This window comes from Wolffia australiana, chromosome 17 (assembly GCF_029677425.1).
Source record: "Wolffia australiana isolate 7733 chromosome 17, ASM2967742v1".
NCBI classification, from domain to species: Eukaryota; Viridiplantae; Streptophyta; class Magnoliopsida; order Alismatales; family Araceae; genus Wolffia; species Wolffia australiana.
Window position 1 is genome coordinate 7,154,793 of NC_135851.1, and position 72,089 is coordinate 7,226,881.

General features: G+C 38.6%; 2 protein-coding genes, 1 non-coding gene and 1 pseudogene across 4 annotated transcripts; 2 read left to right on the forward strand and 2 right to left on the reverse strand.

Annotated features, from left to right (window-relative positions):
- The first annotated feature begins 14,640 nt into the window (after positions 1-14,640).
- Positions 14,641-16,541, forward strand: LOC144714637 (ATP synthase subunit beta, chloroplastic pseudogene; annotated as a pseudogene).
- A 4,383-nt stretch (positions 16,542-20,924) lies between these two features.
- Positions 20,925-20,997, reverse strand: TRNAF-GAA (transfer RNA phenylalanine (anticodon GAA)). Its single transcript has one exon. It is a non-coding gene; the product is annotated as a tRNA-Phe (tRNA).
- Positions 20,998-24,434: 3,437 nt separating this feature from the next.
- On the reverse strand, positions 24,435-29,894 carry LOC144714317 (phospholipase A1 PLIP2, chloroplastic-like). 2 transcript variants are annotated; one of them, XM_078589038.1, is made up of 5 exons: positions 29,308-29,894; positions 28,227-28,769; positions 26,381-26,440; positions 25,845-26,261; positions 24,435-24,988 (listed from the first exon to the last, which is right to left on the reverse strand). In XM_078589038.1, exons 1-5 carry the CDS (start codon positions 29,770-29,772, stop codon positions 24,449-24,451), a joined length of 2,025 nt encoding a protein of 674 aa, XP_078445164.1. In that variant the 5' UTR covers positions 29,773-29,894; the 3' UTR covers positions 24,435-24,448. The 2 variants fall into 2 exon arrangements, with proteins under 2 accessions (XP_078445164.1, XP_078445163.1); XM_078589037.1 differs by having other exon boundaries at positions 24,435-24,991; positions 29,308-29,890.
- Positions 29,895-64,734: 34,840 nt separating this feature from the next.
- Positions 64,735-65,983, forward strand: LOC144714208 (putative transcriptional regulator tpeD). Its single transcript, XM_078588910.1, has 2 exons — positions 64,735-64,906; positions 64,953-65,983. The coding sequence occupies exons 1-2, from the start codon at positions 64,735-64,737 to the stop codon at positions 65,981-65,983; spliced, it is 1,203 nt and encodes a 400-aa protein (XP_078445036.1).
- The last annotated feature ends 6,106 nt before the right edge of the window (positions 65,984-72,089 follow it).

The following is a 72,089-nucleotide window of genomic DNA, read 5'->3' on the forward strand; positions in this document are numbered from 1 at the left end:
GCTTGGGTTCCTAAATGGGGACTCTTGCCCCTATCTATATTTACTTAAAAGTTGCTCCAATCAAATATATCCACCAATGCTTTTCTTCTAATGCAGATGACCACATAGGCCTGTGTATCATTCTAGGAAATAAATTTAATAGCTTAATCATAATAATAATTAGTCAATTTTTTATTAATTATATTAAAATATAAATTAATTAACTGAGGATCAATTTATTCTAATCGATAGGTTAAGTTTCCAACCAATGGTGTAGGAGGAGACATGAAGTGGATGATAATAGATATTAGATAGGGGTGATAATGGATGATGATGAAGGTGGATGAGTGATGGTAATAGATGTAGGTGATGTGTGATGATGCAGAATGCACTACCTAAGTGTGATAGAGAAGACTCAAGGTAAGGCAAGAGGCTAACCTTAGATCCCTATATTCCATCACAATCAAGGCGTCTTCTTGATGCAGATCAACCTCCCCACTTCTCTGTTGAATCTCTCCAAGCACTAGAGACACCAAAAAACTCTCGATGGACCTTTAAAATTTCACTTTCTTTCAATCTGCCTATCTAGGGGGAAGTGAGCTTATAGATATTTTTACAAAGATGTCACCATATGGATGGATAGAGGACATAAAGATGAAGATACCATTTAAATTTCAGCTCAATCCAAGTTTTGGATTGTTGGACATCAAACCTGGAAGTTGGATGATTCCTAGCTCAATCAAAATATTTCTCTCTCATCATTCTCATCAACGTCATCGCATAATTTGGTTAGGGTTTTGCCCCGTCCAAGCCTTTGATGTAATGATTGGTTGACAGCTCTCTTTGCTCCATGTGTCATATTATTATTTAAATATATTAATAAATATCTAGCTCACAGCTAACATGGTGCACATCAACTTCTTCTTCCCCTAAAAACCCAATAGGTGGCTGTCACATGCACACCGCGTGTTGCATGACAGCTCAATAAGCGCCACAATATTTGACCAATCCAAGGAGAGAGCGAGGAAAATCAATGAATTTCTTAATCATCTTTGCCTTGATCCATACATCACATTTATTGCGAAAAATGCCCTTTTTTATTGGGCCACATCACTCTACGCCATAAGAAGCAAAAGTAATATTTTTTTAGTCGTAAATGTAATTATGGCATCGCTAAACGTGATGCCATTACGACTTAGTTAAATGATTGGTAATTGCCAAACCTTAACCATATTAATGATTGCCTGTTGCCAATCATTATTCCTAACTCTGGTTGGTCGCCATTTGATGAATCAAACGATGACACGTGGTGCCATGAAAATAAGGGCGCTAAAATATGTTCTAAAATTAATATTAAAAAAAATAAAGGTAAAAAATACAAATGAATATATATTTGAAATTTTAAAAAATAAGATCTTTATGAATTTGTTGTCAAAAAATTCAAAAAAAATTACACTCTGACTCAAAATATTATTTTGGAATCTGATGGCAGAAAAATCCCCAAAAATACGTAAAATGCATGAAATTCAGAATATCAATCCAAAAGTAAATTAATCATTTGAATTTTGATAACATGTATTTATAATTAATTTAATGCAAATAAGCATGTCAATATAGTGATATTACACATCTAAAAGTGCAAGTTATCAATACTTCTTGTGTGGTCCCCAAAGAGACCATCTCGACCAATTGAGCCTGGGGTTCATTTGGCCTCATCATCCTCATTGAGCTTGAGAGAATCCATTGGCAGTGGGTGTTAATGGAAAATCTATACTCGGGTGGTGCTGCAGGATAAAGCCACTAGGATGCCCTATGTATGGAGTGCGTCACATGTAGGTAGTGAGCATCAAGCAATAAGTGGTACGAGGCAATGAGTTATCCATAATTATTTCTTGATGCGTTGCATGACATCTAGTGCACTCATGGTAGACCTTGCAAAATGGGAAGAATTTTTCCCTTTCCATATCTTATTATAAATATTGTATGGTGATGTGTAGATAAGGGTTAAGCTTAGGGCGTGTGAACGAGATAATACCTTGTCAAAACACTCTATCAGTCTTAGTGAAGTATCAAAACAGAAAATCAGATGACAATGGTGAGTAAATTGGCACCAACATTGTGTAGTGATCTCCTTGTGGAAGAAGATAAAATCCATTGTTTCAACTTGAAGAGAGGCGCGACAACAATGGCAGCGCGGACTAATGGAGTGGCCGATAAGGGTCACGTGATCATTAGTAGGTAGGCCACGCTACATGAATCTGCAAAATAAGAATGAGGCATTGGTGATAATCGCTTGGTGTTGAATGTGTTGGCCCAAAGCCTATGAAGGGAATCTCTCTTAGAAGTTTTTACAAGAGGAATGCAGGAGAAACTGCCATCAGGTGTGAGTATCTATATAGGATGGTCATGGTGGTCCCGATGTTAGTGGCCATAGCCATTGGAAAGAAGTCTAACAGAATTCCATGTTACTCCCATAAGCGTCTCGTGTTCCTTGTTAGCAATTGGGCCATGGTCAACTAAAGTTGGTTGTGTAGAAAGGCAGGGTGATGAGCTAAGGCAGTATTCACAAGCCAAGTATTGTACCAAGCATTAATCATGCCTCAGTCGATGAGCTAGCGGGTCAATGTGGATACCTCTAGCAATTGGATTTGCCAAATATACCACCGTTTGGGGCCTTTGATATCATAGTCATGGCAAGCCCACTTGTCGTACTCTACAGATATAAAGTCCCCAAACACAGAGCTCATGGTATGCATTAGGGTTTGTCCAACTGATATACATTTGATATCCGATATTGGACTACCGATATCTGATATCTGAAAAAAGTGGGATGGTGTCTGGTATTGGATATCAGATATCGGACAATATTCGTCCTTTAGGTGTAGACGGATATCAAAGACATATATCGGTTGGGTAAGGACGATACAGATATCGGATACCAGATATCGGTTATCGATATTCGGATATTCAAACTAATCTCCAGATATTGAAATCTGATATCCGGATTTTTTTTCAAACCGCTGTAATGCCATATATAAAATAATATTAAATAAATATTTTTTTATAAAGAAGGTTCCATAGGAGCGATGCCATATATAAAATAATATTAAATAAATATTTTTTTATAAAGAAGATTCCATAGGAGGCGTCAAGGCGCGCAGCCAAGGCCGCACCCGCAGCCACAGCGAAGGCCGTAGGCCAAGGTCGCAGCTGCAAGGCGGCACACACGAGTGCATCCAAAGCTGGCCCCTCAAAGCAGCTCCAATGTAACACAACCAACACCCAAGGTAAGTCCATGATGTTTTTTTAATTCATATGGTTATCAATTTCCAAATTTATGTATTGGTTGCGATTTTTGAAAAAGTTCGTATGGGATTTGTTAACCACTATTTTTCCATAGAGGATCGGACCGGGCCAGATCACGCTTGATAAGCCTTCACACGGCTTGTGGGCCGACACGCATACAAGTCATGTGAAAAAACATCTAGTGGGCTTCGCAAAGCCCAAGCCCAAGCCCACAACATCACGGGCCTTAAAACCAACGATATAATCTTGACCGTAGATAATCTTTTGGAAGATGAACGATCAAGATCATCTTCCAATTTTCTTTTCTTTTGTTCTACTTTTCAGATGAATCTACAGCTCAACGCGTAGTACCGACATGAACAAATCAGACGCAAGCATGTAGACAGTCGAGGCTGACGTGGCGGAGCTGACTATGCAGGGTCCATTGGAGCTAAAGAGGTTCCACAGCTATAATTTACTCGTAGTCGTTGATTCCTCCTACAGACGACCCAATGGTTGAGAATATTCTCGGCCATCTTCTTCTTCCCGCCACCGTTTCCATCGCCGCAGTTTTCATCATGGCAATGAGAAGGCACATTTCTGTCGATTCGTTGTCAAAGAGGGCGCCAGGATTTTCCATACCTGTCAGGAAGGTCATTGGACCATGACCTATAAAACCACCGTAAATCATGGGAAAAAAGAATATTTTGCCACTGAAATTATGAATTGACCTTATGAAAAAAAATAGACGGGGGAGAAGATCCTCCTTCTTTGTCTCTTTTCTCTCGGGTCTCTCAGTCAACGACGGTGACAGAGCCATGATCTAAAGGGGGATTAGCGAGCAAGAAGATGAGAATACTTATGTGAAGGACATTGTGGGCGGAACAGGATCTAGAGCTGTAGGGGATCTCAAGCTGCTGCAGAATCCGGTGAGTGATTCAATTTTGTAGTTAGTAGAAAAGTAGTATTAGTAGAGTATTAATCAACGATTGAGGAATCATCCTCAATCCATCTCCTCCAAACAAAAATAAGCTGATTTCGAGCAAAAGCCAAAAATAAAAAATCCGTTCAGGTATTTCGACAAATATCTTGGTGCAAATCCTAAAATTTATCTTTTCAAAATCATTTTAAATATATTTAAACCAATTAAAAGTCTATAAAAATTTATAATAAAATCTAGGAAGATAAAACACCTATTCTATATACATATTAAGATAAAATACCATAAAAATCACTCTTGTTCCTTATGAAACTACATATAAATCCATCCTCTTCTTTTAAGCATTCTATCAAACACCTTTCCTCAATGCATTGATTATCAAAATTCTCCTACTAAACGACTTCTGAAAATTCTCCAAAAAATTCTAAAATCACTAATATACGTCAAATACATATATAAAAAATTTGAGGCCAAAATAAAATCTCTAGTCAGAACATCCTTTATAGAATCCCTTATAAAATCTTTCTTTTTTCTCTTATTTCTTAAACATTACAACAAACACCTAGTTGTGTTTTTTTATTGCTGTTGTGGGGTGTTCGAGTGGAATTCATTAAAGCTCTCTCAATATTTTTCTAAAAATTCATAAACATTTCCCTACATACTACTTGAATATTAATGATCATATGCAATTTCTTGTTAGTATTATCATTATACAATCCCTTATTAGTATATGATCATATAAAATTCCTTATTAGTATTAATGATCACATGCTATGTCACCGGAAAACGGATGGTGGATGAAGGTGAATGCGCTTGCATTCTTCAATTAAGTGTACTTGAGTTTCACCCATAATACACATAGGAAAAAACACATGGATCACTCCCCTATCAATTTGCTTGGAAATTACATTAACTTGGATATTACTAAATTTTAATCTTACTATTGAGTAATACAATGTGCATAAGTTGGAAAAATATAGACTCAGATAAATTATGAGCAGGTAAGTGGGAAACATATATACACAACAGTGTTACAATGTAAGTTGTAGCGATAATCCGTTATGAACCTATGCAATAAAGAGGGATACATGAAATAATTTGACCTTCTATTTGTGATGTTTTTTATAAATCCTGATTATGTCATTGGTAAAATTCTCTCTTCCCTTATAATCATTGAAAATAACATCGGAAGACACACCTTTTATGTACAGACCACATAAAATCACTAGCTGATGTGGATAAATTCATATTCAAGAAAATTTAAATTCATATGACGTGGGGAAATACCAATTAAATTCGTTTTTAAAGTTATGAATGGTAAGAAGTTATGAATGTTATACAAATTCATGGATTGTTAGTTATTATTTTGAATTTCACTTAAACAAAAATGGTTAAATAACATTTTACCTTACGTAGTTTCAAATAAATGCAAATTAATGATAAATCTTGAGTGGATGTTGAGTATCAGTACACGTAATGGTAAGAAGTTTAGCACAAAATTTTTGCAAAAAAATTGGAATCTTCTGTGATTTTTTACCATCAAAGTATGCCCTTCGTTGTAGAATTTCTTTTCCCCACGGCTCCATCAACGGTTTGTACTTACTTGGTCATCACTTACATAGCAAAAGACAATAAATAAATACGATGCTTATGTAAAATAGAAGAAAAGAGAAGAATAAAAGAGAAGAAGAAAAGAGAAGAAGAAAAGAGAAAAAGAAAGAGGAAAACGAGAAGAAACTAGGAAAAAAGATTGAGGATTGTAGAGAAGAGGAGGGAAGAAGATGAGAAGAGGAGATGAGAAAGTAAGAAGACAAGAAAAGCAAAAAAAGTGAGAAGAACAGAGAAGAAGAAAGGGGAAGACAAGAAGAGAATAGGAAAAAAGATTTAGGAGTGGAGAGGAGAGGAGGGAAGAAGATGAGAAGAGGAGAGGAGAAAGTAAGAAGAAAAGAGAAGAAGAAAAACTGAGAAGAAAAGAGGAGAAGAAAAAAGAAGAAGAACAGAGAAGAAGAAAGAGGAAGACGACAACTATAAATTTGATTAACATCTGTATGATCAAATGACGGACAATATTTCAGAGTACTTATGCCGGTACACTCCATAACTAAAGATCTTAAGTTTTAAAAAAAGAACAGGAAGTTTATCAACAAGAAACGATCTAGGAAGAGGCAATTCAGAATACCCGGAGAGTAAGAACTGTCCAATGCAGAATAGCTGGTGCAACTATCTCTCGAAGTTCATCGCTGGTCTGTACATTTTTAATTGATGCCTACCATGGGAAAGAAACAGCCACAGGTCAAAATAAGATAAATTCCTAAAACTTTGATACTCGGCAACCCCAGATAATTCTAATTCTATCAGTCGCCTACTTCTTCAAACTGCAGATAAATATTACGCTTGGATACAAGAGAAAAAATTGCAGAAACTTCAATCATGATGGAAATATCAACATTTCACTTACAAATAATTGAAACCACGTGAATTACAACAAAGAATAATAAGAAGATGAGAACTAGCGGAAGAAGAAGAAGATGAGAATTAGCGCGAGAAGCAGAAGATGAGAAATTGGCGAAGAAGAAGAAGAAGAACATGTGAATTAAAGGAAGAAGAAGAAGATGAGAATTATCGGAAGAACAAGAAGATATGAATTAGCGGAAGAAGAAAAAGATGAGAATTAGCAGGAGAAGAAGAAGATGATAAATTGGGGAAGAAGAAGACCATGTGAAATTGCTGAAAAAGAAGATGAGAATTAGCAGCAGAAGAAGAAGATGTGAATTAGCAGAGGAAGAAAAAGATGAGAATTAGCGGAAGAAGAAGATGTGAAATAGCAAAAGAAGAAGAAGAAGAAGAAGAAGAGAGAATATGGGGAAGAACAGGAGAACATGAGCACGAAGAGAATTCACCACTGTCTGCCGATGCCGCCATGCCGCCGCCTGCCGTCCGCCAATGCAGCACGGTCTGCCGTGAAGATGAAGATCCAGACTCTCTCCAGTGATCGCCGGCAGGAACGTCTCCCGCGAGAAGTCTGTTGGACTCACGTTCTTAGTTCATTATTTCTGTTTCAGGTCTGATCGCGACCGTCCATCGTCCTGAGTTATAATGGCGATCTCGCCTCCACGTGGGATGCCAACTCATATCCTGGGAGGCCGTTGCAACAAACTTAAGCCTCCATGTGGGACGCCAGCTCATATCCCGGGAGGCTGTTACAACAAACTTTTCCTCTCTACTTCCTTCATTGGTTGCTCTATAAATAAGAGCCAAGTGTTTGATGTAATGATTGAACTCTCGTTTTCCCTTTTGCGGCAAGTTTAATCTTCTTTGTCCGATTGTTCTTGTTGAGTTCTGATCGAAGAAGAGCGAGGGCATTTCTTGAAGAGTCCACAAGTGGTATCAGAGCCACTCGACATCAAGGGACTTACCTATGGCGAAGAAGAACAGAGAATCGAGTTCCAGCGGCGAACTACCTTTGTCATTGCTCACTCTCAAGCTATCCCGAACAAATTACCGGATCTGGTCGTTGTCGATGGAGGTATATCTAGATTCTCATGATCTTTGGCAGGCTATAATTGGGTAAAATGTCTCCAAGGAGAAGGATCGTATGGCGTTGTGGGCGATCATTAGCGCTATTTTTGAGGAGCAGCTGCTAATGTTGGACGCCAAGAAGACGGCGAAGGAAAATTGGGAGATTCTCAGGCAGAGAAATCTCGGAGTAGAGAGAGTCATTCAATCTCGCATACAGGTCTTGAAGCGAGAATATGAGCTCCTCAACATGTCTAAGTCCGACTCAATTGTCGACTTCGCGATGAAGTTTACTCGGATTGTCTCAGACCTGAGAAATCTTGGGGAGGCAATGCCGGAAAAAGAAATGGTAAGGCGATTCCTGAGAGCAATGCCTTCCAAGTTTGATGCACTCACCTTGTCTCTAGAACAATATGGAGAGTTAGACAAGGTAAGTCTGGATGAAGTGATAGGGTCACTTACCGTACATGAAATGCGTGTCAGGGATAGGGAATCCCGAGAGGAAGAGCAGGCCTTACTGGCCAAAGCAATGAGCAAAGCTAGAATTGGAAATGAGGAGTTCTCACCGGGGGGGAAGAGGAAGAGGCCGAGGTCGAGGAAGAAATACTTTCTCAGATGGAAAAGATAAGAAGCTGATGCAGGACGGACGTCGTTGGCGTCCCACGGCAGGAGCGCGAGCCAGTTCGTCCGGCTTGGGGACGATCTTGAACGGCACGTCCCGCTTGTCGGTGTAGATGTCCCGGTATGGTTCTGCGTGAGGATCCTCATTTGGTCGAGCCGGAGGGTGTCTCTATCTTCGTGCGGGTGAAGGTCCTCGGATAGTCGGCAAGGCGTTGGTGGAGGCGTCGAGGAACGGCGTCAGCGAGCGGCGACGGCCACAGCGTCGGCAAGCGGCGTCGACGAACGGCATCGGCGAGCGGCGTTGGCGAGCGGCGGCGGCGGCGGCGAGCGGCGGCGGCGGCAGCGAGCAGTGTCAGCGAGCAGCGGCGGTGGCGAGCGGCGATGGCGGCGGCATCGAGCGGTGATGGCGGTGGCGGCGGCGGCGACAGCGGCGGCGGTGGACCGCGCTGGGCCGTCGGTCTGGGCCGCTGGCAGGACCGCAGTCTAGGCTGACGGCCCGGCCGGAAGCAGCCCAATAAGCCAAGCCCACAAGGGCTAGGGCTGACTTGGCAGCCCTGGGTTGCGTTCCAGCCGTCAAAGGAACGGTGCCTTGGGATGCGAGCCGGGGCGGCTAAGAAGCTGGCGAGCGGCGCCTCGGGGCGCGGGTTCGGCGGCTGGGCCTGGTGGGCCTGGCCGGTTGGAACTGGCCCATTAGGCCGAAGGGCCGATTGGGCCGGTCGACTGGACCCGGGCGGGCGGTGGTGCGGCCTGGGTCCAGCAGCCGGGCGCGCTTGGGCGGCGCGGGCGCGCGGCGGCGCGGCGGCGGCACGGGCGGCACGGCGCGCGAAGCGGCGCAGGCGACCCGGGTGGCGCAGGTGGCGCGAGCGACGCAGGGCGGCGCGGCGACGCTGGCGACGCTGGCGACGCTGGCGACGCGGCGGTACGCGGCGGCGCGCGGGTGGTGCAGCGCCACGGGCGCCGTGCAGCAGCGCAGGGCGGCGCGTGGCGCCGCGAAGACGCGGGCGCGAGGGCGGCGCGGGATGGCGCGGTGCCGCAGCCGCGGCGTGCCGCGAGGCGAGCGCGCGCGCGCGGGCGCGCGGGCGCGGCGCGGGCGCGCGAGGCGGCGCGAGGCACGGCGAGGCAGGCAGGGCAGGCAGACGAGGTGGCGCTGGCGAGGCGAGGGCGGCGCGGGCGCGGCGATGCAGGCAGGGCAGGCAGATGAGGTGGCGGGGAGCGCGGCCAGGCAGCACGGGCAGGCGAACGGGGCCGGAGGCGGCGGAGCCGCTCTAGGTCACTCGGATCTTCTTCTAAAATTTCTTTCTCAAAAGGAAAAGTCTACGTTCTATTACATGTCGGGTTCCTTTTATAGGAACCTTGAGGAAAATAAGGGAAAAACAATTTAACCTAAAAAAAAGGATGAAAATTCACCTATACCTAAGAGAAAAAGTACGGATAAGTTGAGGGCCTGCCCATCAGAAGCCTTTTTACAAGACCAAAATCCAGTGTTATAATTGTCAAAGGTATGGACATTTTTCTTATGAATGCCGCAATGAAAAGACAGAAAGAGGTGATAGTTCTTACCTAGCTGAGTCCTCACCCACTCCGTCGATAGTAGAAGAAGAAGAAACATCAGCACTCTTGATGGCGTTTGAAGAAGGAAAAAGTGATCTCCTACTTCAAGGTTCTGAATTGGAGCACTCAAACTCCAATCTATGGTATCTAAACAGTGGCGCCACAAATCACATGACTGGGAATCGGGATTTTTTTTCAAAGTTGGATGATTCGATTGAAGGATTTGTGAAGTTTGGGGACAACTCTCGAGTGAAAATAGAAGGAAAGGGAAGTATTCCTATCCTTCGAAAAGATGGGGAAACTATGTTACTTAGGAATGTTCTTTTTGTTCCAAAACTTCGTGCTAACATTCTCAGCTCGGGAAGGTTGGATGAAGAAGGCTACAAAGTACTTATGCAAGAAGGATGTCTTACAATTCATGATCGAGAAGACAATTTGCTCATCAAAGTCAATCACACGTGTGGAAGACTATATCTCTTGAAGCTTCAAGTAATCGGTGGCTACTTACTCTCAAAAGAAGAAGACCAAACTAGTCAACTATGGCACTTGAGCTATGTGATGAACGATACTTGTATGGTCGTTGAATACTAAAAATAATGCATACAATTGTGCGTCAAAAGTGTAAAAACCGAACTCAGTTAAAATAATCGATTAGTTAGTATATCAATGAGTACGGGTCGAATCCACGGAGAGCTAGTGTCGAAAACGAAGATCTCGGAAATCTGATTTTGGATTTTTAATGAAATCAGAGGATGAAATGAGGTCAGATATAAGATCAGAAGATGTACTTATAAATTAGAGGAAACGATCTTTCCGTCAAATACAATTTCGCGCAAATCGGACGAGAAACGACGAAGTTATCGCGAGAAGAAGAGGGAATGTGCGATGACGAATTTCGAGTGGATTACTATCCTAATTCTAATTAAAACGGTAAAACAATCCTATCTAACGTGCTCCGGATGATTTTCTCACCGATAACCCTCCACCGTGTGAAATCTCAAGCTTCGTCACTGCTCTTAACGAGAAATCACTACAATGAAAGGCAAAGGTAATTTGACCATCACCAACACACATACTCGGGGTTTATGTGCCCATCGGAGGGGTTTTTCGCCTCCAATCGGTGCAGCGGGACGCCGGGGATCACCATCTTGAAGATTCTCACAAGCTCTCAAGAAATCTCAAAAGGAAACTCTCAAGAAATCTCAAGCAAACTCGTCGGTAGTTACTCCAGAGGGGGACAAATTACATGGCCTAAATGTACCCAGTTTATAGTTTTTAGGGCGTGAGTGGATAAAGCATGAAAAGACGAGGCTGCCCCTTCAATTTTCAGCTCCAACAAACCTTCAGGATAGTGAGACATAGCTTCTGGTCGACCAATCAAAACTCTTCAAGTTTTCTCTCTCCTCGTTCTACTCGATTTTGGGCTCAGAAAAACCTGAAAAGATAGAAAAAATCCAGAAAAATCATAAAATCATTCTGAGCACTAATTTAATCATTTTGGAACATGATAACATGCGTATAATGGCATTTTGATTAAAATAAGTAGGTAAAAAGAGCAGAATTAAGTGTTTAAATTGCGTGTTATCAGTATGGCCATTTGAACTTTCATTCTTTGAAAGATATGGGTGATAAAGGTTCAGTAGAGGGGCTTCCACTAATTAGACTACCTAGCTATGTCTGTCAAAGTTTCTTGGCAGGGAAACAAACCCGTACTTCGTTTCCAAAAAAATCCAATTTCAAGGCCCAAAATCCACTAGAACTCGTAAACATGGACCTCTGTGGACCTATCAGTCCATCCACATTGGGGGGAATTAGGTATTTCCTTCTAATTGTGGATGACTATTCAAGGCTAATGTGGGTAGCTTTGCTGAAGCAGAAATTGGATGTGGTGTCTCAGTTCAAGAAGTTTAATAATCTGGCCGAAGTTGAAAAAGGGGCAAGGATCAAGTGTATAAGAAGTGACAGAGGAGGGGAGTTCAATTCAGTAGAATTTACCTCGTTTTGTGACTCCCAGGGCATCAAACATCAGTTTATGATTCTCCTCAACAGAATGGCATTGTTGAAAGAAAAAATCGTACTATATTGGCATTGGCGAGAAGCATGCTCAAAGAGAAGAATTTACCTCAAGAGCTGTGGGGAGAGGCTGTGAATATTGCTGTTTACCTTCTCAATCGGTCATCCACTTCATCTTTACAAGGTGTGACTCTTATGAAAGATGGACAGGGAGAAAACCCTCAGTAGCTCATCTTCGCATTTTTGGCTCTATATAGTACATGTAAAAAGTACTAAACTACCTCAGAGGAAGCTTGAGGATCGAAGTACTCCTATGATTTTTGTGGGATATGAGCTAGGTTCCAAAGCCTATCGTTGCTTTGACCCAGTCAAAGGATCTATTCATATCAGTCGAGATACAATTTTTGAAGAGAATGCCCAGTGGGATTGGAGACACAAAGGTGAACAAGTACCTACTCTCACTTTTTATCCTGTCTTATCCACTAATGAGACAAAAGAAGATGCCCATCACTTGGAGAATGAAGAGCAAGGAGAAAACCTGCAACCTCTAGAAGTTACCTCGGACCAAATCTCAACATCTGAGGTATCTTCAAATCGAAAATACAAGTCCCTCACTCAATTATATGAAGAAACAAGTCCTCAAAGTATGGAAGAAGATGAATGTCTTGTGTCCACTGAAGAACCTATGACATACCAAGAAGCATCACAAGAAGAAGTCTGGAGACTAGCCATGGAGGAAGAAATGAAGGCCATTATCAAGAACTCTACTTGGTGTTTGGTAGAATCACCGGAAGGTTGCAGACCAATTGGTCTAAAATAGATTTTTAAAATCAAAAGAGACGCACTTGGGAAAATTCTGAGACACAAAGCAAGACTAGTAGTAAAAGGCTATTCTCAAAAACAAGGAATAGACTATGGAGAGGTGTTCGCTCTGGTGGTAAGATTTGAATCCATAAGAGTTATGATTTCTATAGCAGCTAAAAAGGGGTGGACTTTACATCACCTCGATGTGAAATCAGCCTTTCTGAATGGGGATGTGGAAGAAGATCTCTATGTGAAGCAACCGAAAGGATTTGTGGTCCAAGGTAAAGAGGGTCATGTTCTTAAACTAAGAAAGGCCTTGTATGGGCTCAAACAGGCCCCTCGGGCATGGTACTTCAAGCTACACAAATGTTTGGTGTCTTTGGGTTTCATAAGAAGTAAGTATGAACAGGCCATTTATTACCGAACTCCATTTGATAATTGGAGTCCATGTTGATGACCTTCTACTCACGGGAAAGGAAGAAAGTGACATAAATGTTTTCAAGGGACAGATGAAGGATCACTTCGATATGAGTGACCTTGGCAACTTAAGCTGCTACTTGGGGATCAGAATAAGTCAAGAAAGAGATTGTATAACCCTATCTCAAAAGATATATTCCGAAAATATTCTCAAACATGCCAAGATGATAGAATGCAATTCCATACATACTCCAATTGAAACAAGCCTCAAGTTCAATAATCTGAGTGCATCTAGTGTTGATCCAACATTTTTCCGAAGTCTCATAGGAAGTCTAAGGTACATTACCAACACACGACCAGACTTGTCCTATTCTATAGGTTACATAAGCAGATTTATGGACAAACCTACTTCGGAGCACTTTTCAGCTCTTAAGCGAATCCTGAGGTACTTAAGAGGGATGCTTGAGTATGGATTGGTGCATGAAAAAGGGAACAAGGAAGAAAGCTTGGTGGGGTACAGTGACAGTGATTTTGCAGGTGACAAGAACAATCGGAAAAGTACTTCAGGAAAAGTATTTTTTTACAATACTGCCTTAATTAGTTGGTCATCACATAAGCAGAAGACAGTCTCACTATCTTCATGTGAGGCAGAATATATGGCTGCTACTTCGGCTGCTTGTCAAGGTGTTTGGTTGAGGAGGATTATTGGGGAGTTATGTGGAGAAGAAATAGAAGCGACAAAACTCCTCATGGATAATAAATCTGCCATTGTCTTAAGTAAAAATCCGGTGCAACACAGCCGAACCAAGCATATTGACACAAGATATCACTTCATTAGAGAATGTGTGGAGGAGAATATGATTTCCGTGGATTATGTAAAGACTGAAGACCAACTTGCGGATATTCTTACTAAAGGGCTTGGAAGAGAAAAGTTTTTGGAAATGAGAAGACGTCTTGGAATTGTGAACGTTTACGATAGGAGTCTGAATCATGAGGGAAATTGAAGATGAAGATCCAGACTCTCTCCAGTGATCGCCGGCGGGAACGTCTCCCGCGAGAAGTCTGTTGGACTCACGTTCTTAGTTCATTATTTCTGTTTCAGGTCTGATCGCGACCGTCCATCGTCCTGAGTTATAATGGCGATCTCGCCTCCACGTGGGATGCCAGCTCATATCCTTGGAGGCCGTTGCAACAAACTTAAGCCTCCATGTGGGACGCTAGCTCATATCCCGGGAGGCTGTTACAACAAACTTTTCCTCTCTACTTCCTTCATTGGTTGCTCTATAAATAAGAGCCAAGTGTTTGATGTAATGATTGAACTCTCGTTTTCCCTTTTGCGGCAAGTTTAATCTTCTTTGTCCAATTGTTCTTGTTGAGTTCCGATCGAAGAAGAGCGAGGTCATTTCTTGAACAGTCCACACGCCGTCTGCCAACATGCCAAAATTTTCAAACCGAAAAATAAGGTAATTAGGTTACACATGTTGGATATCAAAAATCGATATCCGGTGTAGCCCCTTATCGCCGTGGAGGAAAAATTGGACTATTTGGGGGAGCTGGAGTGGGTAAAACAGTCCTGATTATGGAATTGATCAACAACATTGCTAAAGCTCATGGAGGTGTATCCGTATTTGGTGGAGTAGGCGAACGTACTCGTGAAGGAAATGACCTTTACATGGAAATGAAAGAATCCGGAGTCATTAATGAAAAAAATATTGCAGAATCAAAAGTAGCTCTCGTCTATGGTCAGATGAATGAACCGCCTGGAGTTCGTATGAGAGTTGGTTTGCTCGTATGATGTTAATGAACAAGACGTACTGCTATTCATTGACAATATTTTTAGATTCGTCCTAGCAGGATCCGAAGTATCGGCTTTATTAGGTAGAATGCCGTCTGCGGTGGGTCATCAACCTACCCTTAGTACAGAAATGGGTTCTTTGCAAGAAAGAATTACGTCTACAAAGGAGGGATCTATAACTTCTATTCAAGCAATTTATGTACCTGCAGACGATTTGACTGACCCTGCGCCTGCAACGACATTTGCGCATTTTGATGCGACTACCGTACTATCAAGAGGATTAGCTGCTAAAGGTATTTATCCAGCAGTGGATCCTTTAGATTTAACGTCAACCATGCTACAACCTGCAATCGTTGGTGAGGAACATTATGAAACTGCGCAAAGAGTCAAGGAAACTTTACAACGTTACAAAGAACTGCAGGACATTATCGCTATCCTTGGATTAGATGAATTATCCGAAGAGGATCATTTAACCTTAGTACGAGCACGAAAAATTGAGCATTTCTTATCACAACCCTTCTTTGTAGCGGAAGTATTTACTGGTTCTCTAGGGAAATATGTTGGCCTTGAAGAAACCATTAGGGGCTTTAAACTTATTCTCTCAAGCGAATTAGACAGTCTTCCTGAACATGCCTTTTATTTGGTGGGTAACATCGATGAAGCTACTGCGAAAGCTATAAACTTAGAAGTGGAGAGCAATTTGAAGAAATGACCTTAAATCTTAGTGTGCTGACGCCTACTCGAATTGTTTGGGATTCAGAAGTTGAAGAAATCATTTTATCGACTAATAGTGTCCAAATTGGTATATTACCAAACCACGCTCCTATTGCCACAGCTGTAGATATAAGTCTATTGAGAATACGCCTAACAGACCAATGGATAACGGTGGCTTTGATGGGCGGATTTGCTAGAGTAGGTAATAATGAGATCACCATTCTAGGAAATGATGCAGAGATAAGTACTGATATTGATCCGCAAGAAGCTCAAGAAGCTCTTGAAAAAGCGGAAGAAAATTTGCGTAAAGCAGAAGGTAAAAGACAAGCAATGGAGGCTAATCTAGCTCTAAGACGAGCTAAGACACGAGTAGAGACTATCAATGTTATTTCCGCTAGTTGATGTTGATGCATCAGAACAATAAAAAGAAGTTCTTTATTAGACAAGACTGTCTATTTTGAGCCCAAAAATGGAAAACAATGAGATTAAGTCTAATCTAAGAAATACAACAAAAAAATGAAATGAGTATAAAAACTTATTAGATACCGGAATAACTGGTATCTAATAAGTTGTACCTACTATTGGATTTGAACCAATGACTCCGGCCGTATGAAAGCAATACTCTAACCACTGAGTTAAGTAGGTCTTTTATCACTACAAAGAAAAATTCAACTTATCACTTTTGGGATTATATATAGAATAGGATTTCTAAGCAATACCAATCCTTAAATTAATTAAAAAGCAATGGGCAAAGAATTATTATGGAGATCATCAAATACCCATCTTGACAAGAAATTATCTATATGTTAAGATGTTTATCACAAGGGCTATAGCTCAGTTGGTAGAGCAACTCGTTTACACGTGCGCCAATGTTTTTTCAAAGGAGTCAATCAAGTAATCAAATAATTGATCTTATTGATAAATTAATGTCTTACTCCATGGATTCAAGAGAACAAGAGAACAATAGCCTGACATAACAACTATTTGGTCAGTCCGATTCGAGTGTGAATTCTGATGTCAAATAAAGCCCATCATTGATTTGAGAATTGATAAGGTGAATACCCAGTCTATTCAATGTTAGGTATAACGAGTATAAGGGACTTAAAAACCTCTTTTCGTCCTATGAACTTTAAGGTGTAAGAAGTCTCATATTTGACTCTTAGAGCGGAACGATAGAGACTCCATTAAACTTTCACTTAGTTGGATCTAGGCCATAACCATAAACAGACCTACGTCAAAGTAATCCTTCTTTGAAACACTTTGTTATTGCTCTTAGATCATGATTCGACTAATGATAATGAATCAGAGCAAGTGGAGCCATCTGATTATCTTCCTGTTTTTGTTGAAGAAAAAACATGGTGGACTAACTGATCCTTTTATCAGTTAATGAAAGAGCCCAATGCAATAAAAAAATGCATGTTGGGTCTTTGAAACAGTTCGAATCATTTTGATAATAAAAAATTTGAGCTGTTTTACAGAGAAGGTCTACGGTTCAAGTCCGTATAGCCCTATACCTTATATTGAATATTTACATATTCTTTTTTCCTAATCTTATTACTACTAGTTTTTTACTAGTTAGTTGGTGAGTCCCTAGACCTAGAAGTATTACCTTCTCATAACATCGAGTCATATGTACAAGAAAATGCAAACCCAAATTTTATTTATTTGACTTCAATTGATACAATTAATAGTTCTATTTATTTTATAAAATCTCTGATCCGCTAAAAAAATCATTCTTTTTTTTTGTTAATCGTCGAATGAAATGAGATAAAACCATTTTATATTATAGTACCTTCATCAAAGAGTTTGGTTTGTGATAGTCTTTTTTTGACTTTGGTATGTATCCCTAATCCCTTTGTTTTTAAGTTAACTCAAAATCGTCACATGATCTCGGTTAAAAACGACAAACCTACTCAAACAAATCTAAGCCTCTTCGATTTCTATGAATTCAGTTGGTTTCGATATTTCATTTCTCAGATCTTTCAATTTTGCTAATATGGTATTATTTTCTATTACTATTAGAAAGTATCTTATGTCAAATTTCTGAGTCCACTTATTAGTCTACTCTACTAGACTTATATGGGTTTGCCTCAAAACAAACTTACTTTATTTATCTTGTAGTAAAAATTAAGATTCGCCTTACTAATATGAATAGGGGTTAATCTGACTAAGTGATATTCCTGTAAAAGAAAGAAGTCGGTTCATTACAAATGACCCTTTTTTTTTACTTTAGTATTACTATTCAAAATATTTTTGCATTATAACTCTACAAAACACCTTTCTTTTTATTTTTTGTTATAAAGTCGGTGGGGACAGTCGAGATCCAACTAATGTTTTTTATATGGAAAAAAATTCTAGTTTGGTTCCTAGCCCTTAAAGAGATTTAATTAACAAAATTAATAATTATCTCCATTTTACAAAAATTATCTCCATTTTACAGATAAGAATTCTAGTATTTTATAAAAGAATAGAAATTTAGGATAGGTCACAAAGAGATAATATAATTATTGCATGTATTCCTTTTTGTATATAGTTGTATTGACTCAATAGCCACATTCTATACCTGACTTTTTTATTCAAAAAAAGAATTAAATAGATTAGAAATTCCTCTTTTGTTAATGCCTATATGTTATATCACTAAGGCTAAGAATAATAGAATCCTTATTTGACTTAAGTTAAACTGTTCTGGACGAATTGACAATTAATTCTAATTCAAATCGACTAATTCAGTATATTCCACATTAATTAATAGGAGTGCATCTATGTTTCTGCTTTACGAATATGATATTTTCTGGGCATTTCTCATAATATCAAGTGTTATTCCTATCTTGGCATTTCTTGTTTCTGGAGTTTTAGCTCCCCTTAGTGAAGGACCGGAGAAGCTATCTAGTTATGAATCGGGTATAGAACCTATAGGGGATGCTTGGGTTCAATTCCGAATTCGCTATTATATGTTTGCTTTAGTTTTTGTTGTTTTTGATGTTGAAACCGTCTTTCTTTATCCGTGGGCAATGAGTTTTGATGTATTAGGTGTATCCGTATTTATAGAAGCTTTAATTTTTGTGCTTATCCTAATTGTTGGTTTAGTTTATACATGGCGAAAAGGAGCATTGGAATGGTCTTAGCTCATGAATATTCAAATAATAAAAAAGAGTCTATTGAGACAGTTATGAATTTGATTGAGTTGCCGTCACTTGACCAAACAATACCCAATTCAGTTATTTCAACTACCTTGAATGATCTTTCAAATTGGTCAAGACTCTCGAGTTTATGGCCACTTTTATATGGTACCAGTTGTTGTTTTATTGAATTTTCTGCATTAATAGGCTCGCGATTTGACTTTGATCATTATGGATTAGTACCAAGATCAAGTCCTAGGCAAGCGGACCTAATTTTAACAGCCGGCACAGTAACAATGAAAATGGCTCCTTCTTTAGTCAGATTATATGAACAAATGCCTGAACCTAAATATGTCATTGCCATGGGGGCCTGTACTATTACGGGAGGGATGTTTAGTACCGATTCTTATAGTACCGTTCGGGGAGTCGATAAGTTAATTCCAGTTGATGTCTATTTGCCGGGTTGCCCGCCTAAACCAGAGGCAGTTATAGATGCAATAACGAAACTTCGTAAGAAGATATCTCGAGAAATCTATGAAGATAGAATTGGTTATCAACAAGAAAATTGATGTTTTACTACCAATCATAAATTTAATGTTCAACGCAGTATTCATACTGGACATTACAATCAAGAATTGCTTTATCAATCATCATCTACTTCATAAATAACTTCTGAAGAATTATTTAGATCCAAAAGTTCAATATCTTCACAAAAAATAGTCAATTGAGCAGGTTATTTTTGTTAAGGAGAATCATAAAAAGCTTCAATCTGTATAAATTTCATTGTCAATATGAAAGACTTCTATAAATCCAAATGTGGGAGAGATCAAGAAGGTGCAGAGTCATTTATCTGCTTGGCTAGTCAAGTATGAGCTTGTTCATAGATCCTTGGGCTTTGATTATCAAGGAATAGAGACTTTACAAATAAAACCCGAAGATTGGGATTCCATTGCTGTCATTTTATATGTGTATGGTTACAATTACTTACGTTCTCAGTGTGCTTATGATGTCGCACCAGGTGGATTTTTAGCTAGTGTATATCATCTTACGAGAATACAGTATGGGGTTGATCAACCGGAGGAAGTATGTATAAAAGTTTTTGTCCCAAGGGAAAATCCTATAGTCCCATCTGTTTTCTGGGTTTGGAGGAGTGCAGATTTTCAAGAACGTGAATCCTATGATATGTTAGGAATTTCTTATGATAATCATCCACGCCTTAAACGTATTTTGATGCCTGAAAGTTGGATAGGTTGGCCTTTACGTAAGGACTATATTACTCCCAATTTCTATGAAATACAAGATGCTCATTAAATGATAAGAAACTTATGTCACTTAGATGATACAACTTCATATTTCAAGTCAAAGAATACTTTTACTTTAAGGTCTGTTCCCTATAAAACAGAGTTACTTGATTCTAATTCGTATTCTGCATCAGTTAAAAAGAGTAAATTTATATTATTCCTAACCCCATATAAAATGCTCTTCGTGTTTTGATAAGGAGACACAATAGAATGAATGAAAAGGGTTCTGTACTATGAACTTTGTACTGCGCATATCACATAGATAAATCCCATAAAATAAAGTAAAGTAAAACAAGTAAGAATAAATTAAAAATACATCAAAAAAAGAAAAAATTCAATAATCAAAAAAGAATCAGATTTAATTTGTACTGTATATAAAAAGGATAATTAATTTGATCTCTTTTTATCTTTCAACCCCTATAAGTTAGGGGTGCTATTTTGACTTTTTTGATTTATATATTACCTAAAATATAGATAAAGTTAGTGAACTTTTTTCTTGGAATTATTATGCATTTTTGTTATTTTTATTCATTAATAAATTTCTTTTATTAGTAATATAATTAGATCTAATAATATTAATCTAAGTACATAATAGTAATAGAATTATAAAATATAAGAAATATAATGGTAAAAAATGAAAAACGAAACTTTTTGAATCAATGAGATCAGTCATAATTTAAAGACAAAAAAGTGAGTATAATGGAATTTTTAACCCCACACCCACAGCACTTATCTTAAAGTCATCAAATCCTCCTCTTTATCTAACTATAAGCTATAAGGATGAATAAGTACGTATCAAGTTCTATTAATGTACTCAGACCTTTCTTTCTTGCTGAATTTGTATTCTATTCTTCCGAGAATTAATTATTTGTCAGGAACCAGGTTTGAACTGGTGACACGAGGATTTTCAGTCCTCTGCTCTACCAACTGAGCTATCCCGACTATACTATTTGACATGCATCACCTTATCTTACTCCATCTAGTACTTCTGTTTGTGTTCATTAAAATAACAGGACAAAAAAAAATAATAGGCGTTTAAAACTTTTTTGACTTTTTTGGTCTTAACGTAAACAGGAATTTCAAGATTGATATTATAAGTGAAAGGATAACCTAACACTAGAAATTGTTACTAGTGAATAAGTCACTTCACTATTCTCGACTATTTGTCCATATATCTTCATTTGTACGTATACAAAAACCCTTGGTCTAAACATAAAGTGCTCGGATCTTTTAGTGAAGGAGTAGAGTAAATGTAAAATACAGTCAATTTTGAGTCACCGATGAAAAAGAGGAAAAAAACTTAGGAAGTCAAATCATTTTTTTGGGGATAGAGGGACTTGAACCCTCACGATTTCTAAAGTCGACGGATTTTCCTCTTACTATAAATTTCATTGTTGTCAGTAGTGACATGTAGAATGGGACTCTCTCTTTATTCTCATCCAATTTATTTTATTGTCAAAATAAGAATAAATCAGATTCTGGAGTGAATGATTTGATTACTGAATATTCCACTATTACTTTAAATTGGAATGAATTCAGAATAACTTTTAAATCTGAAATTAGAAAATTTTTTGTTTTAATTTATCTATTTATAGATATATTAAATATTTAAATTAATATTCTGGATTCGGGTCCTGATTAATCAGTTGAAATAGCAGTATATATACGTGTGTGTTTGGTATAGAGGGTTAGCCTTTCTTAGATAGAAAGAATAATTCCAGATACCAACGTAATGCAATCAACTCCATTTGTTAGAACATCTTCCATTGAGTCTCTGCACCTATCCTTTTTCTCAAAACAAGGATTTGGCTCAGGATTGCCCATTTTTAATTCCAGGGTTTCTCTGAGTTTGGAAGTTACCACTTAGTAGGTTTCCATACCAAGGCTCAATGCAATTAAGTCCGTAGCGTCTACCTATTTCGCCATATCCCCTTTCTTTTTATTTCAGACCGGAATTCCATTGTCATCCCTTCCACTTCTTTTATTTCTATTTTAGAAATCCAAATGTGGAGTTAATTAAATTAGCTACTGATTTCTATAGTATAGCGAAAAAGTATTTACTGCTCTTTTTTGATCTATTCTCTCGTTTTAACCTTATCAAATGATCCATATCCCAATCGAAATTGATTCTATCATTGATATATCTGCAATTCAATAGTGATAAGATATATCCCTAGATCTATGCCTCTACCCACTTTATTTTTACATTGGTACATGGAATACTGCAACGGTCGATATTTAATCTTCTCTGTTTTGTCCTATTTACTTACTTTACAAATGAAACCAGAAAACTATGATCTGGATTGTATCTTTATCCTTATCTTAGACTAGATCTGCTATACGCCGAATAAAAGAGATGGGACTAATACCAAGAAAAGACTATATATAATAAGACCTTAGTATAACTATAATTGTTCTAATTTAATTTCATTTTTTTCTTTTTTTTAGATTAAAAAAAGTTTTTATTGAATTTATCAATTCATATTGAATATATTTTTATAATTTTTTATAGTTCTATTGAATTATCAATTTAAGTATTTCATTCTTATGAATTTTGATTATATATTAAAAAAAAAAAACTAGAGTAGTTAACTTAACTATTATAACTATACTATTTATTAGCTAATCTACTTAATTCTATAAGAACTCTATTAGACCTTATATATTATAAGAATATAAGTTTTATATAAAAATACCAAAACTAACTAAAATCCAATTTGACTATATTAAAAAGTACTAATAAAATTTTTGACAACATCTAGACAGATATCGATATCGTATATCTAGACAGATATTGTATATCTAGACGGTGGCGGATGACAACATCTAGACAGATATCGATATCCTATATCGTTACCATAAACAAAGCTAAAATCTTATCTCTTTCAAAAAGAAACTTTTAAATTTTTTTAAATCATAATTATTTTTTATAACTTACTGGAAACAATATAAATATTGATTTTGTTTATTTAAAATACTTTTGACAATTTTTCCTTCATTTTATTGATTTCAATATTTGGTTAATAGTTAAAAATCCAGAAAAAAATAAAATCATCTAAAAGATGTACATTAAAATATATTGAATTGAAATTTAGTTTCGCATTACCAGCTTTGTGTGGATTCGACCTTTATTTACCCTATACTATGGAAAATGTTTTATAAATATTGTCGCATAAATTAGAGCCTTAAAATGACTTTTAAGACAAATTCTGGTTTCTAAAATTCTCCACAAATGAGTTGGATAACTACATTACTGCTTCATTCTATCCTATAATGGATGCATTATCCTAGTTGAAAGAATCTGGGGAATGACAACTCCCTAAATTGGTGAAGATAACAGAGGAATCTATGTCAGTTTTGCCATCTTCTGGCCCAACAGAGAGAATCTTCTCCACTGGTTGGTATATCATTGCATACAAAAAACACTATCTGAATGCCAAAAGTATTGAATTATCGACAAAAATGAAGAACTGGTTGCGACCATACATACCCAAGTGATGTGCATGAAACACTACCACTAACTAAGATTTATGGGACAGTAAACTACCATTATGATGCTAAAGACCCACAACCAGTTCTTGGTAAAATGTATTTCAATTTTTTATGAGCACTAGTTAATTTTAGATTGCAGATTTGTAGACCCCAAATAGTTCAACGGAAGAGGACAGAACACTAAAATTCCTCCTTGGAATTGATTGATCAATGTTTGTCTTTTCTTCTAGGTTATCATTGCAGACAATCTAGGTTTCCAATCTCACGCATGCTACCTCCAACTCCACCACTCCTCGGCGTGTATCTGGTCCCCCCCCCCCCCCGCTCGGCTACACGTATCCGCCACCATCTCCCTAGCTATCAGTGGTGGTGTTCTCTTCCATCAGCTCCACTATACTCACATACACTGTCATCAAGTGTCACCAAGCGCTGCAGATTTAAGCAGGACTCTTTTCCAAGCAAACAAAACCCATATAGTGTACGGATGCAGATGGGACGGTAATTTTATCTGTGGACGAAAAAATCGTCCCATCCAGGAGTTTGGAAGATTGATGGGATGAAGAATCATCCGCCCGTCACCCTCCCATCTGGGGCCTTAGACGGTGGACGGGACAGTTTATGCATCCTGCGGGAGTCATGTATTGCTGCGCTACGTGTCAAATTGCAGTGGCCTAATGTACTGCCTCGTTCCGAACGAGGGACAGGAAGATAATGTCTTGGATGTGACGGTTTTTCAGACAGGATGGGACGAGGACAAAAATATTTGGGACGAGACTTACTCTGGACGGGGCGATCCTGTCGAACTTTTAAAAATTGGGATGTACGGGGGGACGATCTTAGTCCTGTCCCATCCTTCGCCCACGTCCTGGACGGTCGTGAACTAAAAATACCCACCAACGAATCAATGAAAAATACGAATCCACGTCAACTGTTGAGACATTTCCAGGGGAACAAGGAAGAAGACGAGGTTTACGCTCTTGGCATTGACCATCTGCTGCAGCCTCTCCAGCGACTTTCTCCCCCCTTCAACAACTACAAAAGCGGTGACGAGAAGCGATACAGGAAGCCCAGAGCTACCAATCTTCTTCACACGGAGACGCCGCCACCACGTTCCACTCCTCCGCCGCCGAGCGCTGCCGTTATTTCTGGTTTCATCGCCCGTCTCCCTGCGAAGAACAGCTGAGATTGAACTCACGTAGGCGTGCACGTCATGGTCTCTGAAGATCGTTCCCTTTGAGCCGTAAGCGTTGCCGTCGCTTAGTATTTCCAAGGGATGAGGAGAATTGAGAAACTCGTCCATGGCGGATTTGAGAAGCGGAAGGGGAGCTCCGTCTCTGCTTAGAAAATAGAGGCCGCTCTCTGGAGGAAGAAGATGGTGGCGTGGAGAGTATGTCTCCTCTGGCTGTAGTATCAGAAGCTCCCCCATTGGCGAATATAAGAGCTTCTGCAACAGAATAGAATCAGTCAGTAGTTGAGCTCCACAGAGTTCTTTTTTTCTTTTCTTTTCTTTCTCTTGAAGAAAGAAAATAATGTTGATTCAATTTGTTGCAAGAGCATCAAGCTTATGTCCCAGAAAAGGGTCAGTAAGTAGATGAGCTTCACAGATTGCCTTTTTTGGTCTTTCTCTTGACGAAAGAAACAATCTTGATCAAATGATTGAAACCCAATAATAGGAAGAACCGAGGTAGAAGTTTCTCAATCAGAATAGATTAGTTTCTAAAGGATCTTTACATACTATATAAAGGAAATGATCTGGATGATATGATTGAAAACCCACGAATCGGAAGAAGCCCATATCTGAATACAAGAAAACTTTCAGCATCAGAATTGGATAACTCTAATGAAGATCTTTACGGACGCGATGATTCTTTTTCCTGCGGAAGAAAGAAAACGATCAAGGTGAAATGGTTGAAACTCAAGAGCCGGATGAACCGATCAACACTTGCACCACCCGCGTATCTCTTTCAGGAAAAAAATGTTCTTGAGAAAAGGATGGTCTAGAAACACCCAGTTGATGGTCTTGAGAATCTCAGCAAGATAATCATGATAGCTACAGGAAAAGTCTCTAGGCATAACCCAAAATCTAATAACCGATCACCTTTAAGAAAAATTTCTGCGTGGAATATGATCAGTTAGTAGATGACATTCATTGATTTGAACCCTAAACCCTAGATTCGATATTTATTCCTTCTTATAGAAGAAAAGACTCAAGAAGAAGAAGAAGAAAAAAATCAACATCAACATGACCCACTATTTTTTATGGAAAATAAGGTTGTTCTTGAGCGATTTAGTGTTACCTTGTTCTGGAGACAAGGGTGTTCTCTGAATTTCGAGTTGATGGTCTTAAGAATCTCTGCAAGATAATCAGGATATCGACAAGAAAAGGCTCTTGGCACGATGTCTCTGTGCATGGTAACAGTCTGGACATGGCTGAGAGGCAAACCCAGTTTCTGAAGCAACAAGTCTCCCCCACACATAACATAAGGAGAGCCGAACATCACCACTGGGAGCAAGCTGGAAGGCTGCACTTGTCTTCTTGTAACCAACATGAGGCTCAAAAGAAGAGAGAGACTGCCCCCGAGAGAGTGGCCGGTGAAGCAGTACGTGGCGGAAGCTCCGCGGGCCACGTCGTGGTTGCGCACTTGAGGTAGGAGCTGTTGGTATAAGCCTTTGGCCGCCTCGTAGATGCCTCTGTGGACGAGTACACTCGTCCCCTGAGAGGGGAAATTGTATGGGTTTGTTAAATTTGCGATTATTTCAAATGGGTTGTGGTTAAAGTTTGGAAAGACGATTGATTTCTTGGAGATTTGAGCGTGGTCTCGTTGGTTTTTACCTCGAAGGGGATGGGCTCGAAGAGGAGATTTGCTTGCCATGAAGCCAAGGACTCCGAACCCTGAAAGCCCGGAGACCAGATCAGAGAAGAGAGAGAAACTCGGAAATTCTGGAGTTCCATTTTGTAGAAGGAGGGGGAGAGAGAGAGGAGCCTAATAATCCCGGAGCTCCAATAAGTAGATATCGAAAGATATATTGGTAGATTAGTAGATAGATAGATGGATAGATAGATAGATATATAGATAGATAGACAGACGAACAGAGAGATAGAAACAAAGATAGAGAGATAGACAGATAGGCAGATATATAGGTAGATAGATAGATTGATAGATGGATGGATAGATTGATAGATAGATGGATGGATGGATAGATAGATAGATGGATATATAGGTAGATAAAAAGATAGGTAGAGAGATAGAGAGATAGAAAGATAGATAGATAGAGAGAGAGAACCTAGAAATCCCTACTTTTAGGTAGGGTTGGTCGTGCGGTTAGGTCTCAATCTTTTGTGTGAATTTGTGCAAAAAAATCGCATCGCATAAATTCACACAAAAGATTGAGATCAGAGGCGGAGGGGAGAGAGAGAGCCAGCGAGAGAGAGAAAAATGATAAAGAAAGAGAGAGTGAGAGAGGAACGAGAGCGAGAAAGAGAATGAGCGGGAGGGAGCGCTAGAGAGAGAAAGAGAGTACCCTAGAGAGGGAAGAACGAGCCGGAGAGAGAGTAGCGAGAAAGAGAGAGAAGAGTGAGAGTGAGCGAGAAGAGAATGAGAGAGATGAGCGACAGAGAGTGAGAAAGGGAGAAGAGCGCGAGAGAGAGATAGAAGAGCGATCGAGAGAGAAAGGAACGACAGAGAGAGACGAGTGCGAGAGAGAGAGAGACCGAAGAGAGAGTAACGAGAGAGAGAAACAGGGAGAGAGAGGAACGACAGACAGACGAGCGCAAGAGAGAGAAAGAGGGAGAGAGAGGAAAGAGAGAGCGAGGAACGAGAGAGAAGACCTCGAGAGAGAATGAGGGAGAGAGACGAACGAAAGAGAGAGACAGAAAAGAGAGGAACGCGAGAGAAGTGCGAGAAGGGTTGGTCTTTTCGCACCGGTAGAGAGGAGGGAGAGAAATCTAAGAGCTTTAATATCTGGAATATATATGTGCACAGAGATAGAGAGATAAAGAAAGAGAGAGCCCAGAAATCCTAGAGCCCAAATTTATAGAAGAGAGGGGGAGAGAGAAGAGCCAGAAATCATAGATCCCCAATATCTATAGAAGATGGAGGGGGAGAGAGAGAAAGAGAGAACGAGAGAGAGAGAGAAAGAGAGAGAGAGAAAGAAAGAGAGAGAGAGAGAGAGAGAGAAAACGAGAGAGAGAGAGAGAAAGAAAGAGAGAGAGAGAGAGAGAGAGAGAGAAAACGAGAGAGAGAGAGAGGAAGAGATAACGAGAGAGAGAGAAAGAGAGAACGAGAGAGAGAGAGAAAGAAAGAGAGAGAGAGAGAGAACGAGAGAGAACGAGAGAGAGAGAGAGGAAGAGATAACGAGAGAGAGAGAAAGAGAGAACGAGAGAGAGAGAGGAAGAGATAACGAGAGAGAGAGAAAGAGAGAACGAGAGAGAGAGAGAGAGGAAGAGATAACGAGAGAGAGAGAAAGAGAGAACGAGAGAGAGAGAGAGAGAGAGAGAGAGAGAGAGAGAGAGCGAGAGAGAGAGAGAGAGAGAGAGAGAGAGAGAGAGAGAGAGAGAGAGAGAGAGAGAGAGAGAGAGAGAGAGAGAGAGAGAGAGAGAGAGAGAGAGAACCAGAGAACGAGAGAACGAGAGAGAGAGAAAGAGAGATAGACAGTGTGGATCGGGTAGAGAGAGAAACCTGAATGATGAAGAATCTGGTCCCGGAGGTATCGTCATCACAAATGAACCATTCACAAGGCGAAGAAGCGGAGGAACTCAAATCTTGGGCAATCGCTCGCTTTGTTTCTTCCTCAGCGGCGACGACGGCGGTGACCGAACTCGTCGTGGCGACAAAGGAAGCCATGGAAGAGCTCGTGGGCACCGCCTCTTCATCTTCTTCTTCATTTCTCCTCCATATCGAGTTCGGGTCTACCCTTAATTTCGGAGATGTAATTGGCAGGATGATCTTCGTCTGAGATTGGAGATATGACGCCGCGGTGGCAGCGATCCTATAAACAGACGATGGCGTAAAGAGGATTATACTTCTCTCCCCTCTCTTATCGCCATGATCATCGTCATGACTATGTTTTTCTTCTTGTTGTTGTTCTTCTCCTTTATCCTGCCGCTTCATGTCTTGACCTTCGGTGCTTGAATTTGTACCCTCGCCGTTTCCATTTTCTGGTTTGCTTTCGAACGAGGATGTGACGAACCGCAATCTGTGGGATTTCAGAAGATCCTCAGACTGGAAAAGACGAATTATGTTAAAAATTCGTTAATCCCAGGAAAATTCGCCCAAATTAATAAAAAAATCTTGTTCTCTGGCAAGTATTTCTAAACCACTTAAAGATCAGAGATATTTATCTATTAATATTTAAAGCCCACTTGATTACCCTCGAGCGGAAGAAAATCAGAGATATTCTGAAATTTCTCAGACAGAAGAAAATCAGGTAACAGTATGTTTACGAAAGGCCTTGGTTCAATAAGTCCCGTCATGTATCACGAAACTGAGCCTAAATTTCTTCCAACAAGTCGCTAATCAAGATTATTATCAATAATTTGGATTTTTTTTTGTACTTGGACTAGATTCCAAGAGTGTCGAAAAACACAGGAAGGACGAAGAAAACGGACGCTTAAGCCTTCTTCCCGTCGCCTTTATCTCCTGGGAGCATGAACTATGAAATTAAGAACTGTGCAAAAGATCTTCGTCGATCTTTAATTGGCGATAGCTAATTTTCTAACCAGATTATGAAGAGAACGAAGGTTTCTGGTTCGGCAGTCACCTTGATTCTGGGTATATTATAAGCGAGCTTCCCCAAATAGGCAAGCCGACGATATAAGTTCGTCTCTTTCAGAGACACTCGACGTAGCATCCTCATAAACAAATCACGATCAACTTTCACTCGCTCCTCTTCATTGAAAAACTCTGAAGAGCAACAACACGTGCAACTCTCTCCTTGAGCAAACGCTTCATCCGCCTTCTCTTCTTGAGAAACGATTCCCTGCAAAGCGGAAATCGATCCTGCGCGCAATATCTTGAAAACCCAGTTTCCTCTTCGTTGGCGTGAAGAGAGAGGAATCGACTCTGCTCCTCTCTCTTCTCTTTCTTCTGTTTCGGTGGCTTTGCTTGCGGTAGGTTGAGAGTTGTTCTTGCGCTGTGCGGTAAGTTTGAGACGTGGGGGGGTGTTGCTTGTGTGGAGAGGAGTGCCCAGGAGATATGGAGAAGCTAGGAAGCTGAGAACTCCCATGATCTAGTCTGCTCTATTCCTTTGCGCCTTCTACCGTCTTCCAAGCTCCTGGGGTCGTTGAAGGAATAAAGAGCAGGAAGAGATACATTTCCAGCCGTGCACGTCACTGAAAGAGAGACGGAGAGAGAAAGAAAAAGAAAGAGAGATAGAGAAATAGAAATAGAGAAAGAGAGAAAGGGGAGAGAAACAGAAAGAGAAAGAGAGTGTGACAGAGAAAGAGAGAGAGAAATAGAAAGAAAGAGAGTAAAAGAGCGAAAGAGCGAGAGAAATAGAAAGAGAAAGAGAGTAACAGAATTTAAGAAAGAGAGAGAGATAGAAAGAGACTAACAGAGTGAAAGAGAGGAGAAAGAGAGTAACAGAGTGAAAGAGAGAGAGAGGAATAGAAAGAAAAAGAGAGTGAGAGAGAGAGAAAGAGAGAGATATAGAAAGAGAAAGAGAATAACAGAGTGAAAGAGAGAGAGAGAGAAATAGAAAGAGAGAGAAAGAGAAAGAGAGTAACAGAGTGAAAGAGAGGGAAATAGAAAGAGAAAGAGAATAACAGAGTGAGAGAGAGAGAGAGAGAGAGAAATAGAAAGAGAAAGAGAGAGAGAAAGAGAAAGAAAGAGAAAGAGAGTAACAGAGTGAGAGAGAGAGAGAGAACTAGAAAGAGAGCAACAAAGTGAAAGAGACAGAGAGAGAAATGGAAAGAGAAAGAAAGAGAGAGAGAGAGCAAGAGAGAGAAAGAAAGAGAGAGAGAAAGAGAAAGATATAAAGAAAGAGAAAGAAAGAAAGAAAGAGAGAGATAAAGAGAAAGATATAAAGAAAGAGAAAGAAAGAAAGAAAGAGAGAGATAAAGAGAAAGATATAAAGAAAGAAAGAGAGAGATAGAGAGAAAGAAAGAAAGAGAGAGATAGAGAGAAAGAAAGAGAGAGAGCGAGAGGAAGAGAGAGAAAGAGAGAGAGCGAGGAAAGAGAGAGAGCGAGAGAAAGAGAGAGAAAGAAAGAAAGAGAAAGGGAGAGAAAGAAAGAAAGAGAAAGGGAGAGAAAAAAGAAAGAGAGAGAGCGAGAGAAAGAGAGCGAGCGAGAGAAAGAGAGAGAAAGAGAGCGAGCGAGAGAAAGAGGGAGAAAGAAAGAGAGAGAAAGAGAAAGAGAGAGAATGAGAGCGAGCGAGAGAAAGAGAGAGAAAGAGAGCGAGCGAGAGAGAGAGGGAGAAAGAAAGAGAGAGAGAGAGCGAGAGAAAGAGAGAGAAAGAAAGAAAGAAAGAGAAAGAGAGAGAGCGAGAGAAAGAGAGAGAATGAGAGCGAGCGAGAGAAAGAGAGAGAAAGAGAGAGCGAGAAAAAGAGAGAGAGAAAGAGAGAGAGCGAGAAAAAGAGAGAGAAAGAAAGAAAGAGAGAGCGAGAGAGAAAGAGAGACAGAGAGAGAAAGAAAGAAAGAAAGAGAGAGAAAGAAAGAAAGATAGAGCGAGAGAGAAAGAGAGAGAGAGACAGAAAGAAAGATAGAGCGAGAGAGAAAGAGAGAGAGAGAATAAGAGAGAAAGAGAGAGAATGAAGAGAGCGAGAGAGAGAGAAAGAAAGAGAAAGAGAGAGAGCGAGAGAAAGAGAGAGAATGAGAGCGAGCGAGAGAAAGAGAGAGAAAGAAAGAAAGAAAGAGAAAGAGAGAGAGCGAGAGAAAGAGAGAGAATGAGAGCGAGCGAGAGAAAGAGAGAGAAAGAGAGAGAGCGAGAAAAAGAGAGAGAAAGAAAGAAAGAGAGAGCGAGAGAGAAAGAGAGAGAGAGAAAGAAAGAAAGATAGAGCGAGAGAGAAAGAGAGAGAGAGAAAGAAAGAAAGATAGAGCGAGAGAGAAAGAGAGAGAATGAAGAGAGCGAGAGAGAGAGAAAGAAAGAAAAAGAAAGAAAGAGAGAGAATAAGAGAGAAAGAGAGAGAATGAAGAGAGAGAGAGAAAGAAAGAAAAAGAAAGAAAGAGAGAGAATAAGAGAGAAAGAGAGAGAATGAAGAGAGAGAGAGAAAGAAAGAAAGAGAAAATAAGAGAGAAAGAGTGAGAGCGAGAGAAAGAGAAAGAAGGAAGAGAGAGAGAAAAAGAGAGAGAAAGATAGAAAGAGAAAATAAGAGAGAAAGAGGGAGAGCGAGAGAAAGAGAAAGAAGGAAGAGAGAGAGAAAAAGAGAGAGAAAGATAGAAAGAGAAAATAAGAGAGAAAGAGTGAGAGCGAGAGAAAGAGAAAGAATGAAGAGAGAGAGAAAAAGAGAGAGAAAGATAGAAAGAGAGAGAAAGAGAGAAAGATAGAAAGAGAGAGAAAGAGTGAGAACGAGAGAACGGGGGAGAGAGAAATAGAGAGAACGAGAGAACAAGAGAGAGAGAGAGAGATACGTGACACCAATATCAACGTTGGAATAGAGAGAGAGAGAGAGAGACGTGACACCAAGATCAAGGTTGGAATAGAGAGAGAGAGAGAGAGACGTGACACCAACACCAACGTTGGAATAGAGAAAGAGAGAAGGGAGAGAGAGAGAGAGAGAGAAAGGCGTGACACCAACGTCAGTACTGGAATAGGGTACTGTGGCTTGACCGTATTGAGAGAGACAGACTGCATCCTCTTCCTTCGATTTTTAGCTTATTGAGTTGGGCCTTGGCCACCGAACCGGCCCCGACCAAAATTGTTTCAGTAAAGAAATTTATGATATCACGTGCAATTATTAAAACGTGAATAGACATATTTTACATTACATATTTGACCACAAATCTTTGTGGAATACTCATTCGAATTTTCACTTGATGCATAAAAAGACCGAGTTGGGGTTGAAGGACCCAATATTTTTATTCCATTGGAAAAGCTGGACGACCTTTTCTTACCCTTTGGAGCATATTACTCATTTTTTATTTCAACACCCCTTCTTACTCTTTCATCTATTGCATTATTTATGAATCAACATTATTAATGTGACGGAGAACCCAAATATCTGGCGTATTTGTACTGAAAACTTGCCGCCAATGCCCTCAGAATCATAAAAACGAGTTCAAGGTCGCATCATCGACATTGGAAAGATCAATAAATAAAGAAACGTCATCAGGATTGCAATCTTAAGCTGTGCATCCTTTTGGTGACCAAATTATGTTCTAATTCCAGGAGTTCATCACTTCTGCTCAACTGGGTCAGGCAATAACTTATGCCAGTGTATACCACTCAACTTAAACTGTATTCCCAAATTTCATGCACACATTAACATTATTTATTCATTTTATGGCCAACTTTGCTTGACTTCTTGAAAGTCCAGAATATTAAAGATGAAAGCTTGTTAGTATATTATTATGTGCGAGATTTTGGTGAATTTAGTTGAGAGGCTTGGATGTTGTTATGTTTTAAGGATGACATTTAGATCATTGGGGGTTGACGAAGAGAAAATGCACACATGAGGTTCACGAAAGGGGTAGTTTGAGTCGGCATGGCTGTGAATTTTCTAGTTTGCAAGGAATAACCCCTCAAATTTCCTCTACAAGGTGAATCACGAATTCAAACTCCAAGATCTTTTAACCATTCAGAACAGATGGAGAAATGCCATAGGAAGGAACTAGGAAAAGGGTGTTGGACATTTTAAAAAGAAGTCTGATGTAGATTTATCAATTTTTTCTCTTTGTCCTCACTTTTGGAGGTTTCCCAGAATTGGCTTGCTATGGGAAACATATTGTTTTATGTTTAGGTTGATATAAAAGTCAAAGATTGAATGTGTAAAGATATTTTTATTGATTTATTGGAGTGTCGCTGATTTAGAAAAAAATCTTTGGTCTGGGGAGAATATTCAGAACAAAGATTGGTTCGTTTGATATAAAAATTTTCATATTTTACCATGATTGGATAATAGGGAGATGTGAATGTCAGGAATATAGTTTAACCTTTGGTTTTTAATGGGCAGTTTTTAATTTGAGATTAAAAATACATTCACTACAAACCTAAAATTTTTATATTTCTCAAAATAGAAATAAAATTTCACTTCGGTGAAAATATTTTTAGGTTAATTAGATTCAATAGCTAAGAGTGTAAAAATTACTTTGGGAGAGATAATAGCTTTTGTCTTGAACTTTTTACCAATTCACATATGAAAGAAGTGTGTATCATTCCAATGAACTATAAATTAATATAAAGCATAAATTTGATTGCAAATATCTGAGTTAAAATTAATTTGTAAAATTTGAGATTGATCTAGTGTTTGTCTAAACTCAGAGTTGATCATATTATATTTTTTACTGATAGATTGAGAGCATGGATAAAGTTTGGATAAAACATATCAATTGGGAGTTAAAGCTCAATTGATTTTTGGAAGCTTTGGCAGCCAAGATCATGAAATTAATTCTCTAAGGAAACATTTTACACTTTTATTTGTGACTGTATCTTCCTGATTTATTGTGATAAATATGACAATTATTGATTTATAATGATGTTATAATTTTATTCAATTTCTAGGATAAGAAAATTTTCAGGAAAATATATGGAAGTCTCCCAAAAAATTATTAATATTGTATCATGCCCCTTTAATTGTATTACATTCTCTGAATGGGGTAAAATTTATATCCTAGATATTTACTTAGTACCTATTTTTTAATGTTTAGACGAGATACTTGTTTTAAATATATCTAAATCACTCATATTATCCCATTTTCCCTAGCTAATGGAAATAATTTTCTCCAATATTTCTATCCATAATATATACATTGTACACTATTAATGTTTCTAAAATTTAGCCTATAATATCCGTTTATAATGAATTTTATTTCCCAAAATTTTGGATACATCAAAATAAAAATAATATGTATTACTATAGTATTTATTGACAATAAACATCATTCTTGTCTTAATATTCTTTTTATTTTTTCGTCCATTTATAAGAATTCAAAGTATAATTTGATTCAATTCAATAAATAAATCTTTATTTTAATAGTTTGAATGGCCATTTCATTAAGTATATAAGTTCATTAAACATAAACAAAAAATTTTCCGTAGTGTTTAATGATTTGTTCTCAATCAGAAACATTATATGAATTTATGATTTAGTATATGTTAAATCCAGATATATCTAATTTAATGGGAATTTTTGAAAAAAAATGTTGATGGAGGAAAATTTCTGGATGAAACTATTTACAGTGGCTAACGTATTTGTGGAAGAGACCTCGTCAAGTTTGGGATTCAATTAACATAATGACGTGATGTATAAGAGAGAAGTGAAATTCAGAGAGTCTTTAGGTTCTATAGACGGAGCTGGGAGCTTGTCTAGGACAGTCGAATTTCCAGTATTGACCATCAGTTCTCATTTTATTCAGGTGATATATATTCACCCTTTTACTTGCACTTTCCATGGAACACCAAAGAGCCTTGACCCACATCATTTATCTGGTTGATTAAATTATGAATTTACTTATAAAAACTAAATATTAAAAAAACACTTGACATTCTTATATTTTAATAAAACTAATAATTAAAATTTATAGAAAAATTAATAGCAAATTATTAAAAATAAAAGTGACGGATTTGAATTAATATTCAATATTTGGATAAATAAAACTAAAACCTCTATCAAACATCCTTATGATCAATTAATAAAATCAAGAGAGATTTTTTAATTTTAGTGGAAGCTAACTGGATTAGAAAAAATGATATGTGTCTGTTAGTATTTTCTTTAAAAAATATGAATACGATTATGTGGAACTCCATTCAAAGAACTGTTTTTTTAGAAGAGATAGTATCCATATCATATTCTACGTAGTGTTATCTTTAGTTTGGTTTTTATCCTTTATGGTTGGTTAGAATCTAAAAAAAAATTAATTTCAATCATAGTGTGGTGGTGTTAGCTCAGACAGAGATACATTTTAAATCCATAAATCAATTTAAATAAGTCCCTAAAACTATATTATGACTTTACAAATAGTTTATTTAAGAATATGAAGTAAAAGTTACCCTTAAAAAAGAAAATAAATCATAATATCATTTTAATCATTTTAACATTTTAATCATTTTATTGAACATTAAACTTTAAGGGCTTTTCATTTAATGATATAATATATGTTTTGATGAATGTTCAGTGTAATATATGCCTTAATAGGGGTTATGACAGAGAACAATAGTGTTGGGTTCTAGAGGCCGTGACATGGATGAAGAAATAAAAACATTCCACAGCGGAAGCCTTGAACAGAATCAAAACGACATCATTAAAATATGAACGATGTACCTTTGCATGGATTGCATCCATGATTTCTTGGATCCTGGACCGAGCCGGGTCGAGCTACTCAAATGTGCAATCTCTAGATGTATCCACGCGATCCTCGGCATGTCGGATTTCCTCCTTCTCGTGGACGAGCCTGGTTCTACCTCAACCGTTGTCGTTACACCATTCTGATCACATCGGGCATGCAAAGGGGTGTTGGGAAAGGGGAGAAGAAGGGGAAGGCCCCTGAACAACTCTGGCCTGGGTGAATTTTGTTCAGGCCCTTCCCCTATTTATACTAAGTGGGCATTTCTAATAAAACCCCCAAACTTAAGTATATCTTCCGACGTCCAAAAGACCATTTGCGTGTAACCCTCTAGGCCCATGTATCAGTCTAGTTAATGACTCCAGCGACCCAATAACCTTTATTGGCCTTCCAAATTAATTAACTATATCATCATATGGATTAATTAATGTCGGATTGATTTAACCCAATCGATAGGTCGAGTCTCCTACATGTGGGGTGCCAAGCTACACCTCGTGTTCTAAAGATACAAAGGAGTGTGTATCGACTCACTTCCCCGACCGGCTGTTAATATGTTACATCATATTGTATGGCGTCAGGTGCGGTATCAACGTGAGTCCAATTTTCTGAGCTGTGTCTTCGGAGATGGCATTAACACAGCTCCCACTATCTACTATAAGTTTGTAAGTACGTCCCGCAATTTTGACGTACAAATAGAAAATAGATGTTTGCTGAGTAACATCAGCGGGGCTCGGAGTAGGTGGCTTCGGTGACGTGGTAGAGGTGTGAGGTGTGGTCAATGTAGCGGGACCGGAAGGACGCGTGCTCGTCCTTGGAATAGCAATGGCCATAGGACTCGATCCTACTGGTGTGGTGGCAGCTAAACGCAGATGGGTACTAGAACTGCCCTGCTGGATGCGTAAGGTCACAACGGGTTGAGCAGGAGTCGGGGGAACTGGGGTTATCTCGATATAACCGAGGGGTTCCTCTAAGTCCTCTCCTTCGGGGCACTCTCCGGGATATTCATCTACCTCCAAATCATCCTCCGGTGGTGTATCTAATGGATTCCCATGGATGTCCGTATGCAAGAGTGAGGGACATTCAGTGCGGCGATGTCCAAACCCCTTGCATTTAAAGCATTACATGTGTTCACGAGCAGCCATCGGGGCTCTAGCGGTCGACACTACGGAGGGCGTCGGTGTGGTCGGAACGGGTGCTGGAGTGGGTGTTGGTGCTGCTGGGCGCGGTGTTGCATGAGCTCCTTGGGCCCATCCGGATGTCGCTCGAGTTGTCGAACTCGTGGACGAGCTAGTAACACTCGCTCGCGGTGCGATAGTAGTCGGTGTAACTACATCATCATGAGAGTATTCATTACTCTCGACTAGACTATAAGCTAAGTCTACGGTGCTAGGGTTTTGCTCTAAGACTCTAACTCCTAAATCTGGTCGGAGCCCTTGGATGAAAAAGGCGATTTGAATCTGAGGGCTTTCTACAAATTTACACCTCATGTGATACTTGATAACACCTTAATTTTGGTCTTTATTTCATGTTATTAGCATGATTTATGCATTTAAAAGGCTTAAATTTGGGTTGTTATCATATATTTACACAAAAATAATGCTTCCAAGTAATTTCTGATTTTTCCCTAATTTTCTGTTAATTATATGAATTTTTAAGGATTTATTGAAGCTCGAAATAATTATTTTTGGATGAAAATGGCACATTAAAAAGTTTATTTTGACATTTATCAACATGGAAATTAATCAGGAATTTTCTAGAATTTTCTAGAATTTTTACGAATTTTAGGAATTTTCTGGGATTTATTTCAAGAAGAAATGCATTTATTCTATGAAAAAGGGCATATTTATAAGAGAAAAAATGTATTTATGCAATTTCTAGACTTTTCGGGCCTTTTGCACGTTGTTGCAAAAGACCCTGAAAACAACTCTCGATCGCCACGCCAGGCGTAAAGATCCTATTTAAAATCATTCAGGGTTTTATTGCAATTTTTAATATATATTTTTAATGTTTTAGGAGAAATCGGAGGAGAGAAGGTGCGCCAGGGGCATATACGCAATTACTTTTGGGCGGCGTCCAAAAGCAATTCCAGGCTTTTTAAGGACTTTTCTGCAAAAAGGAGGATTCAAAATGCGCCAGAGAGAGCGACACGTCATTGCGTGTTTAAAAACGAAACTACTAAATAAATCAATTTTAAATCCAATGGATTAAATTGGTTTAAAATTGATTTGTTAATAACTTTTGATCCTGAAGTCCGATTGAGATGATTTTTTTATGGATTTTTTCGTCTTGATCCCCTCTTTCTATCTGTAGGTTAGATCATTCAGATCTAGCCTACATTGATAGATAAATATTAAGTACTAAACGGGGGTAAAATGGTGATTTTTACCCTATAACCTAAGTATAAAAGCTAAATTTCGAGAGGGGGAGCTCATTCTGGATGGTGCTCTATCACAGCTGCAAGACAGGGAGGAGCTCTAGCTTGGATCAAGTTATCTGGTACTTTTTTTCCTTGATTGTATTTGAACTTTTATGCATTTTGAATGAATTAGGTTAAGTTGTTTGTTTCTTCATCTCTATTCTGATCTGAACTTCTAAATCGCTTGGCTTGAGCGGCATGTACAAGCCCTGATTAGGATTGAGAGGAGAAATTGAGGGATTTACCTTGGCATTCAATTGCATTCCAAAAGAAAACTCTAAAAAATTTAGTTTTAATTCTTAGGAGATTAAGATTTCCCTTTTTATTTCTGATTTAGCAAATTCTCAAAACCAACCAAAACTTAAATCAAAAATTTCTTCCAACCTCTCTAATTGAATTCTTTGATCCATCCAATTGGATCAATTAATTCAATCTAGAGCCCACATTTCTTCTTTTCATCTCATCTCTTCTACCCCCCTCTCTAAATTCTCACCTAATTAGGGTGACTTGATCCTCATTGAAGATCAAATTCACTCTAATTAGGATCTAAAACACCAAAAATAAAATCAAATTGAAATTCCTACTTGCCTCCCTTGGACGACACTCATACTTATCACTATACATATTAAGTAGAGTTTTATAAATTTTATTGCATAAGCCAAAAATTCACAACGACAAGGGCTAAAAAATTTGCGTAATTTTCACCCCTATTTTTGGCTTATCAATACTCCTCAAATTCCTCGATATACTCACTGACCTTTCGCCTTCCTTGCTTTAAATCCATCCACTTGAGCAAAAGGCGGGTCATATAAAGCTTAGGGATAAACTTATCCTTAAGCTTTTTGGACATCTCGTCCCATGTCATGGAAGGATCACCACAACGTCGGGCAGCTTCCTTTTCATTCGTCCATAAAATCTTAGCTTGCCCTCCGAGACGAGCTTCCGCGTAGGATACGCATAGATCATCTTCCATCTCGTACCACTGGAAATAACTTTCCAGATCTGATTCCCAATCTGAGTAATCCTTAGGATTCTGTGATCCCTCAAAGATTGTTACTTCTATGTGTACACTTTTCTGAATCATGGCGCGATGCGCCTCTCGTCGTCTCTCTCGTTCGTCATCCTGGTGACGAGCAGGTGGCGGCCGGGGAATTTCCCGTTGACCTACGTGGCCTAAATGTTCCGGGACAGGAGCAACCGGTGGAGCCGTTTGGGGATAATAAACTCAGTCCTCGGCATACCCTTGAGGTGGGTATGGAGCTATCGGTGCTTGGGGCACAGTCTGGGTGACTTGTCCCGGGTATGGGGGTAGTGCATAAGCGGGAGCTAGGGTTGGATGACTAGGGGCGCCTAGGGGATACACAGGTTGAGGCGCTGGTGGATATCCCGTAGGATATTGCTGCAGTGCTATCGGAGGCGGTGGTATAGTAACATGTGGTTGGGGTACGGGCACATGCACTGTGATGTAATATGTTTGTGAACCAAGGTTGGGTCCGTAAGGGACCGGTGCGGGTTGAGGAGCGGTAGCGTATGCGACCCCATTTGGTGCCATCGTGTAAGTTGGCGCGTATGGCGCAGGAGGACGGGTCTGTGTGGGAGCTACTCCATGATGTCGACCCGGCTGCTCGTACTGAGGAGGTGCTCTTGCCTCTGCGGGATAATAGTTCCTATCGTGTGGATAGGATCGATCTTCATGGTATCGCTGGTTGCGATACCCCTCGGGTGGTGGCGATCTCCGTCGATGACTCTCCCAGCTCCGTTGCTTGTAATGACGTGGTTGGTAGGTATGCTGGTGTTAGGCCCCTAACTAGGCGGCATTCCCTGCCCAGAGGCCTGCGTGCTTATTGGGAGGGCGTGTCTGTTGTATTTCGGCTCACGACATTTTTAAGGACTGGTCATAATGGGTAGCGATGCTCAAATACCTGATCTATTAGGCCATTGCCACTGTCGGTGGTGATTCACAGCAAACTGCGCACGTGCCCGTCCACGCCCAAGGCGAGATGGATCATGTACCGTCCGCGCGTGCTGGGCGCGCGGGCTGATCGGCATGTGCGCGCGCGTGCCAAGCGCCGCGCGCCAAAGCCAAGCGCCACGCGCAGGTGCCAGTGCTACGCGCTTGCGCCGAGCGCTGCATGCGTAAGCGGGAAGTGCTGCGCGCGGGTGCGGGATGCGCAGGCCGGGCGGCATGCCGTGGGTGCAGCGCGCGGAGTTGTGCGGGGTGCCGTGCAGCGGCTGCGCGGGTAGTGCGCGCATTGCATGTGCGGGGCGCGCTGTGGGGAGACATCCTGCCAGGAGACTAAGGCATGTGGCGCACGGAGAGCACGAGACGGCACAGTGGGCGCGCAGAACTCCTACGGGTAGTGCTAGGCGTGCAACACCCAGCTCGGGGGTGTCGAATGCGGCGGTGTCACGCAGACTGCGCGCTAGAGTGTTGACATGGGTGCCGGTGGCGTGTGTGATCGTCAGGGCAGGGTGGCGTATGTGATCGCTAGGCCCACGGGCATACGACGCCCGGTCCGACGCACTTGTGTAGGGGTAGAGCGGGCGCACGCGCGCGGAGCGGCGGCCCTGAGGCGGTGTGACGACATTACTTCGGCGCAAGGCGCCTCGTCTCGTTCCTTGTAACACCCCTCATCTTCCCCCATGTAATCTTGATGTACTCTTTAAGATATCAATGCAATGACCCTATTCACTGACGCTGCCTAGCACCAACATCTCCTCTAACCCCTTTCAAGCGATCATAAGCAATTGCACAAGCTTCGGCTGCAAGAGATCAAGGCTGCTCAGTGTTTTGCTCCGAGCACTGAGGCCGGCACACGCCAATTCCGAGCAAGAAACCTAGCTCGAGATTTGACCGTGTGACAGCTGGCCATAGGGGCGAGATGCCGCGGGTCTTTGGGCAACATATGTTGGGGCCGGAGCAGGACTACTCGGCATAGGAGCCTTTCCAGGCCGTTGAGGGACACCCCTCGACGAGCTAGTAGTCTGGTGACCACTAGGCGGAGCTCTAGGACTGGCCACCGCGGTGGTGGAAATCCTGTCTGCAGACCTAGCATGCTGAGCGGGAATCACTATCCCACCATTCGGAGTAGGGACCCGAGAAATGGGTTCTCTAACTAGGGGAGGAGGAGGAGGTAACGGGTCTAACGGGTCTTCGGGAGGAAGATCCCCTAGGTTGGGATCAAATTCATGATCCTCACCATGCTCTTCCACCTCGGCGTTCTGCATTTGGGCTCGCGTACGAACCATCTTATGGTCAACTTCTTCTAGAATCACTACGGGAACTTATCTATATGATGGTATGAAATGTGATGAAATGATGTGTATAATGCGGATGAATTTCAAAATATGACGTGTGTAATGGAAATGAAATTCAGATGATATACTACCGACCGTGTTAAGCGAATGCTAACACAACCTGCTCTGATACCAATATGATGTAACACGTGCCATCGATCTCGGCTGTTAACGTGTTACATCATATTGGTATCAGAGCCAGGTTGTGTTTTGTACGGCGGCAACTGAATGGATGCAGTCGGCGGGCAACACGACTGGTCGGGGAAGCGATGGAGCACGCGGTGGCGGGGCACGATGCGGGTGGAGAAGTTCCCCGCGGACACGACAAGAAAATCCGAGGGCGTGCCGTTTGCGAGCGAGGCTGGGGACAGCGGCAGCTGATTGTGGGAAGGAGCTCGTTCCAGCCGAAGGAGAGTGACAAGCGACGCGAATCCGAGAAGACGAATCGACAACCCAAACTCCTCCAAACGTTTCTTGATGATTCTTTATGAATAACCGCGAAGAGAACGAATTTTGAACGATGAACTTCCAAGAACAAATAACACGATGATTCTTTCATCAGCGAACACAGAGTGATCTCAACGTGTCTATGACTCGAAGATAATAGCACGATCTCCACGACATTTCTTGAGGAAAACTAGCGATCTATCTATCTCTAGGAAAGGAAATTGAACAAGAACACTTTGATTTTAATTCTCAAGTCTGTCTCTCCCTTGGGCATACCATCCCCTTATATAGGGAGGATGGTTGCCAAGAGACGGTTCTTAGAGGAGGAAACCGTCGCGAGACGAGGTCCTCCTCTTTACAAGCAATTCAAAAGTAAAACGAAAACATGGACGAGGCCCAAAACAACGGCCCAATCCATTTGTTCTGAAAATTACAAGTAAATGAAATAATAAAAAAAAGTTACTAATGATCACGACGAGTACTTGAATCTTGGGTCGCAGACGTCGGCACGAGCAGCTCGATGTGGTTGGGCTCGTCTAATGTCAGTGTCGGTGCGATGGTCCCCCATCATCCTCCCCGGGTGGGAAGAGCTCGACTCCGGCGAGCAAAGCTCCACAATGTCTTCGATGAGCTGGATCAAGTCTGGTCGTTGCCGTCGTAGGTCTTCTTCAGTGATCCATGTATCGTCCGATGTCGGTCGCCCCTGCCAGTGTACAAGAAATGTACGTTCCACTCGATCCCCTGCAGCATTAATTACTTCCTGCAATACCGTTTCTATCTTTTCTTGCCGCATAAGGGTAGGTAGTGGAAGTGGAATGCGTGTACTCTCACTCTCATTACTATCAAGTTTAAAGTGGTTGTGAGGCTCTTCAATGAGTGGCATGGGATGATATCGGACTAAGTCACTAACGTTAAAGGTTGAACTAATTCCCCAACTTGGAGAAATACTCACGACGTATGCATTGTCGTTGATTCTTTGGGCTATCTGGAAAGGCCCAGCACTACGAGCATGTAGCTTCGTAGCGACCCCTGGAGAATGTCTCTCAGGCCTCAATCTAACAATCACTAGTTCACCTTCTGAGAAAATATTGGATCTTATATTGCTCGTTTAGAGATGATATGCGTGTATGAATATGCTCATGCATGTTCCTAATTTCATTTGCAAAATCATATGCTTCATCAGAAACTTTATTACGTGCGTCTAATAGAATGAGATCTATGGGTTTCCTCAGAAGTTGACCATAAACTATTTCAAAAGAAGCTTTCCCAGTTGTGTGATTCACCGAGTGGTTAAAAGCAAACTCGGCGCGGGGCAAAGATTGATCCCACATTTTAAGGTTATCACCCACTAACGATCTAAGTAGGTTGCCAAGACTACGGTTGACAACCTCGGTTTGACCATCCATTTGTGGATGGTACGCGGTGGAAAACTTCAATTGGGTTCCCATGAGAACCCAAAGTGTTTTCCAAAAATAACTAGTGAATTTCACGTCTCGATCCGAGACGATGGTCTTGGGCACCCCGTGCAATTTGACTATATTATCAAAGAAAAGTCGAGCGACTCGGGATGCATCGGATGTCTTTGAACATGGCACAAAATGTGTCATCTTTGAGATACGATCGACTACAACCATGACGGAGTCATGGTTCCTATATGTCTTAGGTAATCCTAAGACAAAATCAATACTAACGTCTTCCCACAGCTTGTCGGGAACGGGTAGTGGAGTATAGAGTCCGGTGTTTTGCTTGGTGAGTTTGGCCTTAGCGCATGTCAGGCATCGAGAAATAATCTTCCCCACATCTCGTTTAAGAGATGACAAAAAAAACTGCTGCTCCATTGCTTGAATTGTCTTGTTAACTCCAAAGTGTCCACTCAATCCGCCGGCATGTGTCTCCCATGCTAAGAAATCACGTAGGGAAGTCTGGGGAATGCATAGCCGCTTGCCGTGGAATAAGTATCCGTCATCGATATAGTAATCCCGCGATTTTGGGATTACATCTTCGCGGACCTGCCCTAAAATTTTCCCGAAATCGGGACATTCGATGTAATCATCTCGTAATTGCTCAAATCTGAGGACTTGAGTCTTCATCATGTTTAAGATCAAAGGTCGTCTACTTAAGGCATCGGCCACGACATTATCCTTCCCCTTTTTGTGGCGAATAACAAAGGTAAAATCTTTTAGGTACGCTATCCATCGCGCATGGCGGTCGCTGACCTTGCGTTGGTCATGGAGGTGACGTAACATGCTGTGATCTGAAAATTGGACGAATTCCTTTGGTAGGAGATAGTGATGCCAATGGCGTAAGGATTGCACCAATGAATAGAATTCTCTGTCATAAATATCATATCATTTACGCGTATCATTCAACTTTTCACTAAAGTACTCTATGGGATGTCCTTCTTGACTTAGGACTCCCCCTATTCCGACACCGGAAGCATCGCATGATACCTCGAAGACCTTGGTGAAGTCAGGTAATCTCAGTACTGGTGCCTCCGTCATGAGCTTCTTGACAAGCTCAAAGGCGTGATCCGCTGAGGACGTCCACTCAAATTGTTTTCTTTGAAGGAGATCAGTGATAGGTGTAGTCACACCACTAAATCCCGGTATGAACCTCCTATAAAAGGTAGCAAGCCCAATGAAACTCCTCACGTCATGTATCTTTTTCAATTTTGGCCGAGTGGTTATCGCCTCAACTTTAGCAGGGTCCGCAGCTACTCCTTTTGATGACAATATAAATCCTAGAAAGGATACTTTGGATGCGAAGAAACTACACTTCGTCGGATGCGCATAAAGCTTCTCTTGGCGTAGGGCTGCGCATACTTGCCGTAGATGTTGGAGATGATCGTTCCTCGTGTAGCTGTAAATTAGGATATCATCAAAATAGACTACCACAAACTTTCCTATAAATGGGCGGAGTACTTTATTCATCAACATCTGAAAAGTACTCGGGGCATTAGACAGCCCGAAAGGCATAACGTTCCATTCAAAGAGGCCGTCTTTGGTTTTGAACGCCGTCTTCCATTCATCTCCCGATCGGATCCTGACCTGATGATAGCCACTTCTTAAATCTATCTTTGAAAAGATAATGGCTATCATCAGGTCAGGATCCAACCGGGAGATGAATGGAAGACGACATTCAAAACCAAAGACGGCCTCTTTGAATGGAACGTTATGCCTTTTGCACAAGTTGAAGGATTTTAAATGTGATTTGGAAATAAAATAATTACATTTAATTCTTAGAATAATTGGTAAAATTAATACGTTTAATTATTAATATAATTAATAATTCAAATTATTATGACGCGGCGACACCGACCCCTGTGCGGTGTGCGGTGCGAAGTGCGTAAATCCTGTGCAATTTACCGCACAATCGCACCACAGCGAATTTTCACACTGCACCGACCCCTGTGCGGTGTGCGGTGCGAAGTGCAAAAATCCCGTGCGATTTACCACACAATCGCACCGCACATGCGCCCAACCGCACGAGCGGGATTCGCTCGCACGGTTTGGACCATGTCTATTCCATGTTTGATATCTTTAATATAGCTTTAAGGTTTATTTTAAGGTTTCTTTCAGCTTATAACTAGTTTCTAACGTTCATAAAAATCCATAGAAAATGGAATCAAATCTTTGGTTGAGTTTTGAAAGAGTTACAGGGGTTTCAACTTGGACACAAAGGAATTAGGTGGTTGACAAAGAATGTGTAAAGATTAACCTCTGGAGATCGGTTCAAGTTGATTTTGAACATTGTGTCACAGGTAATAGCTGTTTCTAATCATGTTATGAATCATACAAGTTATAATTATGTCATTTGGTGCCTAAATGAAGCATATATTTATTTTTAAGCACGTAGGTCAAACACAAACCAAAAAATTATCATAAGAAAAGCATGGAGGAGAAGAGGACTAGAGGAAAGAGTGGACGCACATAAAGAGATACTTCGTTAGGGAAGTAATAATAGTATTTCAGTACTTTTAATTTCAGATTTGATAATTTTCTGATATGAGAGTATATTCATGTTGAATAACATGAAATTATGCATAGTCTTGAGTAGTTAAGGATACTAATTATGTACTAAGTGTTGTTAAGGAGAAATTCATACGATTCAGAAATATATTATTATTGCTAGATCTTTGTGGTTTGTCAGAGAAGGGTTTTGGGGCAAAAGTAGAGAATGCTTCAAGGACCAAGTTGAAGTAGGTCAACTGTCATAGTTCCATGAAAAACTTGGAGGGTGGAAGATGACAGAGCTTCACCAACTTTTTTCATTTTTGGTATCCTTGTTGAGCCATATTTCCACATGATTTTTTTTGGGGGCATTCACACAAACACCATTAAGACATACCCTCACCTGGGGATGGATACCCCTGAACAGTATTTAGGATTGGCCTAAGCTGTCTAAAAAAATAAATGTCTCCCACTTTCTCCACCTCATTTTCTAGTTAGAAAAATCCTAGGTTACTTAACAAATAAATAAATAGTATAACTAAAGAAACTAATTCATCCCCCTTAGGTTATTATGTAGCCGATTAAACTAACACTCATGTATGTTAATTTTAATTCAAATAAACATGTATTCATTATATTAATCTAATAACTAGCATGTTATCACTCTACACTGGTGAAATTTCACATTATATTTCTTGTTGAGATTGGTGATGGGGTTTTCTTAAACAAAAGTGAATTCACCAAAAGTGGATTTCTCTATCATTCAATCAGTAGTGTAACCAAAAATATGAACAAAACTTTAATCTTTTAATCTCTAAGACATTGATAAGTCCTCATATTGTTTCATGATTCCGATATACAGAACTCATAGAGCACCAAGCTATTGTATTTTCATGGCTCATGCATAAGCTAGTAATCCCATGGGTCAAGCAGTCAAATCCTGAGCTAGGAACAATGCTCAAATCTGATGCGTGGCGGCCTTAGTGCTTGGAGCAGAACACTGAGCAGCCTTGCTTTGTTGCAGCGGAAGTTTTTGAAATACTTAAGATTGCATAGAAGGAAGGGGTCAGAGGAGAAGGTCGTTACACAGCCCCATACATGAATAAGGTCATTGCATTCATATCGTATAGAGGTTACATCGTAGTCATGGACATTACATGGGGTAGGACGAGGGAAGACACAAGAAGTAACAAGACGAGGTGTGATACGCCTGGGTAGGGTTGATCTTGCGCCTTGAGTCCTGACTCTCTGTGTGCCTATGGGCCCCTGCTACACATGCGGCCCCAAGCCTGGAGCCGCACCATTCGCCGCCCCATCCTAGCCTTGATGCTCCACGTGTCACTGGCACCCGCGCTAACACCTATCACACACAGTTCGCCCTGACACTACTACGCTTGGCGCCTCAAGCTGGGCGTTGCACGCTCAGCACTACCCGTGAGGGCGTCATGCACCTGCACCATCTCGATGCTCACTGTGTGTTAATGCCTTAGTCTCCAGGTGGAATGTCTTCTGGCCCACGCCCCACACACGCAGCACATGCCGCGCACAACGATCAAATCTGTGATTAGTTGATCCTTTGAATGAGCATCCTTATTATATTTAGATGGCCTTGTATCTAGATATGTCCACTATCTATCATTTTCTTTCCCTCGAGCTTTGATGCCTAGAAACTTATTTTCTCTCCATCAAAACCCAAAAACAATATTTGGGAACAACAAGAGGAGAGAGGGAAGGGCACTCAAGAATAACTTTCATGAGTATCTTCTATTAATACTCTTTGATAATTTTCCGAATCTCCCATCCCCAGTCAAATTTCATAAAAATCACTAAGTATAGAGTATATCCACAACGCCTAATTATCTTATATGTGACCTCTGAGGCCATCAATCAGTCTAGTTAAAAAACATAATGTTCGGATAACCTTTATTGGTTGAGTTTATTAGTTAAATATGAGTACATGAGGATTAATTAATCAAGCATGACTTTAACCCAATCAATTAGTTGAATTTATGATATGTGTGGTGCCAAGATACATCTAGTACTCTGAATACATAGAGAATTATGTCAACTCTCCCATAAATTATTTATCATCATCAGTTACCATGTACTTATAATCTTTCGTCGATAAGAGAACTGAAAATTAAGGTTTAATGCAATTTAGTAAAATGTGTATGTAAAGCATTTTGATGAATGTTCAAATTAAATTGTACTAACTTTAGCCACTGTCAATGAAAAAGAAAAGTAAATTGACTTTTTGAAAGATGATCTGCAGAATTTTCACTCAAAAACCATCATGAAATTAACTTCTGATTATTCTTGAGATTCTTCTAAGTTTGTGGATAGTTTATTCATAATTTTAGGCAATATTTAAAAGCTACATGGAAGAGGAGGAAAAAAATTTAGAAGAGATCTAGAGATATTTCAAATGAAGAACCTTGATTTCCAAATTTTAACTGGTTTAAAACTTGATCCTAAAATGGATTAAATATACATCAGCATAGAAAAAGCGATAGATAACAAGAAGGGAAGGAGGTAATAAGAAGATAGATAAAAACAAGCCATACTGAACCTTCTTGTTTTGCTTAATTTATAATATAATATATTTTATAAAAAATACATTCCATGGTTAATTATTATTGAATATCCTTGAATATCTAATTGAATAAAGTTATTCCCATTTCTTAGATTTTTTGGGTTCATAAATATGCATTCTTCAAGCACATCATATTAGGCTTTGGGGCTTAATTAGGTGAAGACTTTGATGTTGATGAAGAGGATTCTTTGGGGTAAGAGTCAAAGGTCAAGGATAGTCATTTCATGGAAGGCTTAAGGGATTGAGGATGACATAGATTCACCAAAATTATTTTCTTGGCATCATTATTATGCCTTTCCAAGTATTTAGCTTGGGGGGATTTCACACAAACTTGTTCATGGCTCATCAACACCTTGAACTGGACTAAAGACTATCCTAAGGTTGTCTCCCACATCCTCTATATAGTTAATAATTTTTGAGTGAATAAATTTTAAAGAGTCTAATTCACCCCCTTCTTAGGTCATAACCCATCCACATAAGCTAACAAGACTCCCCAACAGCTTAGGGTATGGTTAACTGTCAAACCCTAATTGATCATTCTAGTTAATAGTGATGCATGATGAAATCATCAATCACCATCATTGATATTTGCATAACATTTGACAGGTATTTAATGGCGTCTCCTTCTTACAGTTAATATCCTCTTATACCAAGGATAGGTAGTCCTCTCTTCACCACATAATCACCTTTGTAGGCTTGTTGGCACATTCGAGATATGATAGTTTTGAATCAAATTGTGAAGAATTCATAGGACATAGTCAAAATAAAATCATACACCTACAAGGTGTCTTTGGTGTTTCAAGTATACAGGACCAATTATACAACTGTGACATTTATAAACCTGATTGATGTTAGTTATACTACCTTTCAAGGATTTACAGGGATGAACGGATACACAAGGGGATAAAGGATTGGCTATACTCATCATATGAGCACAAACATATACTCTTATTATTTCTGGATTTTAATAACCTTCTCAAGTATCCTTCTGATAGAAATGTAATATGTGAATTATGATATCATCATAATTCACATTGGCATTGCATGTATTCATGAACATCATTTACAAGCATTGCACAGATGCAATAATGAATATATTTGATCAATAATTACTGAAGAAAAGGCGGAGTGCGTAATTTCTTTCAGGTGATGTTCAAAACTTTTGTGCTAATAGTTTTTGTATATGGATTTGGTATATAGACTGTGAATAAAACACATCCATCATAACATCCCATGTAAGCATAATATTCCAAATAAAGTAAAATTTCTAATAAAGTCCTTGAACTCTTGATGAGACTTCAGCTCTTTTAGTTGTTCAATTGGAATATTGTCATCATACAAAGGGTTAATAGTTTCTGAGATCAAAAGAATGATGCTAATGTCAGTTTTCAACCATACTAACTCTTTAGGGCCATCTTCCACAACAATTTATTCAACTTTTATCTTGGAGTATATAGTGATACTTTATATGAAACCTTGTAAAACATTGTGCCTAGATTTAATGTGAACAATAATCTGCATGTAGACTTACCATCATGTGAGTATCACTAAAACTTGAGTTGGCGTAACCCTTAAGCCGTAGCCTCTCTCATCTATATATCAGAACTAAATCATTAGTCCTTCTTTACTAGTTGAGAATGCAATTCACAGTTATCAAGTATTCATTTTTCCGATCAGCCTGAAATCTTCTCATTAATCTTAAATAAACTACTGTTTCTGATTCTATGATAGGTCCAATATCCAATGCATATGGGATTTTTACATTGGTTTGCTACCATTAGGAGGATTCATTTAATGCTTCCAATATATTTACTCTTTAGGGCTCATCCAAATGAGACACTCTTAGATTTCTTCATCCCAAAACCCTTTGGTACTGAACTACAATACATGGATTTTAATAATTTTGACAACCTCCGCGATCTATCTCTACATATACATATTTCTGATAAATTGGTATTTTATCCCAAATCCCTTTATGCAGAAAATCTTTAACAATCATTCAATTATCAAGAATAACACTCATTCCATTTTCAATGAGTATAATCTCCAATAAATTTGATTTTTCTCCCAATCATCTGGCACACATAGCTTATTTCATTAGAGAAGACATGAGATTAGATGGAAGCTTTGGAAAAATCATTTTGCAACTTAGCCATGCTTGCGTCAGTCCATAGTTAGACCTTTGAAAATTTCACACCTTAGATATATAAGCTTTAGGTTGTATCATTGATAGCGCGCAAAATAACTTTGGAAACTCATGCATATTACATAAATATCTGTGTCCTAATGTCCATATTCGCATGTTATGATGGTTGAACGGAGAAAAATGGTCTTTACAGGGATTTTTTGATTTTTCTACATTTTAAGGTGTTTTTTACATAACATTTTGACTTTAGTTTAGTTGAGTTAATTTTTTCAGGTTGGAAAAGAATTGTTTATAATTTATTAAGGCATTTACTAATTTTTCTGGATTTCTCCATATTTTTTTAGAATTCTCTGATTCGTATTTAGCAAAGAAAATATTTTTTAGAATTAAGGGAGTATATTTTATAATTATTGAAGGCATTTAATAAGTATATTTAATAATTCATCAATCTTTTAGCATATCCTTGGCGCTGCCAATCATTCGCAATAAAATAACTATGGCATTGTGATTCATGATGACATAATTATCCAATCAACACTTTTCTTTTTGTAGACGTGGCACATCGCTGAAGATTGTTTTTTATTCTTTACTATTAAATGCAATCATGAACTGAACGTGGCCTAATTGAAAATTTTCTTTGCTTTTTGCGCAATAAATTCACGTGGAGGAATGATGACCATTATAAGTAGAAAATTGAAAATCACCACTTTGCATTACTTACGCTGCATCGCCGATGTAGATTGATGATTGCTTTGTTTTTAGCACTCAGGACAGGTGATAACCCTAAATTTGGTGTTGTTAAATGCAAGTTTAGAAGTGTCATTTTGATTTAAGCTTATACAATAAATTTATAGAATTCCCTTTTTCAAAATATAGAAGGTTTAGGATGAGAAAGAATTCAAACCACAGGGAGGCCCTTTGCAAGAGTTTGTATCCTAATTCCAATATATTAATTCAAAAATGAATTAATCTTTGCATTTAATGGGCCTTTATTTTGTTTAACTTTGTTTTGTGGTTAATCAAAATTCAGCATAAGCTTGATAGGATAATTTTGATTCTTATATCAGATTAATTCGGATTACCAAAGATTTAAATAAATCTGATTTATCAACACAATTTTTTTTAATTAAAATTGGGAATTTATACGCAAGAAAGGGGTTTTGAAATTGGGCTTGAAGATGGACAAATTTTTCAATGAAATTTTGCATTTAGATATTTTAAATGTTGAATTGAATTTTCAAACAATAAATTTCTATAAATATAGAGAGAAATTAGACGAATTAACCTAGAGAGAGAAAGTAGAAAAATTGGGGGAAAATGAATAAAAGATGAAATTCGACCATAATCTAGGGATCTAAGATGCAACATGAGATGAGAATCAATGTAGAACTAAGAAATGAAAATCAGATCCTGAATCAGATTCAAATTGTAATGTTAATCACCATTCAAATCAACTTCAAGGGCATGTACATTTTGCCCATGCCTTGGCATTTTGAAATCGTTCAAGAAGAGTTCAAATAATGAAGAGGCAACTTACAACTTTGATGCTTGAACCAAGATCTGTCGACTTCAGAATCAACACCTGTGTCCTTCCTGGCCAAATTCTTTGGGGAGAGCTTCCTCAGTCATTTTCCCCTTCTTCCCACCCTCTATTTAAAGATCCAATCGTATGGATTGTAGATGATGAAAAGACAAACTTACCCCCAAAATTTGAGTGCAATCAGACGGCTAGATCTCAAGATATCGCCATTTTACTGGTGATTAATCCCAGCCGTTGGATTTATCTCTCTTTCACACAATAGAAAATGTTGTCTTCTGATTCGTTGCCTTGTTTAATCCATCCTCGAATCACACGCTGCCACGTTTTTTTGCACTTCCAAAGGGTGCAATCATTGGTTGATTGTGATTCTTCTTGAGTGGTTAGGATGGCGCCACGTCACCTAATCCATATTCCTATAAAAAAAATTTAAAAAAGAAATGCATTATTTTATCTTTCATTCTTCCAATAAATGCACGTAGAATTGATTTTCCTCATGCATTTATTGCATGTGGAATCAATTAGCTGCGTGTATTACGCAGAATATTCAAAAAGTATAGAAGACAGTTTTGTACCTTTTCTCCTTGCCGCCCACGCCAAGTATCGTTGAAATAATGATTTTCTCATTATGGCATCGCACATTGCGATGCCATAATGAGCCTATAAAAGCCTTATTTGGCGCTTCCAACCATTTGCCCAAATTTTGAACGAATAACGTGGATGCCACATATGTTAAGAAAAAAATTCCTTTTTTAAAATGCCAAATAAATTAAAGAGATGTATTCTTTAAATTCAAAAAACTGTTTCTTGAAGATATAATGGTCAGAAAATTATTTAAAAATATGATGAAATTCCAGAAACATTAGTAAATTCACTAACAACCTCTAGCCAGGTATTTTATGCCCTGAAAAAAAAATCTTCAATGCACTGTGGTTAAATGTCATGTAAAGAATACTAAAAAATTAAAAACAATCATAAAACTATAGTGCAAGCCATTTACATCCATTTAATTATGATAACATGCAAATATGGCTAGTAAAACACATATATGTATGTAATATTCATCAATTTAACATTATAATTTGCAAGTTATCAACAGGTGCAGCACATGATTCAATGGTGGAGAAAATAAGAAAATGTACTGACAAATCAGAATCCCACTTTTTGATCCGGGTGGCACTTGCGTGGAGGAGATAAAAATGCATCCAATGGTTGAGATTAAGCCATTTGAAAATCGCAATATCTGGAGATCTAACAATCAGATTGGGCCCAAATTTGAGGGAATATTTGTCTTTTCACCCTCTTTGATCCATACGGTTGGATCATAAAACAAAGATTGGTAAGAAACGGAAAAATGCCGAGGAAGCTCTCCCCAACCTTGTTGGCCAAGAAGGACATATCAGCTGCTTCTGAAGTCGAATGTTCTGGATTCTTGATTATTGTAATTTTCTCCTTCACCTTTCAGTTATTGAATGTTTCCAAAATTCCATGGCATGGGCTAAATACACATGGTCTTGAAGATATTTGAATGGTGAAGAGCATTGCAATTTGATTCTAGTTCAAGATTAAAATACAGAAACATCTTCTTATTTTATTTCTCATCTAATACACCATCTTAGACTCGTAAATTCAATTCAAATTCCACCTAAAATGTATTTTCCCCCAATTTCCTCTACTTTTTCTCTCTAGATTATTCTCCCTAATTTCTCTCTCTAGATTTTTGTATTAACTATTTTATAATTCAATTCCACATCTACTCTATCTACCCTTAAATTTTCACACATAAATTCATCCATCTTGATCGTTAGTTTAATTTCTATTGTTTGCCTTAATATTTCTCAAACAAATACAATAAAAAAATCTTACTTTCGCAATAGGTTGATTTCATTTTTACTAAAAAGATAGGTCATTTATTTCATTTCTGAACTTTTTGACCGAAAATTTTAAAATTCCAATAAAAAGAATATAAATACATTCATGTTAATAAAAAACAAAAGAATACCATAAAGAGAAATTAAAATTAAGTACTTCTATGATGTATTAAGCCTTAATCAAGATATAAATTCAGATTTTTTTAAGATAGTTGCCTCCCTGTGGATTGACCTCCCTGTGGATCAAGACATAAGTCTAACTCTAACAACACGATTAATTGGCATTTAATGACAATATACACTTTCCCACTCAAGGTTTCCATTGATAAAATGAGTCTTGGCATCCATTACCAAGATTCCATAATCATAGCGTGCTGCAATGGTGAGACATATTCCAATTGGATTTATAAATGAATCAAGTAAAAGATTTTTTTCATAATTAACTATTTGAATTTTATGGCAAACAGTATCCACAATATTTTCCTTGAAATTTTCAACCTTTACTTTAGCATTGATCTTTCTTAAAAGATCGACTAACACTTTTACCATACTCATAGGAGGGTCTACCAAATATCCATCGTTGTTACGTTTTTGCACTTTATTTTAGAGTCCATCTATTCTCATCGATTCCCAGAGTTAGAATGTCCTCTACATTGGTTAGAGATCATCATCCCTGAGATGGAGGGTCTAAATAATGAAACAGAGAGAGAGAGAGAGAATTAATGTGGAGCCAATCATTGGATAATCTTCATGGGAGTTTGGAAATAAACCCTTGAGATATCACGGTGGCAGCAATAAGTTTCAGGAGAGAGAAATATTTAAATTTTATCGGTTTCCAGGATTCTTCCAACTTCAGGGCTTGATATCTAGTGATCCAAAAAGCCAATTGAGCTGAATTTTTAAGGAAAGCCACGTTTTTCTGCCATCTATACATTCAGATAGTTTTCACCTACAAGATGAGCCCCCAATCATAATAAAAACTCTCTCTTTTGTGAGACTGATTGAAAGAGAATGAGGTTCCGAATATCTATTAAGTCTCCCTTGGTATTGTGAGTCGGGAAGAAAAAATGTCTTCCGTCATATCATTCATAATGGTGTTAGAGGCATGACAAATGATATGAGGGTGACGGAGTGTCTCAGATGGGTGACATGATGAGATTAAAGTCATGGATGACAGTAGAGACAAGTTTTAAAATGATGAGAGAGAGAGAGAGAGGAAGAAGAAGAATGAGGAGCGGGGGAGAGAGACACATTGAGGGAGAAGTAAAAACTGAGAGAGAGATTAATTTAATGCATTTATGTCCCAAGTTTTTTTCAATGATCATAAATACATGTTTCTAAAGTTGAAAATGATTTATTTCACTTTTAGAATGAGTCTATGACTTCTCTTGATTTTATGGGAAAATGATTTCAAGAACCTGAGTGATATTATAAACCGACCTTAGGAAGTCCATTCACCTTTGAACATAAGAGTATGTGAAGATAAGTTTGGCTCATTTTCCCAAGCTTGCCTTACATCATTTTACCCATCTTTGGCTTATTCCTATAGAAACCTATCTCTCCCCCATCATCCCTAACTACTTATGATATTCTTAATTCCCTTTTTTTCTTTAATTATCCCTTGTGATATCATTCCTTACCTCCCTCTTTGAGTTTTGTGACACATGTGCTCAATATATTTATTCTATTTTTTAGTAGCATGGAATGATTTTTACATGAGCCTTCTATTTCATAAATATTTTCTTATTTTTTTAAAACTTCCACTTTGTGTTGTTCTCCTTTTAAGAAAAAGATAAAGAAAAGGATAATTTAAATTTAAAATAAATAGAAATAGTGTTTCTTCTTTTGGAAGCAATTTTTCTCTAAATATGTGTTTAAAAATATTTTACTGTCCCTTGCTTAGCTGGAGGCCCGCCAATATTTTCTATCATTCTTATCTTTCTCTACATGCCAATATTATTACTCTGAATTTTGGAATTTTCATGGAATTTTTTGATGTTAAATTCATAAAGAAAATAATTTCATAAGTCAGTAAATATAATTTGAACTTGTTTAAATATTTTCAATGAAGTTTTTGACTTTTTCACTCCTAAAATGATGTGTCACACTGGCAATCTGCCACACAAATTGGAGGAATGCAAAAAATGGATCTCAGATTGCCTCAAATTTCAGCCGTGATATATGACAATCCACAAGGCTATTCGAGATAAATTTTGAGGGTACTTCCAAATTTATCTGATCTATCTATCCACCATCTTAGATCTTTAAATAGAGTCCCCTATCTTTGGAAAAAAAAGTCACCCTTGGACTTTATACTTAATAAAGATTAGTGGAGTAATTTTCTCATTTAAAATCTCTTTTCAATCCTGATAACACATAAAAAATGGAGTTAATCATGGGAAAATTGTACTTCTTTATGCATTAAAATTAATATAAATATGTTTTCTCAACCTTTAAATGATTAAGCATATTCTTCTATTGATATTCTCATTTTTTTAGATTTAATCAGTTTTTTTAAAAAATCAGACATGAGCCTGCTACGTGTCGCCATTCAAATCTGGAATGGCAAACAATCACAAGTTTCTGAAATAATCGCCTGCTCTGATCATTATGCAAAGTAACAACTATGGCATCGAGAATCGTGATGCCATAATGCACCAATCAATATCTGACTATCTGATGCACTTTTTCACAAGAGGCTTTTGTCGACCAATGAAAAAAAATAAAATATTTAAATTTAAATAAATATGGCATGAGAGTGAAAGGAGACGAGACTAAAAAAGGAAAAGAGATTCAAGAATTGTAGCAGTACATGCGATGCATACATGTACCCTTTGATTGAGTAAAAAGCAAAAAAGATGCTGACGCAGATTGCAGAAAAGCGTGCCTCATAAAGAAACAATAAGGGCAAATTTCCCATTTTATGACATAAATGATGTGCCTCAGCATGTTATTCACTAGAAAAGGGAAAAAGAGGGGAATCTTGTGACGTGGTGTAGTGACGCATAACACAATAATTGAATGACAAAATCTATTTTCTTGTCTTTTTCTCCTATAGGTACTCATGGCTTTTTAGAAGCATGTGATCACAGGAGACAAGGCGATCACATGATCATTAAAATATTTTATGATTCGACAGCTTAACCGAAAATAGAGAAAGAGGAAACATCAGTGTCGAGGATAAGGAGAGAGAAAATATGAATGGCTAGGATTACTCATAATTCAAAGCATGATATATGACAATCCACAGGTTCTATTGAGCTGATATTTTCAGAGATGCTTCATCTTCCCCTTACGTTTCCATCCATATCTCTGGTCTAAACATAGAGGTGTGGATCACTATCAAAATCAACCTTAAACTTGCTTCCAACTCTTGTGGGCTGATTGAAAGGTAGTGAGTTTTTGAGATCCATCAAGTGTGTGCTTGGTGCCCTTGGTGTGTGAGAAGAAGCAACTGAGAAAAGGGAGAGCTTACCTACACATTTTGCCACAAATTGTCGTGATCCTGGCAGAATTCAAGGATCTATGGAAATCATCTTTGACTTACATTGTTTTTTGTCGACACTATTGATACTTTTTCTCGCTTTCACTACACATCTAGCAATTCTATCACCGCTATACATCCCCAAATCATGTCTATCATATCATCGTTATACCATTAACTTACTCGATAATTATCATATCTACTAACTACTCTCCTCAAACTTGAATTATCACTATCTACATGTTCCCTTCATGCCTCACGTCATCATTATTTTATTCTTGTATCACTTCTCCAACTTGAATTATCGCTATCTACTAACTACTCTCCTCAAAATAATATCACTATCTCGCCTTGTATATCTTATCACTTAATTTCATGCATAGTAGTTATCTCTTCTCATCTCAATAATCACCACATTAAGAATATGTAATCCATAATCACCGTTCCCTATGGAGACGATTAATACTCATCGCTAACTAAGATTACTAAAGGATTTCATGTTTATATTTTCATTAAATATTCAAAAAATACCAAAAATGAATCAAAACCTGATTTTGAGAATATCGATTGGCATCATTGCTGGGGAATGGTAGCCATTAAGGACTTTATTTTTTTTTAGAGATTTATTGCAACTACTAATCCTCTTTCGAGAGTGTAATCAGCTCTAGAGGCCAAGGAAAGTTTGAAGAGAAGGTACATTTTTGTCTCGCTCACTCCATAATATTTACACTCTTTATCATCAATGGTAGATTATCACTTAAGTGAAATGAAAATGAAATTCAAGAAGATAGAGGGGAGGCTTCAAATAATGGAGGTAATCATCCTAAAGACTTTATTATAAATGAAAGATGTAGGAAATGGATCAAAAGGATCAAATGAATATTCTGCTCCTCTATGATATGAGCCACATGCTAAAATCAACACTCTGATAGATGAGGGCTTGAAATTCAAAATTGATCATCATATGTTTCAATCTCTTCCTAACCTTCATGGTTTATCCCAAGAAGAGCCATATAAACATTCATAATATTTTACTTTGATTTGTGAAATATTTCACTTCTGTAGTGTTACAAATGAGGTAATAAAAGTGCAACTGTTTTCCTTCAGTCTTACAGATAAAGATAGAAAGTTAATTTCCATGTTTATCGATGAACTTTGATTAATGGAAGGAAATGGAAATCACAGTCTTTAAAAATTTTATGTTGGAAAAAAATTCATATCGAAGAGCAATCAGAGAATTTTGCGAAGGTTCCAATGAATCTCAAGGTGAAGCATGGAAAAAGTTAAAGCATGGGAAAAATTTCCACACCATAGGATAGAAAATTGGGAAATTGTTAAAAAACATTTATGTAGGGTTGAGAGATCAATACAGAAAGATGATAGAGGCATCTAGTGGATGTAAATTTATGCATAAATATAAGATGAAGCATTAGGCATTCTAGAAACATTTGCAGAAAATGATGCCTATTATGTTGCTCTTAATTGTAATGGCAGAAATACAAATTCTAAGAGAGGTGGGATGATTGATGTAAGCACTATTGAGCCTCATATATGTAAAATTAGTAAAAGCTGTTTCTAATTTAAGGATATACAATGATAGTTTAAAATCATCTTATTCTTCTGGTCCTTCATAGATAGATATTTCACTTTTTCATCATTGCTTCATCGCTGATCCTGTAGAAGTATATTATACATTATGTGAGCAAGTTATGGCTATCGATAGGTCCAAGATGAATAGACTTATAGCTCAAATTTCTTGGAATCCTAGGGATAGTGGATATTCTAGGAATAACATGGCAAGATATGCATATCATAATCCCTGTATTGCATATGCATATCAAACTTTTACTCAAGGGCTAATCAAAATAAGTTTCATCAAACTACTAACCCTTTGTATGATGAGTTATATAGGAATGTACAGGATAAAAAAGATAAAATGGAACAAATACAAGGACTAATGATCTGAATGCTTCAAGAATTCAACAACAAAATAGAGCGAATGAGAGAGAAGAATTAACTACAGGCAAGACCTAAAAAAAAAGGTAAAATGAACAACAATAGATTCCCTATCCATAGAACGGGTCCACTCCCAACTCAATCTAGAATTAATCGTCAGAACTTACATTTGATTCAAAGTCATAGTTTATCTTTGAGAAATTTCTATGCATGTAATTTCTAAATTGATAAATAGAAAAAAAATCTTGACATTTCTGAAGTTCAAAGAGAAGAATTAGAATACCACAGGAAGAAACAGATTATCCTACCAAGATAGAACCTAATCCAAAACATTATATTCCACCTATTCATTTCCCTGATGCTTTGAAAAATTCTTAAGCTAAACAAAATTCTCATGAAGAAAGTCTTCTTGAGATTTTTAATCAACTGCCAATATTCCATTGACTTAAGCAATACAACATATTCCCTCGTCTGCTAAATTTTTTTTAAAATCTGTGCACATCTAGTTGAAAACACAAAAGAATTCAATTATCTAAAAATGTTAGTTTTATTTTACAAAATCCTCTAGAAAAACGTAGGGATCTAGGAACTCCCCTGATCAAGTGTGAGATAAGAGGGATGATTTTTTTGAAATTATCACTTGATTCAAGAGCTAGTGTCAGTATTTTGCTGAAAGCCTTACAAGACGAATTCAAAATTTAGGAAATTAAAACCTATCTTTTTACAACTACAGTTAGTTGAACGCTCTATTAGGCAAACCTATGGATTATTAGAAGAGATTGTCATTAGAATACTGTTATTTCTATGTCAGTTGGACAGCCGTTTCTATCTGAAGGGGACCCCACAGGCAATCTGACAGCCTAGGATAACTCCCAAAGCTGTCCCACTACATCAACTGCCAGGGAAGGTTCTTCCCAAGCCTTTAAAAGGGCAGGACAGCCCACTAAATTGGCATCTTCTGATCAAGATCAATCATGGCTGTGGGAGACCTTTTCGGTCCCAATGAGACCAAGAGAAGAAGCGTGACACCCTCTAACTGCTTACAATGATCAGGCCCGAGCCAAAAGAGCCCAAGGCCATACGGAAAGTGTGCTAACACGGAGGACAGTGATGGAGATGCATGTCGAATCAAGTGGACGATGAATGGTACTCCCTGTTACTCGAATCAGGGTGTTACAGTGATATGCTGAAACCATTCTGGTGGAAATTTATCTTTGAATATTTGTCTTATTCTTAGCATTTATTGAAGTTACATCGACAATCTGATTTTGAACTTCAATTCATATTTACAAGTCCTTGCGGCACTTTCACAAATATCTTCCAGGCGTTGAGGAATTTTTCACGATCTATCCAATTTCTCCCTATTTTACCTTATAAAAATACTAAAAAGATCCTTTAAATACATATATAACAATAAAACCATTTTCTGTTATTATAATCCACCGATTAATCACATATTACTGTAAATATTCACTGTTAATTACTCTTATTAGCCCCTTTATCCTCTTAATCTCTGTCTATCTATCTTGTTAATTAAACAATCTTAAAATATTTTCTCTATCTAACTACTCAATTCTCTTCTAAATTAGCTAATCCCTACTCTCCTCGCTATCTCTCTTACTCTTAAATTCTAAGTATATATATATATATATATATATCTTCTTCCCCCAATTAATATGTATCTCATTAAATAATCCCTTCTCCCTCCTACCTATTATAATTATATTCCCTATCTTCTTCATTGTTCCTTTTCTTACGTCTTACTAGACAAATTCTCAAATTAATTAACTTCTTACGTCTTATTAACATAAAATCTTATTCACTACCTACCTAAATCTTAATAACCATCACTATTATAGCTATCTCCTACCTATATATATATATATATCTTATTCCCCCAATTAATATGTATCTCATTAAATAATCCCTTCTCCCTCCTACCTATTATAATTATATTCCCTATCTTCTTCATTGTTCTTTTTCTTACGTCTTACTAAAAAAATACTCAAATTAATTAACTTCTTACGTCTTATTAAAATAAAATCTTATTCACTACCTACCTAAATCTTAATAACCATCAATATTATAGCTATCTCCTGTCTTATATATACTTACTATTAATTAAGTAAATAACCTTCATATCTTCTATTAATAATAGGATATTATTATTATCTCTATCTACATAATCTTATATAATTCTTCCACTACCTATATTGATACCATCTTTAATTATAATAGCTTTAATACACTTCAATATCCTACTTCCTTGTTATCTCTAATAATATATAAATATTATCTTATCTTATCTCTCTCTTTCTCTAGTTCTCCCTCACACCATTTATTATTCCTCATTTATAATATCTTAGATAAATTCTCTCATACATCAAATACTTCCTCCCAATTACTATTTTCACAATCTTTATTATTATTACTTCTATAACTCAACTATTAGATCAACTTCTAAAGGCTAGTCCCAATGGAGACGACCTCTCTCCTATTACTCAAATCTGAGCGAGCTTTGTATTTTAAATATTTTAATTGATATACACAAATTAAAATTATAATGACTGTAAATTAACATACCTAATGTTCTTCCATAAAATTGGCGCCATTGCCACAGATTGGCATCCATTAGAGTAGTTTTAATTATGAGCTAGTACTAACTTCTATATTATTGTCTTTAATTTCTAAGCTTAATATCTAGAAAATAAATTACATATTATCATTGACTAGTTAGGAGAACTTAAAGGCGACATCTTATCTCTCCTGATATATTTTACTTTAATCAATTAATTATACTTGCTAGAGCTATTTCTGACATTGTTTCAGGTATGTGAAATAAATCAAAATAAGATGAAGTCATATGTTATAATTTCTGATATTTTATTTTCGTATATTATACTTTATTTTCTCTAAATTTGAAGTTTCATTTTTATTGATTTATATTCCACATTTTTGAAATTGACGATAATGAAAACCCATATGTACTTACCCTCTCATGATTGATCATCGATGGAGACTATAGTTGGAGCAATGATTATTCAGAGTATGAATAACTGTGCTCACATTGGGATGGGTATACTTCCAGATCGTCCCAGACGAGGACGGGACGAGCTTCGTCCTCGTGACCGTCCTGTGAGTCCCCCGGGATGAAGGACGGGATGATAGCTCGTCCGGATCGTCCCATCCCGCATACCCTGGGATGATGTTTCGATCCGTCCCAGGGCCGTCGGACAAAATTTCATCCCATGGGACGAAATTAAATCGAAAAATACTTGAATAGTTGAATATGGATCACGCCTGCCGGCCCTGCCCTAGACTGTGAAATCTCAATATCGCATCGGCGGACGGCGGGACTGTCTGCGTCTTGGCTTGGAGATCCTTCGAGCTCGTGACAGGGACGCGGAATCGTGCTGGCAAGGTACGTCTCTATTTGTATTTCTATCCGATTTTTCTTTAGTTCTTTTATCAAAAGTTCGACCTCTCTTGATCTCTCTGAAACTTTCGTTTTTTTTTTTAAATTTCTCTCTGGATCTCTCTCAATCCCACGTTTGAGTTGTTGATTTTCTCTCTCGACCTCTCTGAAATTCTCTCGATCTCTCCCAATCTCACATTTTTATTGGTTAATGGGTTTCATCATTTTAAGAAATCTATGTTCATCATCTCTCGTATGTGTGCGTGGTTGTTTAGTTAACTGATGTATAAAGAGTAGAACTCTTCGTCATCACCAATTTGAATGGAGAGGTCTTTGCTGACATTCATGAAATCACCGACCTGAAAATTTAAGCGTGTCTCTCTGCTTTGCGAAACATCAATAGGCATATCAGATCATGCATTACATGGATGTAACAGGGGTAAGGTTTCTCACAGGTGAGAATTATGCAGAAAAAATATCATCGGGGAGAGAAAATAAATATAAAGAAGACTAGTGACAACATGATACAAATCCCCAACATGAGAAAGCACATGAATGACCTTATAGAGCACCACTGTTGTACCACTATTGTTGCCGCTCCATTTATAATTATCATCACTGTCATTGTTATCTTTGTTTGATTACCTAGTATTCTAGGAACCCCCACATATCCATCTATATCTGGTTTCTTGCAATTCATACCTAAGTTGGTTCATTTTCCATCTGCTTACTTACACACAAATGTCTCCATCATCCATTTTAGTTTTCACCCGTGGGAACTTCCCGGTTTGACATTATTTTCATCTAATATTCGATAGAAACTGTCGCGCTCACCATGCATCATGCATTCATCAAGGGCCATGAATTCTGAATTCGTGTAATTTTATTCTTCAGGTCCCCTTTTCGGGACCCTGATCACGAATTTAGAAGTTTTTACTCACTCTAATTTCCCTTTCCATGAAATTTATCACATGATGTTAAAATTTCAGTTTTACGACGTATTCTTTTCTCATAGATAAGTTCATTGTGATTGAAAAATGCAATCTTTTCTCTTCAACGCAGTCAAGATTAGGATTTAAAATTTCGTTGAGAAGTGCTTTATTGTGATTAGGATTTAAAATTTGGCATCAAGATTCTTCAAAATAGTGCACTGAAATCTAGATTTAAAATTGTGATTAGGATTTAAAATTGGTTATATCAATTTTTGTCATAGCTTGCTTTGAAATGTATTTATTGTGATTGGAAATGTATTTATTTTGATTGACTTTTTAAAACTTTGATTGCAAGCTTAAATAGGGCATTAAGAGTCATCGCAGTTGGAACTAAAATCTAGAGCGAGAAAGTAAGTCAAGTCGGTTGATTTAAATTTGTATGATAGGCAGTTTAAAAAGCTTTAACACTTTAGTTATAAATTTCGATCAGGATTAAGAATCATAGAATTGTAGCAATTAGTTCTAGAAAGAGAAAGTGAAAAAATCTGTTTGTGAAATTTCAGTGGTATCTAGTTTTTGTAATTTTTTTTGGTGATTAGGAATTCAAATTACGCATCAGGAGTCTTCGACCTAAGCTTGAAGAATCTAACGAGCGAAAGTAATATGTATTGTTTATAAATGTGGTGTGCTTGTTTATGCTATAGATATGGAATCCACATCTGTTACCACTCCGAAGTCAACAGCTAGAGCCACGGTGTCTGAGTCTGAGGAGTGCGACGTGGTGGAGATCGATGACAACGTGTCATCTCGAAGTGGTAGGCGCAAGCGGTCTAAAGTTATAGACCATTTTATAGAACTCGGCCCGGATGAGTATCAGTGTACGTTGTGTCTAGCGCAAAACCCCGATCATAAGGTCATTATCAGGTGGGATAAGAATAAGAGCACGAACGTGTTCTGGAGACATAGAGAAGGCGCATCGCAAAATTCACGATCAACTGAAGGGCGTCCACAAGAATCAGAAGAGGTTGTTCGAGTATGACTTCCTGTCAGCGAAGCTTTACTTATGTGGCATCTCCACAGAGCGCACGAAGGAAGAGTTTGTCCAATTCATCTGCGACAATGATCTTCCGTGGCGACTTGTGAAGAAGAAGTCATTCAGAAGATTATGGTACTACGGGACACAGTTGGTTGGCGACGTCCCTGGCCCTGATGCGGCGAAAGCAACGGCGACTGCCATGTATACAGAAGTCCGAATAAAGCTAGTAGAGATGTTCGCTGGAATTCATAGCGTCTCACTAACAGTGGACGCGTGGACGTCAGGAAACAACCTCTACTTTCTAGGGGTAACCGCCCACTGGATCGACAGCGATTGGAAGCTGTGCGATCTACTACTTGCAATCCGGCGGATCAGGGGGTCTCATTGCGGCACAAACCTGGTGAAACTCATTGTGGAGGTTGCATATGAGTATGGGATAGAGTCGAAGCTCTGTGCCATTACGACGGACAACGCGTCTAACAACAAAACTATGATGGCGTTGATTGTAACTCAGCTGCGTTCCGTAAATCCAGATTTCACTATGGATAGGCATGTACCGTGCATAGCACATGCTCTGAACCTTGTAGTCCAAGCCGGACTGAGGATCATACGTAACCCTGAAGCACCAGAAGTTGGCACAATACGTGTTCGAGATCTTCGGCCATATGCTGCGTTGCGGACGAATGAACTCATCGACTCACAAGGTGACGAATTCAGTTCACCGACTTATGCACCCTTGGGAGTAGCCGTCTCACGTGTCAAAGCGATCGTCAACGCCATTCAGGGGTCCACACAGAGGGTGGAGAAATATGTAGATATGTGCAAGATGTTTGAACTTCCTGAAGCGAACAAGATAAAAGTGGACTGCCCGACACGATGGAACTCCACATTCAAGATGTTAGAGCGTGCTCTTACATAGAAGGACGTGCTAGACCATATGGCGGTCAGGTTCCTTGCCACACCATGTAAGGACTACGCACTATGTCAAGAGGACTAGGAATTAATAGAGGAATATATCGGTATCTTGGGGCCAATTTCTGCGGGTTCTGACTACATATGTTCGGTAAAGAGATTGCCAATCACTGACGTGACGTCGTTGATCTCAGACCTCAGGGGCCAACTAGAACATGCTATGGCTTATGCTGGGTCTACCTTGGACGACGAGCGGAGGGAGGCATTGCGCTCCGCCTGCTCTGCAATTTATAATAAGTTGATGCAATATGCAAATGTCATTTGGGCCAACAAGACTGTGGCGACCGCGGGAACCCTGGATCCATTCTTGAAGATAGAGGTCGTGCATCCGTCGTTTCATGAAGGCGCGCTTTCATTCATCGGCATTCTTCTCGACAGTGCGGGTACAACGAGCACAACTGGGTGTGATTCAGAGCAGGATGAGGGAGCTGGAAGACACCGTCTGAGTCAGTTCGCGTCCAGCAAGCGACAGTATATTCGTCCGGGCAAGTCTCGACGCCCACGTGCATCACCTCGGCAAGAGCTGGAGAAGTACCTAAATATCCCGTGCAGTGAAGAGGAAGACAGTCCACTATGCTGGTGGAAAGACGTTGGAACTCGGTACTTCCCGAATTTGAAAAAAATTGCGTCCCAATTTCTGGCCGTAAGCCCAACAAGTGCACCAGTAGAGCGGCTATTTTCCATTGGTCGGGGCATCACCACGTACCGCAGAGGTCGCCTAGATGCAGACAGCATAGAGACATTGATGATGCTCCATGCATGGTTCCGCCGCGCAGAGCAGCACTTGTCTGACTCAGAGGACGACCTTGACGATTACGACAGCTCTTCGGACGGTGAGTTACATGACATTTTTTGTTCTACCATATTTTTTTCCTAACTTGCTCCTTGCAATGTGACTGGCTGACAGCGTAACAACGGTAAAAGAGGAAGGTGGCACACCGCTTTAGGTCCCTCTCCATTTACAGTAGGTCAGTCTTCTAAACCGGCTTGCTTCTTCTTCGTCTTCGCCTAGTCCTTATTTCTTACTTTCCTCTGCCTCCTTTCTTATAAGTTATCTCTCACTCTAAATGACTCTCTTTTATCATTTATATATGTCTCTCTTCGATATCTGTTTCCATCTCTTTCTACGTAGCTTCCCATCTCTCTAAATCTCTTGCTATCCATGCATATCTCTACTAACCTCCATCTCTAACTCTCTGTGTCCGTTCCTCTTATTTTTCCTTCCTCTACCGTAATTTCTGCCTTCTTCTTCTTCCTCTGCTTCACATCCTTTTCGTCTAATTTTTTTCGTCTCCTTATTCTTCTTATTTTTTGTTACTTTATTCTTCTCCGCGTTCTTCTTCTAATTTTCATCTTCTCCTTATTCTTCTTCTTCTTATCTGGTATTTTCTTCATCTCCTCTTTCTTCATTGTTTTCTGTTATTTTCTTCTGCTCCTTATTCCTCTACTTTTCCTCTAGTTCTTCTCCTCCGTTTTCCTCTAATTTTCTTCTTCTTCGTCTCCCTTTTCCTCTACTTTTTCTCCTGTTCTTCTCCTCCCTGTTCCTCTAATTTTCCTCTTCTTCGTCGTCTCCCTTTTCCTCTAATTTTCCTCTTCTTATTCGTCTCCCTTTTCCTCTAATTTTCCTCTTCTTCTTCCTCTTCTTTTTCTTCTAATTTTCCTCTGCTTCTGCCTCTTCGTTTTCTTCTAATTTTCCTCTTCTTCTTCTTCGTCTCCTTTTTCCTCTACTTTTCCTCTTGTTCTTCTCCTTCGTTTTCTTCTAATTTTCCTCTTCCTCTTCGTCTCCCTCTTCCTCTTATTCGTCTCCCTTTTCCTCTAATTTTCCTCCTCTTATTTGTCTCCATTTTCAATCTACGGTTTAATACTTAGCCTCCCCAACATCTGATTTGTTCTTCTACTACTACTACTATCACCGCTGCTTCTACTCTGATTTAATTCTTCAATCTCTAATTTCTTCTACTACTACTTTTAATTCTACAATCTCTGATTTCTTCTTCTACTCATTTTAGTTGTTCAATAGCTGATTTCTTCTTCCACTCATTTTAGTTGTTCAATAGCTGATTTCTTCTTCTACTACTACTAATTCTTGAATCTCTGATTTCTTCTTCTTCGTCTCCCTTACTTGTATTACCTGCAGGGTTTTCAACTCAACGGCGACTGCTTTTGCGCAAGGGCGATGGATGGGGGCACGACGTCCGCCTCAACCTTCGTCCCAGTTCCTCAACTACGATTTCATTTTCTCTTTCACCCACGCTTTTCTGGACCTTGTTGTTCCAACATTTAATCTTTTTTTATGTGGGGAAAACTTTGGAAGTTGACGTGAGTTTTGGTTTCTTATTTATCTAAATCTTTTTTTGGAAGTTGAAGTTCAATGCCAGCTTCAGGTAAATGAAATAGTAAATAGAAGAATGTAAATTACTTTTAATATAATAAATTAATACTAAAAATGAGCTGACGAGCACAATTTGATGATAATCAACCCATTACCCATATTCCTGTTCAATCTCCACGACATTCTCCCAGGAGGTAAAAAAATTCTTTTATCATAAATTAATAAATAACACAATTTATTAATAATCAGACTATCTATTCAAGAAAAAAAAGTAATACAATTTTTTGTGGGAAAAAAGCGGAAAAAATTCGTCCATTTTGACCGTCCACCGTCCGGACATCCCGGACGGACAAAATTCTCGTCCAATGGGACGAATTTTCGTCTCGTCCGGGGTTATCTGGATGAAACTTTGTCCTGGATTCGTCCAGGGACGCTGGACGAGATGAAAACTTCGTCCCAGGATGAAGTCTTTGTTTCGTCCGCGTCCCGGAAGTATAGGGATGGGTATGATTCATCAAATGATTATTGGATATCATACTCATACAACACCCAACTACTACACACCTCATAGCCAGCACCTAGCACGTCATGGCATTCCTCTAGATTATCACCCAGAGTTACAGTGTAAAGATGACCCGTTCCATAGCACTACCTATGATAATTTTATCGGGACAACTAATATTAGCCCCAGCTCCCTCATGGTACACCTTAGTAGAATGATGAATCCCCCACATGTGGTTATTTGGATAATAACATGATTTCATGGGACCTGCTGACTTGCAAGACTGATAGAAGAGAACAGTTTTTTTGTGTCACTCGGTAACATACATGCATATCTCAGCAAGTCGTGGCCCATACTAAAGAGAGGTGATGTGAATGAACTATGTGTTCTAATGATGGAAATGCTTAAGTTGTGTAGGGACTGGGTCAATAGCTTGCCTCTTATACATATGGAATGTGAAGTCCATGAGATGATTAAATTGAGACAATCCCTGTGGAGATGATCCATACTCATCACTAGCTGAAAATTTCTGAGTACAGGTTTATATTTTTATTCAATAATCTCAAAAATATCAATGATGAATTAAAAATCCATTTTTTTAGATTATCAGCAACTGTTCTAAATATCATAAAGATGATCTTCTATCACATAGTTATTTCTCTCACTAAGAGGATGAGAAACTTAGTGAAATGTCTAATGTATTTTTTCCCTTGTCATATAATGCCTTAGCAACCAATTTATTTCTCAAATAAATAAAAAATGTCTTGTTCACAATATGAGTGGCATTTGCAATGTTGGAAATATGTGCCCTACAAGCCAGCTGCAGCTTCCACATCTTGTTAAATATTCATTAATATAATATATTCATTTTAATACATGTGTGATGATTATGATTCAATTATATGAACATATGAAACTAATAATTGAATTATGATGAAATCATAATTCAGCAATCACTAGTCTTTAAGCATGTGTTCTAAACATTCCTATTTGAAGGATAATAAACAAGGACATCAAAATATCCCGATATAATAATATTGTCTAGTCCGATTGATATGATGAATATGACCAATGTCGTAGCCACTAGTGCGGTGACATTAAGGACATATATTGGGCTATCTTTGAAAAAAGAGTTCGTCAAATTGATTCGTGTAAATCTCTGAATGATATTATGCCTATTGTCATTCAGATTAATTCATCTCACGGTTATGTAAGTGGTTCAAAAGGTTAATATAGATTAATTAAATAAAAAATCTAGAGGCCTCTAGTGATAACCTTTATCGTGCATCTCATTGTTTCACTAGGGTATTTATTATGGCCTAAATTTAAGCCAGGTCATATACATTATAGCCTAAAATATGATTATCAAATAATCACAAATGTGAATCCCATGCACTTCAGTTATACTCTGTGGTGCTAGTGCAGGTTGACCATCTCGCATAGTCAAACTCATGATCCTATCTTATTAGTCCCCTAAACACCCATGATCCAATCTTATTAGTCACCTAAACACTCATGATCTTATATTATTAGTAACCTAAAACTTGGGAGAACCAAAGTTAGGGAATTATAAGATATCCCCTTCTTAACTTACAATAAATCAATACATATTACTTGAAAAATGATTAATTAAATATAAAATCTAAAAAAATCAAATTTTAATCGAACTAAGTTTTACAAAACAGAATTATGAATGTTTTCCCAAAAACCTATAAATAATCATTTAAATAAGTTAAATAATTGTAGAAATTTTGATTTAACTTTTTTAAATCATATTTAATCCATTCAAAAATTTCCAAAAATATGTTTATAAACCAATGAAATGTTTGTACTTTATTTTATAAAAATATTTTTCATATTTATTATTATTTTCCTAAACATTTTGCAATTTATTTTGTCCACTAACATGCTTGCCGTATTTATGAAATAATCGTCAAGAGGAAGTATTGAAATATCTTAATATATACATGTATTAATAACAATCATCAAGCCTAGTGACTGTGTGCACCTACCCCAATAGGCAGGTTTCCATTTTGAGACAACTAACTCATAAAAAATGGGCCACATTATTTTCTCCACATAACTTATCTGATCTAATCAAATCTTTGGGGTTGGCCTGTAGTTTGGATCACGTTAGATGAACCTGATTGGGTCAAGGTTAATCAACCTGATCAAAATCCTGAATGAACTTACTAACTTGATAAATTCGTTCACAGTTAATATTCCATCCTATATACATACTCCAAAGTTGGCGATCACAGTCTTTGTAGGCTTCAAGTCTATTAGATGTGAACCAATGAACAATCGTTTCACCTAGTCAGTCCGCACATGGGCCCAGCTCTTATGGTTACAAGCACTAGAAATGATGTCCATCGTGGTTGCTCCCATTCGCCTAGGCACTCACAACTACTCCCACTATCAATGATGTCCATAGTGCCTACCACCGAGGCGCATGCACATGCATCCATTGTAGATGCCCTACTTGGCACTGGTGCCACATCAGCTGAGATCGAGCCCCTGAGCTCTAAGGGGATGTTTGTTGGATGAATGACGACTAAAATTTTTGGATGGAAAATATGAGACTGAATGGCCATCTGTTCAATCATCCATCCACGCATTTGATTTTATATCAATATTTATATTCAGGATTTTTATTGTCACCATTCAGTTATTAGTCCCACTTTGTCATTTTTTATGTGACAAAAAACACAATGGATGAAGGACGTGGGATGAATGAATGGATGAAATATAGACAGAGAGCTTGAGAGAGAGTGACTGCTTGAAAGTGTATGACAGTAAGAGATTGAGGAAGCAAGGGATAGTGAGAGAGAGAATGAGTGAGCAAGAGATACACGTAGAGGATGAGTGAGTGAGAGGCAAAGAGATAATGAGTGAGTGAGAGAGACACATAGAGAATGAGAGAGTGAGAGAGATAGAGAGCAAATGAGTGGGATGGAGCAAGAGAGAACAATCAAGGGAGAAAGATGCCCCGAGAGAGAGAGAGAGAGAGAGAGAGGAGAGAGAGAAAGAGAGCAAAAGATACATCCAATGAGCAAGCATGTGTGAGAGTGTGAGAGAGATAGATATAAAGAGACCAATATCGATTACAGCTGCCCTCATCATCACCCGCTCTGATGATGATCCTCATCCCTTTTGATGATGGTTGGCATCCCATTAATGACAGTTACTATCCCTTTCAGTGATGTTATTTTCCCAATC

What these genes read in the sequence shown, in the direction of transcription:
- LOC144714317 (XM_078589037.1), bottom strand. Translation starts at nt 29,772, where the DNA reads ATGGGAGTTCTCAGCTTCCTAGCTTCTCCATATCTCCTGGGCACTCCT. An exon ending in CCAGATTCTTCATCATTCAG is followed by an intron (nt 26,441 to 28,226) that starts GTTTCTCTCTCT and finishes CCGGGCTTTCAG; the next exon opens with GGTTCGGAGTCCTTGGCTTC. An exon ending in ACCCTTGTCTCCAGAACAAG is followed by an intron (nt 24,992 to 25,844) that starts GTAACACTAAAT and finishes ATTCTGTTGCAG; the next exon opens with AAGCTCTTATATTCGCCAAT.
- LOC144714208 (XM_078588910.1), top strand. Translation starts at nt 64,735, where the DNA reads ATGGAATCCACATCTGTTACCACTCCGAAGTCAACAGCTAGAGCCACG. An exon ending in CGGCCCGGATGAGTATCAGT is followed by an intron (nt 64,907 to 64,952) that starts GTACGTTGTGTC and finishes GGTCATTATCAG; the next exon opens with GTGGGATAAGAATAAGAGCA.